The 72,089-nt window shown below is 35.0% G+C and overlaps 4 protein-coding genes across 8 annotated transcripts in view; all 4 read left to right on the forward strand.

Moving 5' to 3' along the window:
• PTP1 (protein tyrosine phosphatase 1) overlaps positions 1-13,478 on the forward strand; it is a 13,774-nt gene extending 296 nt beyond the window's left edge. Inside the window, exons 1-9 of one of the 3 annotated variants that reach the window (XM_086443108.1) lie at positions 1-9; positions 3,405-3,501; positions 3,648-3,730; positions 4,573-4,713; positions 5,100-5,234; positions 11,541-11,689; positions 11,788-11,929; positions 13,075-13,194; positions 13,306-13,478. The exon at positions 1-9 is cut by the window's left edge and continues 296 nt beyond it. In XM_086443108.1, the coding sequence (XP_086299234.1) occupies positions 1-9; positions 3,405-3,501; positions 3,648-3,730; positions 4,573-4,713; positions 5,100-5,234; positions 11,541-11,689; positions 11,788-11,929; positions 13,075-13,146 (828 nt within the window). In that variant the 3' untranslated portion in view covers positions 13,147-13,194; positions 13,306-13,478. Of the gene's footprint in view, positions 10-3,404; positions 3,502-3,647; positions 3,731-4,572; positions 4,714-5,099; positions 5,235-11,540; positions 11,690-11,787; positions 11,930-13,074 lie in introns of all 3 variants that reach the window. The other 2 variants (XM_086443106.1, XR_015178647.1) reach the window with 2 other exon arrangements.
• Positions 13,479-25,262: 11,784 nt separating this feature from the next.
• LOC147401733 (protein PSK SIMULATOR 1-like) lies at positions 25,263-51,524 on the forward strand. Of its 3 annotated transcripts, none has more exons than XM_086443109.1 (13): positions 25,263-25,475; positions 25,844-26,444; positions 40,635-40,963; positions 41,083-41,175; positions 41,270-41,360; positions 44,046-44,139; positions 46,904-47,001; positions 47,085-47,154; positions 48,752-48,855; positions 49,691-49,807; positions 50,286-50,362; positions 50,490-50,534; positions 50,640-51,524. In XM_086443109.1, exons 2-13 carry the CDS (start codon positions 26,139-26,141, stop codon positions 51,157-51,159), a joined length of 1,944 nt encoding a protein of 647 aa, XP_086299235.1. In that variant the 5' UTR covers positions 25,263-25,475; positions 25,844-26,138; the 3' UTR covers positions 51,160-51,524. The 3 variants fall into 3 exon arrangements, with proteins under 3 accessions (XP_086299235.1, XP_086299236.1, XP_086299237.1); XM_086443110.1 differs by having other exon boundaries at positions 25,853-26,444; XM_086443111.1 differs by having other exon boundaries at positions 25,266-25,475; positions 40,638-40,963.
• A 15,127-nt stretch (positions 51,525-66,651) lies between these two features.
• LOC147401734 (forkhead-associated (FHA) domain-containing protein) lies at positions 66,652-70,364 on the forward strand. Its single transcript, XM_086443112.1, has 6 exons — positions 66,652-67,042; positions 67,143-67,372; positions 67,458-68,543; positions 68,651-68,795; positions 69,531-69,886; positions 69,973-70,364. The coding sequence occupies exons 1-6, from the start codon at positions 66,721-66,723 to the stop codon at positions 70,219-70,221; spliced, it is 2,388 nt and encodes a 795-aa protein (XP_086299238.1). The 5' UTR covers positions 66,652-66,720; the 3' UTR covers positions 70,222-70,364.
• Positions 70,365-71,580: 1,216 nt separating this feature from the next.
• The window catches only part of LOC147401735 (WEB family protein), a 1,164-nt gene continuing 655 nt past the window's right edge, over positions 71,581-72,089 (forward strand). Inside the window, exon 1 of the mRNA XM_086441583.1 lies at positions 71,581-72,089. This exon is cut by the window's right edge and continues 655 nt beyond it. Coding sequence (XP_086297709.1) covers positions 71,613-72,089 — 477 coding nt within the window. The 5' untranslated portion in view covers positions 71,581-71,612.

Genomic DNA, 72,089 nt, shown 5'->3' on the forward strand with positions numbered 1-72,089 from the left:
CAATTACAAGTATCTCTTTCTCTCGATTTATTTACAATTTATCATGGTTGTTTTATTTCCTGCTTGTTCAAACGTTTTATTGATCTTGGGATTGTTTGATTTCTTACTGTTTTGGAGTGAATTGAGAGTTCTGTTATTGTATTTGGATCAAGTGTGTGATCTTTCCTTGTAGTACAATGGGTGGATGTTGTAAGGTACGAAATTTGGAGATTATTGTTGGGAGAAAAAACACTACACAAACTCCCTCTTTGTGTGAATCTGTAGGAAACTATAAAATAGAGCAAGATATATGTGGAACATATATATATATATATCCAAACACCACGAGCACAAGACACACGATTTTTCTATGTGGAAAAAACCTTCCTGGTGTGAGAAGGAAAAAAAACTACAGGACCATAGCCCACTCAAACAATTCCACTATCAACAATAACGGGAATGCATGAGTCTTCTCTAATCTCAATTAGAGGCATACAATCGGAAGCTATCTTCAAGAAATACAATTCCTTGGCACAAATCAACTTCTACAAGAATTAAATAAAAATCTCACCAAAAACAAAGGTTACTGTCCACGGGCTAAAAAACCGATACAGAATGCTCAAAATCCAATCTCCACCGTTCACAATGAAGATTCACGTGTCATGAACATCCCTGAAGTGAGTAATGAAGCTATAGAATTGAAAGATGCTTAATTTAGGGTCTTGAAGTGATTTTTGCCATTTTTTGTATTTGTATTTGTATTGAGGTTGGGCAAATCAAACCAAGTTTCAATTCAACAAATGGTAGGTTGCTTGGTTTCACTATTGGCTTGGGTCTCCTTCAACTCTTCCAAGTGAAAGACCATCCTAATCCACTATAATATTTATAATATATAGCTTGGTTATAAATGAGACCTTTGAGCTTAACCAATTAACTTTGGTGATGTAATTTTCATCTGCATATTTCAACAAGCCTTAGACCTAGCCCAACCATGTTCAAGGGCAAATTGTTGATTGCCTACCCTAGTTTTAGGTGAAGACAATGCTATGCTTACTTTGAATTTGAACTAGAGTGGTTAAGGAAATTTAAGCTCAACCAATGGTCTAAAAACGAGTCCTAAGTTGAAGACACCTATTTATGGTGGTTATATGACATGAATGTGAGAGGGATAACAACTTAAGGTTAGAAAATTTGGACACATCAGGATATATTTTTGAGCTAATTTGAATGAAGGATTCATGGTTGTATGTTCTCACAATTTGGATTCAGGAAGAAGAGGATCAATAAGCTTGTTTCATGGTTGTAACAATGATGAGAAGTCTCGTTAATGTGTTGCCCCACTATTAACGGGGTTTCATTGTGGATTCCTAGTATTTGCACCATCTTACCATAAAAGTATCCATGTTTCACAAGCTCCACCATTATGAAGGGAGTAATGTAATTAATACCCAGATTCAAGTCATTCCTCAATATCCTGAGCCCAACCCGAGTGAGTTAAATCGGGTTGCTCAGGTTGATGGGAGTAAAAAATTAAAATGTGTGGGAGACCCTAAAAGTTCTGAGTAATATGTTGAAATAATCTTGAAAACTTCTTTAATTTCCCTATCTTCTTCATCAACTATTTCTTTATTATCTCCAATCCCATCCTTTTTCATCTTCTATCTTCCATTGTTGTCATTAGATTGGCTCATTATCTCAATTCAAAGGCCGTTTACATACTCAAATCCTTTGAACTCGACTTGAAGTGCCAACTTTCCATAGAGAAAATTATGGTACGCATACAGGAAACGTCGGGTTGGGATACATTCTTGGACCTTCACTTGAGCTTAACTTGAAACATGGTTGGTTCAAATGTTTAGGGCCAAGGCCAACTCAGGCGCTAGAAATGCCAATCGTGGTTCGACCCAAGGTTGGGTGGAGCCTATCATCGAGTTGGACCCACTCAATTTGCTCCCCTACAAGCCAATTTTATTTAGATGAGAGTGATGCATTGTAAATAGAGAATAAGAAACATGAAAGGGATAACAATTTGGTTTATTCATTTTATGGGTGTAGCATTTGGAAGAGGATTGCATGGATGGCGGAGCTGAGGGGATCTCTTAGAATTTGGGTTGGTAAGGGAACTCAATGATTAGGTGTTGGACACTGTATCTAGCCTTATTGCTTGCTTAATGATGCAAATATTTCCTCTTTTGTAGAGGGTAAGAGAGTTTGGGTTTGGGGGATGAGTGGTTTATTTTCAATCTACTCTCTATCGAATTGCATCTTTCAACTTCTCAAGCCTTTTCTGCAAGGCTGCATGATTTTTGCTGTTCCAAAACTTCCACTAAGGTGCTTTTTTTCCTTGCTGTGAAAGTGTTACTAGAGGCTTTGTGTGTTGTTCCAAAATTTGCACTAAGGCGCCTTTTTTATTTCCTTGTGCAAGTGTAACCGGAGGGTTGGATAAGAAATTATTTTAGGGAAAAAAATAATAGTGAATTTTTGTGATATGCACGAAGTTATGGAGGAATCGGTTAATCATTTTATTCATCACACAAGGATGTGTAAGGCATGATTTCCTGACTTTTTTGACATTTGATGGATGCTTTGAGTGTATTTGCTTCCAATACTTGTGATTTGTTGATTTATTCCACTTTTAATGTGTTGTGGTTTATGGAAGAAAACTACTTGTTTTTTGAGGAATTAGGAGGAGGATTCAATCAATTGTTTGAGATTAAAGTTTTCCTATTCAGCTGGTCTTTGGTTTTCAAAGATTTTAAGGATTTATTTTTCTTCTTCTTTTTGGAAGATTGCATGCTCAACGGGTGTGTGATACTTTGGTTGGGTACTTCTGACTTACAGCCTTTGAGGGACTCTTTGACCATATGCGTGGCAGATTTTTGCCAGGATGAGTCCCCTCTTTAATGCACATACCTTTACTTATGAAAAATACAGTTATGTGTTATATCTATGTGGATATTCATTATTAACTCTTCAGCTTGTGAGATACTCAAGTTAGAGTTCTACCATCTTACGTTGTCATGTGATCAAATAGATTACTCCCACAACCAATTCTTAGGATAACATTAAATAATTCCCATTAAAGTCTGTAAAACTTCTATGGTTTGTGTATCTTCTCCTCCGTATTTCTTTAGATGTATTCTCTATAAAACAAGCATACTTGACGTACCTTTCTGTAAAGAGTTGTGCTGGAGTGACCTTAAGATTGTACCTCATATTGCATATCCTGAAGTGAAAGTGTGTAGGAACCATAGATGTTTTTTGAGTCGTATCTCGATGAAAGCATCTATGCTTCTACACGCTTTCATGACAGGATGTGCAATATGAGGTACAATCCTGAGGTCACTTCAGCATCATTCTTCTGTGAAAGTTCTTGTAGATCCATAAATATATGTTTACTGAATCTTTGTGCTTCTTGCTTCCAGGCCAATAGGATAAAAAAGCTTGATATGACGAAAAGCTGCAGAGTAGCTCTTGAGCGTGCCAATTCACAGAAAAACCGCTATACAGATGTCTTACCATGTAGCTACAACAACCAACTTAGCTTCTTTTACTTTAAAATTGAAGTTGCTTCACCATTCACCTAAAATGACTTGTTAACACTACCTTTAATAATCAGAAGAAGAAATAACTAATGAGTCGGTTATTGATTTTTCTTTAAATTTTAGTTGATGAAACCAGGGTCGTTCTCAAGTCATCCAAGAATCGTGAATCACCAGGGAATGGTTATATCAATGCAAGCTTTATCAAGGTATACACTTATTCACTTCAGAATTATGAGCATGATATTAAATACACATATGATTTGCCAGGGTACAACATGATTTTGGTAGAGTCCCCCTAGCCTTACTAAGTTAGTTAGGATTTCACCCTTACTGAGGGTCCTTGGGCTCACCTCTTGGCATCCAAAAACATGATCCGATGCTTCAGAGTTGTAGAGGACAAGATTCTAGGAAAATTGGAAAAAAAATAAAAATTCAAAAAAAGTTATTTTTCACCATTGAATTTCATTTATAAGTTTGGGAGTTATGTGAAGGTTCGGTAGCTGTCCATTTTCAAAGCCTTGGATCTATTTCAAAAGAAACTGTTTTTTATTTTTATTTATTTATTATTTTGGATCTCAGTTTTTCAATGTAACTTAGAAGGCTGTGGTGTTGGATTTCTGACGTGGTAATCCATGTGAGCAAAACAACCCTTAGTAAGCCTCAAAATCTTACTATATTTGTAAGGAAAGGGTTTCGCATTTTGATTATGTAGATTAGTTTGTTCAACTTGTTGTATTATATTGCATGATATTTATTAATGCAACTCATGATAAGTATTATTTTGGTCACCAACACATTACTATAAAGATATCTAATACCATTTTAGAACATTAACACGTTGAGGTCTTGAATTCGAGACTCCCCAATGTCTGGTGCCATGATTTGGGACCTCAATTATGTTTTTTGCCTTTCTGGAGAAAAACAAGAATGTTAACTGATAGCCTTAAACTACTATGAGCTATTATTACCTCTGCTATATGTGAACCAGTGTTGTGTATCTGAATTACATTTCCCTTCTTAACCCTTAAGAGATGACTCTTAAATGTAGATTGGTTCCCCTGAAAGCGTTTCACAGTTTATAGCCACACAAGGCCCAGTACCAGACACCTTTGAGGACTTCTGGGAGATGGTGATCCAGTATCACTGCCCTGTGATCGTGATGCTTACTCAGCTGGTTGACAATTACAAGGTACATTATTGTTTTAAATTCAAGGTGATTTTCTTATTTTAATACTAAGAGAGTTTCTATTGCCACGCCAACTTTTACTAATGGCACCCTAAGATGTATGCTAATTCTTTGGTGATTTACATATGAATTTGGGCGCCATTAGCAAAAGTTCGTGTGGCAAAGGAATTTCTCTAATAATAATTATAAATCTTTTACATCATCATCAAAGTCTTATGTACTGATTTGGAAAGGAATTATCCTGGAACCTTGCTCTCAGAAGAATCCAATAGTCCAGACCAAGGTTCCAAGATAATTCCTTTCCAAATCCATTTACAAAGCTCTGGACTGTTTAATCCTTTTCACTGAGATTTGGATAACTCTTCACTTATGTTGAAACAATTGTGCAGATGGTAAAATGTGGAGATTATTTTCAAGCAGATGATGGTCCTAGAGAATTTGGTAAAATATGTATTGTCACTAAATGGACAAGAACAACTGATACCGCATTAGTCGTGCGCTACTTGGAGGTGAACTACAAACAGGTATATCTATACTGATTTCTTATGCTCTTTTTTCTCGATGAAGTAGGAATACAAAAGATGGTTTATAAGGCTTGGATCTTTAGCTCAGTTGGTTGATGTATTGCAACGCAACTGAGGTGGTGGGTTCAAGTCCTGCTTACCTAGCAAAAAATAAATAAAAAAATGATGGGTTTAGGGCCTTCTAGACTTGCATGTCTGCACTGTTGGGGTGACCTGGATATCCTCAACAAGTAATGGAGACATTTTTGTCGTTCCTGAAGGTCCCAAAAGTTAAGGACAATATTCTGATTACAACTGCAAAAGAGAAGCAAATTACTGACTCTGAGAGAAAAGTAAATAATTTGGTTGTCATAAAGTTCTCAACTTTACAACGTATGGATGTAATGTCATCTCACTCTTAAGACTGATTCTTAAGCCCCAAAAATTAGAGTATGGCCTATTTCAGATATCATTGTCACATTCATGAAAAGAGAGGGTGTGATGTAGTTAGTTCTATTTCAACTTTTGGAAGTTTTATTTTATCTAATTTCTAATTTTTTTTATGTTCTATTCTTTTTTAAATTCATTTTTATTCTTTCGGTAATAATTAAAAGTCCTTTTAGGTGTTGTCCAAATTGAGTTTTAATAGGATTAGAACGTTAGTAATATGTTATAAATTGATTAAGAAGTTCCTTTTTTTATTTTAGAAGGTTTCTAAATTGTTATGAAGGAGTTATCTATATAAGGAGTTCCCATAAACAAATTTAGCAGTTTTTTTTGTTTTGAAGATTGATTATTGAAAGAAAAAGAAGTGACTTTTCTCCCGTTTTTTTAGATATTGGTTCTTAATTTTAGTGTTTGCGATTGATTTCCATCAATCTCAAACCTAGATTGAAGTTTCTAGTTTGTTTTGCTCGACATAAAGATTCTTGGTTACTCTTAATTCTTGAGATTTCACCCTAGAACCTGATTTTTAACATAAACTATAGGTTTGTGTGTTCTACCCTACATTAGGGTGCTTGGTTTCTCCATCTAACTATGGATTTCTTGTGAATTTTTAGTTTCATAGATATATGGATGTGGTGTTGTTCAAATATGCCAAGTTTGGATGGTTAGAACTCTAGGTGAACCCTAAACCAAACTTAGCTAGCCACCATGAATTCATGTACTCTAGTCTTCCATAAGTGCTCTAAATGAACATAATAAATCCAATGATGTTGGTATCATCGTTTTTTTTAGATAAGTGATATATATATATATATATATATATATATAGTGCGTTAAACGATGTTGATATTCTATCTAGTCCGAAATGTTGATCTTCACTTACATGCAATTAAATTCCGTAAAAAATTGATTCTGAGGCATTAAGAATATTTTTGTTTTACTGTTTTTATTTTGCTTTAATTTAAGTTTTTCAGAGTATTTTTCGTTGTACCCTTCATTAAGTGTTCTCTTTCATTATGATTAATGAGAATGCTCTAGAAAAGTTGTATGTTGTACGACAACCATGAGTTAAGGGTTAGATATTGATGGGGACATCAGATCATCACCTTCTAAATATTATCATATGGTTCAATTCGAATAATCTAATAGATGATTCATAGATTGAGATTTGAATATATTGGGGGAACAGTGATGAGTTCTTGGTTGATCTTAATCTTGAAATTGCAACTAAGTCCCTTTCTCTCAATTACAATTATTACAAAATAAATTCTTTCACATGTAATTACATTTATTCTTAAAAATACCCCAAAATACAAGAAAAATTACATAATTACCCTATTTTATTTTACAAATAATCCCCAAAACAATTAAGAAAAATGTAAAACTACCCCAATTACATATCAAATATGCATGTGCTAATTTTACCCTATGACAGTGGGTTGCATTTGGATTGAGGATAACTTGTAGGTTGAATTAGAATGACCAACATGTGACCATAGTGTTAGAATACTTGAGATTTATTTGATTTTCTAATTTGGACATTATTTTGGACATTTTTTATTTATGTTTTTGGGCTTATTTTCATGTTTTATTGGTCCTTGGTCTTGGTATAGATGTTTGGAGTAGTTTAGTAACTTAACTATGTCTTTTCATTAAGTTTATAAAGGTTGACATTTTAGGATATAGAAAGTTACAAAAATGAGAATTTTTGTAATTTATTTTTCACTTAAGGGTAGCTTAAGGTCTTTTTCTATTTAGGGTTTTGTTTTACTATTTAAACACATCTTTATGTTGTTTTATAGATTTTTTTTTTTAATACAATTTATAGAATTTCTAGTTTTCCTATCTTGAATGTTGGGGTATTCATCTTGGTGAGACAGATCATCAATATTTTCCATTTTCTTCTTGTTTTGCCAGTATAGTCTAATTTTCTTCATTTTTTTCATGATTTTTTATTTCTAAACCCTAGGTCAGCTCTTACCAACATGTGTTAGAGATCCTACACATAATAGAACCTACCAAATCCTCTCCCAAAACTAGCATGTTCTTGTCCAACTCAAACCAATCACAAAACCCAAAGCGAATTGAACTAAATCAATCCAAAAATCATCCATATTTGTTGTCCAATAATTTACAGCAAGCTTCGGCCATCCTAAAACATTATTTTTATTAATCTAACCTTATTCCAACCTTAGGTCTAACCTTAGGAATCCTAATTTTCTATATCTTCTTAGATATTGTTAGATTAATTCCCTAGGCTAGTTTGAAGTTCTACCTTCCATAAGATCCCTCAATTTAATATTTTAGATTTAGATCAATGGGACTAAAAACATTTCTAGAATTATTTGTTAGCTATTTATTAGACTTTTCTTATTTTCTGTGGTGGAATCCTGTAGTTTATAATATTCATTGTCATTGGTAATTTTTTTCGTAATCTTAGAACTATCATTTTAGTTAATTCCATAGTCCGGCATCAGATACCCTGCCTACGAGCCAAATGAACCCTATGAATATATTCAAACTGCCTCAATTTCAAACAGATCAGCAACCCATATTATTTTAGTTACCAATATCACTAATATCCATGTAGATCAATCATGTGTATCACCGATATCCATGAATATCAGTCATTACACCAAGACAACCTTGAAATTTCAATAAAAATGCTACGATTTAGGGAGGAACATAGAAAGCTAAACATTTGATAATTCATCATCATGGAGTCTTATCCCAAAGACTTGGGCTGGCCAAACGACTCATTTTCCTCCATTCAATTTATCTTCCCTTATTGAAAGTGAGTTCATATCTGTTTTCAGTATCTCAGATCCGTCCATGTTATTTTGGGCCTTTTTCACTCTTTTAGAATCTTCAACTTGTATATTCCTTACAACTTAGGGTTGTAATCGACCTTCGCAGAATGTTCCAAGACCATCTCAATCGGTTTTTTTCTTAGTTTACCGTCTATTAGAGCTACTCATACATTTTTATTTATTTTTGATGAATTTACCCATACATTTTCTTGAATGTGTTCATTTCTAATTTTCTTTCTTAGTCTTTCCACTCATCGATCTCAACATCCTGATCTCTATTATAGTTATTTTATTAGCATGATGTTTCTTTACCGCCTAACATTCAACTCCATAAAGCATAGTTGGTCCGTTTTGTCATCTTGTGGAATTTTCTTTTTAATTTGATTGGTATATGTGTTGGTCACAAGGCACTTTAGAAGTGCATTTTCACGTTAGACATAACTCTGATTCTATGGGCAAAATCTTTCGAGATCCCTCCATTCTTATGTACGATGGGTCAACTATAACAAAAATGGCCATTTCAGGGTATTTCTATACCATCAATTTTTACTAAACGTTTCTATTCATCGATATTAGTATTATATTTGCACTCCACATACTTGATCATTGTTCTACTTATTTTAAATCCCTTGGAGTCCAACATTTTTCTCTATCGTTCTAGTTTTGCATTGACTATGTCCCTAGTCTCATCAACTATTATTACATCATCTGTAAATAATATACACCAAGGTACGTGCTCTTGAATGTTCGTGGTTGCTTCATCTATAACTTGAGCAAATTAAGTACGAGTTGAAAGTCAATCCGGGATGTAACCCATTGTAACTGGAACTCTTTGTTTCCTCTGCATCTGCTCTCCTTAGTTATGTCAATATATCCATTTGTAACTTATTCTTTCTTAGTAACCACCAAATTAACTCTTAGATAATTTGTCATATGCTTTTTCTAGGTCAATAAGAACCATATGGAGATTCTCCCTCTTTTCTCTATACTTTTGTCACTTCTCTAAGTTGTAAGATTACCTCAATAATTGATCTACTTGGCAAACCAAACTGTTTATCTGATGCATTTGTTTTTGTCTTTAACTTGTTTTCGATAACTCTTTCCCCTAGTTTCATAGTGTGGACCCTAAATTTAATACCTTGGGATTGGTAAAAACTTGTATATCTCTTTTTTTTTCTTATAGGGAGGTATTGCTAAATGTTTTTCTCCATTCATCTGGTATCTTTTTAGTTTTTGAGATATTACTAGCTTAATTAGCTAGGACAATCCAAAACTTTCCATGCATTCCCATACCTTTATCAAAATACCTTTCGGTCCTAATAGGAAGTTCTTATGGAATGACAATGATGGTAATCATAAATTTCACTTGGTTGACTTTGGAGATTTGGATCAAGCATAATTAGCTTGTGAAGAAGGGTCATTAAGGCCAAGTACAGTGAGAGCGTCCTAGGGTGGGAAAGTGGGGAGGTGAGTCTGTTTTTTGGGTTTAACGCTTGGAATTGTGTTTATAAATTTCAAAGTGAGGATAGGAAATCAAGTGTGTTTTGGGGGAGGATCCTTGGTCCAGTTAGAGCCCCATTTAGTTGTAGTTCTCAAGTTTGTTTATGATGTCCTCAAAGAAAGGCTTGCTAGTGTATGGAATTATGGTTCATGAAGGAGGAGGGGCGTGGGGGGGGAGCTATCCTGAGACTTCGGATTTAGGAGAGGTTTCAATGATTGGAAGGTCTAGGAAGTCGGTAATCTCATCTCCCTTGTCCTCAATTATCTATCCATGGAGAATCGAAGGGTGTGGACTTGCATTTGATACGGTGAGTTTTAGGTTAGTTCTATCATGTGCTGGATTCGATTTTTGATCTTCAGCATTTGTGAATGGTGTCCGAAAATTTCATCCAAAGTAGCTCCAACCCCCCACCCCACCTTTTTTTTTTTTTGAATTGCAGGTTTGGATAAACTCTTAACGCAGATCACATTAGAGCTAGGAAAATTGTATGCGGATTTTTATTTCTTATGCAAATTAAATGGTGAGTTTGTCAATCACCTCTTAATTCATTGTGATTTCACTCTTGAGGTATGGGTCCATTTTTTGCCCTTGTTTTGTACCTTACGGTATTTTCTTACCATGGTGCTTCCTTCATTCAAAAGTTGGCAATCCAAGGTCTTTGTTGACAGAGAAAGGATTCTATAGAAACTTGTTCCTCTTGCAGTTTGCTGGGGTATCTAGAAGGAGAGGAAAAATAGGATTTCTCAAAGGGAATGAACACTCCCTTCAGGAGTTCATTTTTTTTTTTTTTCTATTATGGGCTTACTGTTCTTTCAGTGTAAACTTTTTCAGAGTTCAGCTGTAATTTTTTGATGGTTTATTGTTTTAGATGGGACTCAGCTTGCAAGGCGTTTAGTTAATTTTGTCTTTTTCTGTATTGGAGGTCTCCTTGACCTCCCTTCAATAAATATCTTTATTTATTATAGAAATCATATAGAAACCATGCTAGAAGAGGTGGCCATATTTTATTGATAGTTCCATTGTCCAGGAGTTGAATCTTTGCATCTTTTTAGCTACTTAAAGAATCAGAGAATATCACACTTTCCTTTTCCTTTTTGTGGATAAAACATTGTAACCTCGATTTTCTGTTTACATGGTAGGTTTTCCAAGCTTTTTGTTATACCTTTTTTGTAGAGATGGTCTTTTGATATGGTTGTTCTAAATCACTTTTCCCAGCTACTGATTTTGTAACTTCCGGCTCAATGATATCAATTCCTATGGTCATGCATAAGTATTGGGTTCTGAAATTCCTGAAAATGGGACTCCGACAATTTTGCAGTTTTTTGGATTTAAGGGAGAACACCGAGGTTCACTTTATTTTACAGTATTTGTTGTTCTTTTTTAACAAGTATTTAATTAGACCCACTCAGTTTGGTTCTTGTTCATTACGAGGGAGTTTATGTTTGAATGTTATTTGTCACTTGTACTTTATTTGGTTATTTTGGATAGTTTTAGTTTACACCAATAATTCTTGACCCTTGATATAATGGATTGGTATTTTCTGCTTTACTTTTGTTTATGTTCATTCAGTCTGAGGAACCACCCCACTATGTTCTCCATATACAATACCCTGAATGGCCTGATCATGGAGTGCCGAGGGACACACTCCCCATTCGTGAAATTTTGAAAAGAATTTATCATATACAACCCAATCTGGGCCCGATAGTCGTGCACTGCAGGTTTAGCTCATAATTGTTGCTTTGTTATATCCAAGCTAGATCCATAATATATCACATATCCATTCCTCTCTTAAATTCTTTTTGAATCTTTCGCTCAGTGCAGGCATTGGAAGAACAGGTGCCTTTTGTACAATTGTTAATACTATTCAAAGAATCCTTGATGGAGATATATCTGCTTTAGATCTCGTTAATACGGTCTCCATTTTCAGATCTCAGCGCATAGGGATGGTGCAAACAATGGTATCTTCTCTGTTTCTTTGAAGCTTTATATCTTTCTCCCCGTTTTTTTTCTTAGATGAATCATAAATTGGTACATTTTGAATCACTTTGTGCTACGATTGGTTTGGTTTACAATCATCCTAAACCTTGTGGTTTCTTTAGCATTTCTTTCTATCATGCATCACTGTAGTGAGAACTTGAAACCTACTTCTGTTGGCAGCTGACACTGTTCGATATTAATGAAGATTATAGAATAATACTAAACTGACTCAAAAAATGATACTCAAATACACTCAACTGACATGGAATGTGCACAGAACCGTAGATTCTTTCCCTCTGTTTCTTTTTTTTTAAGTCAGTGTAGCATGGTTCAAGATTATATTTCCCAGATATGCCACTCATGGTTTAAAATTTTGTCTCGTTTCATAATGTGAGAGAGGTACCTGGTTGATGTCGCCACCAGATGCATGCTGACATCGGAGCTCCCTCTTCTTCTTCTTTGTTTTCTGGTTTTTCTGGGTTTTTTATCTGAAATATTGAAAGCTTGGTCTGGGTTCTAATCGAACAACCTGCCCTTGACCTTGGTCTTCTCTGGAAAACCATGCTATTTGAATAACATCCTCATGTGTTTTAAAATATATTTGAGATACCCCAGTGTTTCAAACTGATGAACCCTTTGACCAGTCTCATTTGAAATATTTTATACAAAAAAAATTATTTTGATGTATCGAATGTTTAGGGATTGTTTGAGCCGTTTCAGATTTTGAAAAACCTGAAATGAGATTTTAAACCATGATGCCAGCAAACCTCACCTGCTAACACGTATTGACTTTACATAAAACCTGTCTCATTAATTCTATTTTTTAATAACTTCTCAGAACAGAAAGGCGTTTGATTTGAATCATAATTAGGAATATTGTAATAGATGACACAATCGTGGTTGTTAAAGGATACAACGAGGATGTAAAGTGACTTTCTTCTAGGATTCTGTGTTTAAATGGGATCATTGTTTCTTCTGTCAGCTAATTTGTGCCGTGATATTGTTTGGTTGCCTCGATCTCTTTTCACTTTCTAATGAAATAGTTGCACTGGGGAAAAAAAAGAAAAAAAGAAAGTTAGCCAGTACTTGTGAGTACTAAATTTCTGCTTCTTGTGTTGTTTTTCAGGAACAATTTTTATTTTGCTATGAAGCCATAGTCGATGAATTGGAAGACCTCACCTCAGATGCCAATCACTAGCGTTAAGAACTTGACATGGTATTTGTATTAATCTTTAATACTCTGCGGGTAAAGCTCTTTGTTTAACCACATTCAATTCTTTGGAGAGGAACAAATCAGTGTCCTGTCCAAGGTTCTATAGGATGATGTGCTGATGTATTCTTTTTGGTTTTTTTGCAGCGCCACTTCTTAGCCATTGATACTTAGAATGATTGAAGCAGAAAGTAGATTTGTAAAAATAAGTTGAGCAGCTAACTTGTTCTCTTCAAAGTTGTAGAAACCTGCATAGCTCCCTCCCATTATGTTTTCTTGAAAACCAACTGAAGAATCAATTTGGCTTATTCCTTTTTGAAGCTTTATGCCTATCCAATGTTGACAATCATCTAGGCTGATAAAAGTTTAGGAATGGGCTGATTTTTTGTGAGGATGATCTCTACCCTAAGGAGGCCATTCTTAGAAAAAATCAGCCCATTTTGAAATGGGGTGAGAAGTTTTAAAATGGGCTGGACTGATTTTTTTTTTTTTTTCGTGACCGTAGAGATCGTCCTCACAAAAACTAGCCCATTCGGAAACTTCTGGCCCACATATTGAAAAATGTTTTGCTCTCTTTTAAGGCCTTCGAACGCCGCACTATCTATGTCCCAACATCAGCATCACTTGTCGATTTGGCTTAGTATTTACTATTGAAGCTTTAGATGATGATAGCAGGGCTGTCAATGGACTGGTTCGGATTGGTACCGATCTGACTAGGAATTTATTAGACTTGGACCTGATCCAAATCTGATTGTATATGTTCTTTTCAAGTCCATCTGTACCTGGTTGGATCTGTATTATTCTAGATCAGATCCGATTTGAAAAAAGAAAAAGAAAAAAAATTGAATCTCCCAATTCGATTTATAAATGAGTCATGCTGGAGTAACAATGAAATTGGCATCATTTGGGACTTTGGTGAGCACAGAATCATAGATGTTTTTCACTCGTATCTCGATGAAAAACATCTATGGTTCTATAGACACATCCATGCCTGTGTCAGCAATGTCCTAATAGATGTCAATATAAATGTTACTTCAGCATTTTCCTTTCTTTATAAAATTACGTAAGTATGACAAATAGCATTATATATATATATATATATATATATATATATATATATATATATATATGTCGATTACATTCCAGGATTGGGTAACCTATCAGATTGAAACTTGAAAGGTTGTGGCAGAGGCAGATAGATGGCTGGCCAAAGAAAATGAAACGGTCAAAGTCAACAGTTAATTTTGCCCAAAGTCTAAGAAAGAGGTTAGAGATCGTAGGCTTTTTGGTCCACTTGACCAACCGACTAAGGCAACGGTGGGACTCGAATGCCATTAGCCAGACTGCTTCTTGCGCTTTTGACACGTAAAATGAAACACGGTTTCCCCTCTTGTCTCAACTCCTACTCGATATCGAGATGACTCGTTCAAGTCATCTCATTTTTTAAAATTATTTTTTATATATTTAGTGGGTTGGGATCCCTTGACTCATGAACAATGAATCATGAGAAAATATACATCCCAACCGTTCAAATACAAAATCTAACGACCAAGATTTATATGTATATATATAACACATATCTTGGAGATTCTTATCTCAAAGATAAATCTCAACTTTGAATTTTGCATTTAAATGATTGGGATCATGTGTTTTTTCCATGATTTATTCTTCATGAGTCACTGGATCTTGACTCATAATCACTTGAGTTTGCCCGCTATGACACGAACATCCTCTTTAGGATTAAGTGGGGTAAAGAGAAAATATAATAAAATTAAAGATATATGATTGAAAAATGTGAAAAGAGGAAATACAATAATTGGAAAGGTATTATTGAAAAATAAAATAAGCAAAAAGACAATATGTAAACTTGAAAAGTGGTATGTTTGGAAAATGATGAAAGAGGAAAGATAATTAAGTTGAGGATATTCTTAGAAAGGGAGGAAGGGAAAATGAATAAAGATAATAAGTTTTCCTTAAAATATTCTTTTTATGGAGTATAAAAATTGATACAAAATAATGAGATCCATCGTTGTGTTTTATTATATAAACTAGAATTCGCATAGGCGTGGGCAACCTCTTTGGGATTAAGGGGTGAAAGTGAAAAAAATAATAGAGTTTGACAGGTATTATAAAGAAAGATCGGGAAGATTGGAAAGACAATATAATGAGGTAAAGGGATTAAGAAAGAAAGACAACAAAATGGGCTAAAAAGGGTAAAAGTGAAAAGATAGTGAAGTTAGAGGGATATTATTGAAAAATGGGTAAAAGAAAAAAGATAGTAAATTTGAGGGATATTATTGAAAAAAAGGGGAGGGAAGGGGGGAGGGGGGAGGGGGAGATAATTAAGTTCAAGGGATAAAAAGGAAAGACAATAATTATATCTAACTTTTTTTATTATTAGTTGGATTAGTAGAGGGCTTAATTGGTTTGACACATTTCTAAACAACTTTGAAGTCAATGGTTCAAGTCTAGCTTACTCATAAAAATAAGATGGATCAGTAGATGGTCCTAATATTTAAATAATTATTTTATCGAATAAAACAGTTGACTCATCTAGGTTTCATAAATTTGATTGATATTTTCAAAATATCATATTGACCATTTTGCTTGATGGCCTCTAATTCTGGGCTCGCCCAATTCATCTCGATCTTAGAGAGAAATCAAAAAAAAAAAAAAAAATTTATAACAAAAAATACTTTCTACATACATATTGAAATTACAAAAATTACCATAATGATGAGGAATATTTTATAATAATATTGATGAGGGATTTTTTTTTTTTTTTTTTAAATTGTATATGTAAGTTGATGTATCTTTCATGAGATGTATTTTTGTGAATTCATATTTATAGCAAATACGGTGGTGTCTCCCAAGAGGCAATCCAAATATTAATGAAAAAGTAGGATCGTGAAATAAACACAAAAAATTACATGTCATGTTACAATGAGGATTCCTCCAAAATTTTGAAGTGGCCAGGTGGCTTCAGATCAAGAATCCATAATCTCTATTTCAAGTCTCTTATGATTTATTCAAGATTGAAGGAGTTGTTATTTGATAAAATGCATCAATTGATTACTAAATGTACTTAAGCAACAGCATAGCTATATCTTTTGTCAAAGACACGTGTCTATAAGTTTTCTTAGTATATCCGAATTGATACCATTTTGACTTTTTTTATTGTTCAAATTAGGGGTTATGACTAAAAACTTTGTAAAAATGATTAAAGAGTTGAATAAAAATGAGAAGTTAGTGATTCTATCTAGAAAGAAAATTTTAAAGAAGCGGAATGCTAAAGATGAATTCTTTGGAGGCTCGAAGATAAGAGAGATTGATTAGTCGAAAGTAAAAAATAAATATAAGCAAGTTGAAAGAAGGGGATAACAACAAAAATTTATTTTATATGAAAAATACCTCTCACAATGATGTATGTCCAATATCAAGGATTGAGATTGATAGGAGAATCTTAGACGGAAGTCAATATATCGAGGAAGGGATGTGAAATTATACCTCAAATTACATTTTGAGGATGAGATAATTCATTTTGAAATAAATAACTCAAATTAAACAAGGTGGCTCAAGAACATGAAATAAATAATCGATCTCTAGAATATTCTTGAGCTTTCTTGACTATAGATGCAAAATCAAGTTTTACCTTGATCGACCCTGTCCTACTGATCTGAAGTAGCACCTCGGTCCCTCTTGTAAGTATCGTTGTGGTACCTATCAATAATTCTCCAACACCCAAGTTAGAGTTGCAGAGATAATCTTATTAAATAAAAATAGTTTTAGCCTTTGTTCTCTTGATCAAAAAGATCTTCTTGTTTATGTTGATTCTTCTATTTATAGGTTTTTCATTCAAATCAGGATTTTTTCCTTAATCAGGATTTGATTACAGTGAATCTCCTAATTGTTAGGATCCTAAACAAAATTGGGATCTCTAAGATTAAGTCTAAGATTTCTTTCGGACTTGATATGTATAATCCAGAATCAAGTAGATACACGAATTAGGCTTGCCCTGCCAAGCAGATCAAATCTCTTTTTATGTTGTCCTATCTTATCAATCAGACTAGACATTACTAACTTTGTCTGTTCGGCTAGTAGGTAGGATTGGCTCACTCCAGGTACCACTTACTCTACTAGGACACGTGTACGGTTTACATAATGTATCGGTATTACCCTCTACATTGACCATTCTAGATATCTCTAATCTCTTTATAATTTGATGAACCACAACGAGACCATGACATAAGAATTTTAATAGGATTGATTGAAGAATCAAGAAAGTATCCATTTGACTCAAATGTTTAAGAAGAGGCTTTGAGGATGTTGAGGACACATTGATGGGATTTGCAAACAGGAAACTGTCATCCACATTTAAATGAATTATGAATCATCCTCACTAACAAATAATGCAATTGAGATGTCTTTGTCAAACTTTTAAGGAAACTTAATCAACTCACCGAGTTAACTCTCTTGAGTCATTTGGGTTCAATGGGAGTATGGGACAATCTTAAGGATTTGATGCATGTCCTTTTAAGCAAGAATTTTACTTGGACAAGTAACTATACTTTGACAGAAATGGATAAAATAAAATAACAATTAAAGTACTTTTAAAACATTGAAAAATGACAAAGATGGGAAGAAAATCGATGAGATGGTGGCCCACCAAAGCACTTCATGTAGCTGATTGGTCCCCCTTGCTTTATGCCATTTGAATTCAATGACATTCGCATTTATGTATTAGCAAATTGATGACATGAGTCCTTCCTATTGATTTTCTCTTATAGATTAATATGAAATAACCTAAATACCCTCATCTTCAACATTTAGTAAGAGACCCTTGACTTATCTTCTCAAAACCAGTCATCTTCAACTTATCAGAAATTTTTTTAACCTCATTTAAAATCTTTAAATTTTATTTATTCTTTCTTCAACCTAAAGAGATGTGACCTTAATTTTCTGCACCACTAGCACCTATGTATTTTGATAGGGGCGAAATCATTATTTTCTTGGAGCAGATCACTCAATTTTGGAGAGAAAATTCAAATGCTTTTGGTTAGATGTTGAAGAAAATGTCATTTAAGTCTTTTCTCATTAGTTTATAAAAAGACCTAGGTCAAGTGGGCGATGTCGTTAGTTTAAAAACATAGTGTATCACAAATATTCACCAAAATGCTGACATTCTCTCATTGACTTCGGTCTTTTCAAATAGACATATGCAAACTGAACTCATTACCCTCGTCTTCAACTTGAAACAAAAAATCCTTTGAATTCTCTTTCCAATATCAGTCATATTTGATCTTTTAGGTAAATTTTTTAATCCTAATTTTCAATCTTAAGTATAATCTCCTTCAACTTTTAAATATTCTAAAGAACAACATAGGCTTTTTGAAATAGAAGACGATAATATTTATGATAGAAAATTTCAAGGTCTTATAGGAGGAATTAAGGCAATGTTCCAAAGGATGGATTGAAGATGAAATTTACTAGATTAATATTAATTTTCTATATAGATTGAAGTTGATTGATTTTATGAAGAAAAAAAGGTTTTTTAGTTATAAGTTGAAAATGAGGGTGTTATAATCATTTTTATTAGTCTAAAAAGAATAAACAGTCAAAGAGGGAATGTCATCAGGTTGAAAACTCAGGATATCTCAAAGGGAAATGTTCAACACCCTACACTTTACCCTACGTTTTACTAAATGTGTTTTGTCCTACATGGGCTAGAAGTTTTGGAATGGGCTGATTTTTGGTGAGGATGATCTCTACGATTAGAAGATCCTTCTCACCAAAAATCAGCTCATTCTGAAATTTTTAGCCCCATATTTACAAGTTGAAAAATCGTGGACCGTCCATTTTTTGTAAATCATTTTTTATGCAGCTCATTCTGAAATTTTTAGCCCCATATTTACAAGTTGAAAAATCATGGACCGTCCATTTTTTGTAAATCATTTTTTATGCAGCTCATTCCAAAACTTCTAACCCATGTAGGACAAAACACATTTGATAAAGCGTAGGGTGGCGAACCGACCCTATCTCAAATATCCACCAATTTAACCAAAGGGCGTTTGAATCACCCAAAAACATGTGTGTGTAATACATTCAGTAAATGTAGAGGGGTGTCTAATCACTCAAAGGTGCATGTAAACAATATTTAAAAACACAGGGTGCATCTCAAATTGTCACCTAAATATATGTTATTAAAAAAAAAAATCAACTAAAAAGTTGGCCCTTTCCTAATTCCACCTAGGAGTGTCAATGGGTACCCATTTAATCGGAAATGAAAACCTCAATTCCGGATCCTTATTTTCAATTCTCGATTAGAACATTGTCTAATAGGGATTGAATCGAATAAGAACTAGAACCAATAGGTTCTACCAAATGTGTACCCGTAGGTAACCAGAACCAATTTGGTTTACCTTTTTTTTCATATTATAGATGGTTAAAGGTTTTTGTAACTTCTAAAATTAATAAATATTACTTAAATTTTTTCACGATTTCATATAAATTGTGTATACTAATTTAAAATGTTCTTCTTTCCCATAAGTTTATTAATGTTAAAAAAAAAGATGGATTTTAGTTTATGAAAAAAAGTTGGCTTATATATTTAGTTAGATCAATTTGTAATTATGCCATTCATGCTTTTATTATGATGCTATGTGTTCTTGAAAGGAATTCTTTTCTATAATAATTTGTAAGTGATATTGCATATAAAAAATAGAATATTACCAATAGTCAAGATTTATTTTTTATTTTTTATTATAATTTTATCTATTTATTAAGAACCGAAACAGATGGGTACCTACGATTTTTTATGGTTCCGATTCCACTAATTTTAAAATCGAAATTGAAATATGATTGTTCTGATTCTAAAATCCTTAAAAATTGGACCAGATCCAACCCCACCTTTAACTTCACCACTGTATTTTGGTATATTTGTTGAGTTTTATATCATTTGGTATCAAAGTCATCATCGTATCTCAAGTTCAAATCTTGAAAGGAACAACTTAGTGAAATAACTACTTGGGACCCTAAATGTCACAACCTTACCGGTGCATCATTGGCTAGATGTGGAAAGGGTTCCGGAGATCAAGGTGTAAAAGTGGAGTTGTCACGCTGCGAGGTGGAATGAAAGGGACAAGTGTAATTAGTCTTACATCGGACAAGAAAGCGGTCATAATCTGGGCTATAAAGATAAATCAGACCTTATATAGTATAACGCGTTTTAAAGCCGTGCGAGCTTCGGCCCAAAATGATTAATATTGTACTATTGTGGGGTTGGGATATTACAGTAATACTTTGAAAACAACTATAAATATATATAATGATAATAATAATAATAATAATAATAATAATAACCTTTGATTGTAAGGGTGTTCGATTAAATATAATAAACTGTATATAATTAATTTTTTCCACCATTCTCTTGATTAGAGGTAAGAGGGTAATTTTATTCTAGGCTAATCTAGGTACTTTGAAAATATTACCTTGAAAGATATTTATCCTTTAAATTTATTTTTGACAAACCCTTGTAGCCCTAAGATCAAAACTTAGTCATAAAGTAATAATCTCTTTACACTAAGGACATAATTATCATTTATATTTGAATAATTTACATATTCAAATACCCAATTGTCAAAATTTCATTTTGGTCGAAACACAAAATATGCTTAGAATATAATTTTGCACAACATATCAAATTTCATAAATTTTAGGAGATAGAAAACTTTTGGATAATTTTGCCCTTCTAAGATTTTACGATATCCAAGTATTTTTAGTGCGTCAGATGCACCTTCTTACATATTTCAAAGAGATAAGGTAAAAAGGGTTAGGGTTTTGAAAACTATCAAATAGTGGGTAGCCATGTGGCAACCCATATTGACTAAATCATAGAAATATAAGAGATACGTTGGAAAAGAAAAGCAAACCTAAACAAATTATGGTGATCCCAAAAATCTTGACTGTAGGACTGAGACACTACATTAATATTGTTAAAGTTATGCGCTACTACCGGGGGATTAACAAAACAAAATTTTGAAGATTTTAAAGAACCACCCCCCCCCCCCCGCCCAATTCATGCTTGCCTCACTTCACTTTAAAGAAATTAGAGAAATAACATTATTACTAGAAAAATACCATCGGAGAAGCTCTTGAAACTTCTATCTGCTAAAGTTTTACATCTAATCAAGGTGTAAAACATACTTCATTTCAGATTAAAATACAAGGTAGGTGCACACGTATAATTTTTTCTTGATCTTTCCGTTATAGTAATGTTATCTTGTTTTACTAAGTTTCTTATGCATCTTTTTTTTTTATGTAAGGAAAATTATGTGTTTCTTTTTATATATTATTTATGAGAGAAAAATCAGTAATGATAAATAATTCATAATAATAAGGTTTGGAAAATAATATTATTGCATTAGCTTAACAGATTGGTAAAAAGTCCTGATTGAATAAAAAAGAGTTAGAGTGCCTTAGGGTGAAAGGCCCAATTGTCCCATGAAAAGTCTAGTGTTATGTGGGTATATGACCTAGTGCATATATGTCTCGTGTTATGTGGGTGAGACATTTACATGAATTATCATTACATGACATATTTTATTTATTTATTTAATTTTATTATTAGTTGGATAATGAAAGATTTACAATATTCTTCATTTATTCAATATGATTATTGTCTCAATTAAATCATGAATGAGTATGGTAGTACCTATTGAGATTTTTCTCATGTTGTTTATTCAAATTTTTTTAGATGCTCATCACGAGAAGGTGCCTTAGTGAGATTTTTAGAAAAACTCATTTTTTCATTATTCTTATTTCAGTTTTGTTTTATGTCCAAATAAATTGTGGAAACATTGATAAATACATGGTGGTTTATTTATTTAATTTTTATTTTATTTTATTTGTAAATTCTATGTGATGAGTAATCCAATAAGAAGGTTAGGTTAATTTTATTAATTTCTTTAAATAATGGAATGAGATTATGTTTTATTGCTATTTATTTCTTTTGAGTAAGAAGTAGATTAGATATAAATTAAATTTTATTCAACAAACTATTAAATTTAAAATATTCCACCATTGTGTTTTGATAGAGGTCGGAAATGTCTTTTTAAAATGGAAAAAAAATCAAAATCGGATGAATATTAAATTTAATATGTTTTTTTTTAAATACACCATTGGAATATGAATTTTTATTGTCTTTACAATTGGATTCTATTTCGGCTCATTTTTCTTTTAGAAATATTCTTTTTTTGGAAATGGTCAAGACAAAAAAAATTTAGGTTTGTGTATTAGTTTTCCAAACCCACCGACTATTTGCACAAATATTGAGCTTGTAGTCCGCAACGACCATTTCTTTAAAATGGGTTTATTCTGTCTACAATGGGACAACACATACTTGCTAACTTTTTCTAAAATTTTCATCTATAACTTGTAATTATTGTATTTAAAAAAAATATATATTGAGTTAAGAATCTAACGATTTAAAGAAAGCACTATATCGAAATGTCTTAATAATAAAATAAAATCATACATATTTTTATATATCTTAAATAATTTAAAAATTTTTAACTTTCAATATTCAGATCTTTTTAAATGCAAAATCTAATGATTAAGATTTATCCTCGAGATAAATATCTCTAAGATTTGTGTTTTTAAGATACTCATAAATCTCAACTATTGGATTTTGAGTATAAAGGATTGTGAGTATGTGAGTATGTGTTTTTTTCATTAGTCATTCTTTTTTTCATTAGTCAACGAATCCCAACCCAATAGGAAATCAGTATTATTTATATTGATATGTTAAATATTGAAAACTGTCTCATTTGAAGTTTTTGTCTTAAGCCACAACTTGTATGGAGTCAACCTTGGACTTCGATCGATTGTAAATCATGATGTTACATTACATCCCAAAGGAATATGAGCTTAACTTTTTTTAGTAATAACACCTTGGTATTTTTTATGTATTGGTTGGTATCATATTACTTCAATCTCAAGGCCTCGAGAACAGTATTGGATTTTAGAGAAATGGAAAAAAGATCAACGATTGGAAAGAATGAATTTAAACTGAGATTGAATAAATTAAAAATTATTTACCATGTTTAAGAGCTTGAAAATGATAAATTTTGAGAGAAAATCAAGGATTTGTGACTAGAAGTTGAATATGAGGTCATTTAGGTCATTTTCATTTGATTATAATAAAAGATCCTAAAAAACACAAGCTATCTCAAATATTCACCAAGAATGGCATGTGTTAATCACCTTTGTTTATGTTTAAATTGTTTTTGGTGGCTAAACCCCTAAACAGTATACATTATCACTCCTCTATGATCAAAGCTGTCTAATTTTGACTCTTTTGTACTCATCAAGATAAACTGAAAAAGTCCACTTGGACTTGGTCCTTTTGTCATAAAAACAAATTAACTATAACGTTTTCAATAGGAGAAGAGAAATATATACTATAGGTCAGTTCTACCATATAAAATATACTACCATTCTATCAATAAATCTTGACCACTTGTCCATCTCTTGTGATGGGCTGTTAAGATTGGTTGAGATGATCCATCCATATAATATCTAAATCTTTGTTTCTTATTCTCTTCCTTGTCGGCCTTGAGCCCAGATAAAGGAGGGTTACATCAAATTGACAAGTGATATACAAAATTTATTCGCTTCTGAATTCAAATCTTACATTTAGTTCAAGCGCGTTGCAATAGAATTTGAATCTGATTACAATAGAGAAATGTCACATTGAAATGATGTTCAATTATGGTGAAATGAAGTCAATGATTCTTACATCAAATTGGATGAATGCGGATTAAGAATGACAACTTACCAAATCATACACTAAAATTGAAAAAAATATCAAAATAGCATATTGTTCATTAAAATTTTGAAATCGATAATTTATCATTTTTAGAATTAAAATAAAATAAGAAAAAAAAATTATGTCTCATAAAAACAAAAGCTCCTTTTAATACTAAAATCTAGATTAAGAAGGGAAGTATTTATAATTTTTTTAAAAAAATTTAATGAAGATATTTTAATTTCAAAAATGATAATTTTCAATTTTTGAAAACAAATAGTATACCATTTTTGAAAATTTTCAATTTGACAAGCTTTTGATAATTTTAGTAAGAAATATAAGAAGATATTTAGATATAATTGAGTAGAAGACCAAAGTTTCTTTTCCTGACCCAATATTGTTAAGGGCCCACACACGGTTTAAGGGATTTGATTTCGTACTCATCACACTGCCCAATTTGCTCATAAACTCACTAATCAAGACCACCCACTCAGCTTAAGCCCACGTTATTATGGAGGTAGAGACAAATGATTTGGATCAATATTTGGTGGGCCTAGTGTTGCTTTGTATCTAATTCTGTACGACATCAATGCACACTATAATTTCTTTTTTATTCTATTACGTGTTGCCCTCTAGATGCAGACCGCCGGCGCGACTGCGTAAGGTACCGTGTGAATCTGTATGTCTGTTTATTTTATTTAAATATTATATTATTTATAATTATATTATTTATTAATTATTATTTAAAGACAAGGAAAGTGTGCGGAGATTGAAGAAAAGGTTCAATGGGCACCCGATTACACCAACAGATCCGGACTTTATTTGTCCGTTTGGATCTAGGGGAACCAATAATTAATTTTTTATGCTAAGTTTTGCATAATTTCTAATGAAAATTGAGTAATTTGGTCTGAATCTAATAAATTCAAGTAATGGAGCGGGTAACGGTTAGGTTTCGATCCATGAAATAATTTGATTTGTCTAAAAAAAAAAATGGTCAATTTCTATGGATGGGTATGAAAAATATCTTAGACTTGATTAATAAAGTGGAAAAGAAAATCATAAGAAGTTGACTTTTCTAAACATGAATTTAATTATATTTACAGTCCAAAAATCAATTCGGGTTGGACTTAGGGTTAGATTTGGACTTGGCCAACTTTGGAGTGATAGTGATTGGTCAAAGATGCTACCCGTTTCTTTAGATTTGGGTTAAACTCGACCCATATCCGACATGCTGACATCTCAGTTTAAGTAACTATGGTTAGGTGTGGTTAGAGAGAGAGAGAGAGAGAAGAGTCAAGTCAGTGGTAGGGGGTTTGACCAGCTCTTCAATCTTTCATTCGGTGCTTTGTGGGTTTATTTTGGTGGATGTGTTCCACTGAGCCAAAACTCTCTCTCTCTCTCTCTCTGTGAATCTGTTCTTCTTGGAACCAAACCCGGACAGAGACTAGAATCAATCGTTTCTATTATATCTCATTGATCCAAAACTCTCTCTATCTCTACATCTGTCTTATTGGTAAAGATTCTCTCTTTCCCTTCTGCTTTTTTTTTTTTCCCTATCTATCTACCTGTGTATCAATCTATGTATCTGAATGCTATTGTTTATGATTTAATTTTTGGTAATTGATCTCAAGTTTTGATTTTTTTAATGGGTTGTTGGTTTCTGAAAGATTTGAAGTTTTGATTTTTTTCTGTCTGTGATGTTGGTTATGTTTGTTCTTTCTTGAGATTATAAATTTGGGTTTTCCTTGTAGTACATCTCTTGTGTTCTGAAATTTGTGATTATGTCGATTTTGATTTTGGAAGAAAAATTAGATTCTTGTTCATACAATCATATTCATATGTTCTCTTGATTCCGAAACCTTACATTGTTTAATTTTTTAGGGTTTACAGTTTGGTGTTGATGGACTGGATTTTCAATAGTGATCAAAATCAAAATTGTGGCACTTTTTTGGTGGAGAAACGGATCGAATTACGGTAATTGGCCGGGTATTATTGACACTCAGATTTTGTATTGTACCGTACTTGCTCCGTCTTGTGCTTGACTTATTGAGGAAGTACTAATTTCACTATTCTACAATCGATTGCCTGAGCTCGTGGATTTTCATCAAGGTGTCCTTTAATGTTTAGATATTCATATTAATTCTTTCCTGAGCTACTATTTGTTGTAAAAAACACAATGGGAGGGCTTTGTTCAAAGAGATCCACTATTGATAATACTCCTAGTGGAGGTGTATGGAAATCCAACGGTCATGCTGAAAATGTGTCACATGGGTTGCCATTGACGACAAATAATATTATGATTCCACCGAAAACGGACGAAAGAATGGAGAAGCAATCACTAGAATCTTTCTCGTTTCCTGAGACGAAGACAAATGCATATGATAGCAATCAGATCGATATTGATGATGGGATTCCACGCTTATCTAGGGCCTTATCACAAAAATCTAGGTCAACAAAGTCTAAGCCTGCTGCTGTGGCAAAGGTAGAGTGCAAGCAAAACAAGTACTTTTATGGTGAACATACCTTTTTAAAATTTTGGATTATTCTTCTAATTTATATGGAATTAACTTCTGAAATGCATTAATTATTTTACATTTACGTATAATTATCATGCTTGTTGCTCAATTTTGCTTGCACAAAATGTGAAAATGCTAAATTCATCTATTTGTATGCTTTGAAAACTTCATGCGTTATGATTCCAAAACAGCATGTTAGTTAGGCACCCCTAAACTTTGTGAGTTGAATGTACTTACTGTCCCAAAGAAAAAAAGTGCTAATATTACTTTCAAACTTTTGTCGATATGAAGAGTTTCGTTAATCTACAATGTTTCATAAATAAAGATGATTTTTTATTTTTTGCTAGGCAAGTGAGATTAGTGGCCAATAATTAGTAGGTGAAGGCGGTTTTGAACCCAGGTCGTGGTATCAACACTCACAGTCCTTAACCAACTTAACAACTAATAAAACTTAAAACTAAAGCATGACGTTAACATAGCTAACTTTCATAGTTTACATGCTTTTTTCTCACCTCATATTTTTATCATTCTATGTATGTACCTCTAGAATAAATTTCTATTTCTGCCCCAATAAAAACAAGGCTTGCTTTCCTAGTTGTTAACTAAATTTTTTTGCCAATAACTTTTTTTTAAAGTCTCAAACTCGTGCTCCAAGCGGCCAACTTTCCATAGTTTTATGCTGTAAAGGTAATTATATAATTGAATGGGACCTACCATTTTGAATTACTTATAAACCTTATGTTGTGTGGTTGAGATTTACTGAATCTTATTAGCTTCAACATGTTGGGCTACACCCAAAAATCGGAATTTTAGGCCATTGCCTTCTATTTTCAATTTTTTCTTTGTTAGAGTTGTTTACAATCCTTTCTTTATCATCCTAGATCCATTATTTTGGAATTCAATGATTGAAATGTTCAAGAACAAAGTGTTGGTATTGAAGAATTTATTAGGGTTGAATGATCACTGTCAGTAAGTTAGCTCTCTCCCATTGGATCACCTATCTTTTTGTGATTGACAAACTTTGTTTAGAAGGTGGTGCAGCTAAAATAAGTTATTTGATGAAATGTTCAAGGAGGGTTGAATATTGGGAGAATTAGGTAGATGAATTTGGATTACCAAAGGTAGAAACTTTTCTGTCAAATCTTTCTCATCAGCTCTATCCAACTCTCCCTAGGATCTCGGACTTGCCTTTTTCTCTCCTCGTTCATTTGGGGTACCAAGGTCCTCTCAAAACTTTCATTCTTTATCTGGTTAACCTCCCTTGACAGATCACCCACTATCAACAATCTCATAAAAGGAGGGTTCTTTATGCCAAAGTTTTGCTTTCTATGTTGTGGCCCACATCTTATTGCATTGCCCTGCTACCTTATCCCTTTTGCTCACATTTCTCAACCCTTTTTGACTTTTCGTGGGTGCTAACAAATTTGGTATTATCTCTGTTTCAAAGAACCTTTCTTTATTCTTTGGGAGAAAGGAAATCTTGTGGAGGTTATTACCATTTGTAGTGTGATGGGAGTTTTGGTTGGAGAGTAGTAGGAAATCCTTTTCTCATGATATTAGATTGTCGGTTCTTGGGTTGTTATTTTTTTTTATCGATAAAGATAAGTTCATTGAAAGGTGAAAAAACAAATGGGGGTCAAGTGGACCCGCCAAGACCCCCTTGAATTCCTCGTAAAGTTTGTTCCAAGAGAACATGAACTCCAAATCGAAAGAACTAGTCCTTCTAACGTTAAAACTTTCCCTTAAAAAATGCACCGGTTGCGTTCTTTCTAGATACCCCAACAAATTGCAAAAGGAGCTAAAAACCAAAGAATTCGCTTAGAAGGCGAGAAGGAACCTCCCCATGACAACCAAGCTTCCAAGACCGACTTAACAGAGCGAGGAAAGCAACCCACTATACCGAATAAAGATGAGAAATGTGCTAAAACATAATGAGCCACCCGACAATGGATGAAGAGATGATCTACTGTTTCCACTTGCGAATAACACATACAACACCGATTGGGGGAAATAAAACCTCTTTTGATTAACTGATCCAGCGTTGCGAGTCTTCCTAATGCCGCCAACCAGAGGAAAAAAGAAATCTTGAGGGGCGTGTTACCACCCCATACGAAGGAATGAGGGAAAGTTGTATCACTAATTGGGGTAATACCATCATACAGAGATCTATCCGTGAAGCTCCCATCCATAGTACCTTCCCACACCTCTTATCTTCCACTGAATTTTGCACATAGCTACTTTCCACCACAGTAATTAGCCTTACTAACCTGTCCACCTCCCAATCATTGAAATTTCTTCTAAATCCAAAGTCCTAGTTTCTCTTGCCATTAGCAAAATTCTTGAATACCGAGATGACTTGGTTCTTTTTCAAAGACAAATAAAAAAGATCCGGAAAAATATCCCTAAGGGGACTACTCCTACACCACCAATCCTCTCAAAATCTCACCTTAGTCCCACTCCCGACTATGTTTTTCACTTTTTTCTTGAAAAATTGTAGCCTTTTGAGAATACCGTTTCACACACCACACCCCATCGCTCTTTTAGCTGGACCGCTATCCCACTCATTCCCCCTCCCCTCATATTTATCGACTATTACTTTCCTCTAAAGGCTTTCCCCCTCCTCTCCAAATCTCCAAAGCCATTGCCCCAACAAAGCCAAATTCATCGAACCAAAATTACATATGCCCAAACCACCATTTTTCTTGGGCAAACATAACTTACTTCAACTTACCCAATGATGTTTCCTCAAGTTGTTTTTACCATGCCACAAAAATTCTAGACAAATTCTGTCTAATTGCAATTCCATACTTCTTGGCAATTAGAACAGCGAAAAAATGTAAATTGAGATGCTAGCTAAGGCACTTTTAATGAGAGTGATCCTCCCTCATTTGGATAAGAGCTTAGCTTTCCAAGCACTTAATTTCTTCCTCATCCTTTCAATCACTGGATCCCAGATATCTTTGCTAGTGTAACCTATTCCCAACAGTAGTCCCAAGTACGTGGATGGAAGGACCCCCATCTGGAACCCAATTGATGTCGTCGCTACCTCCACCCCTTCCTCTACTCCAACTGCAAATAGCTTACTCTTGCGTAGATTCACCGGAATACCAGAAATTGCCTTCAAACACCCAAGAATGCTGCTTAAGAAACTCAACTGTCTTGGCGAATGATCCAGAAAGATTAGGGTATCATCCGCAAACTGAATCTATGAGATCATGTGACCACCCATAGTAGTAGTGAAACCTGTAAGCTTCCCTACAAGCACCACCTTAGACAACATCCTTCCCAACGCCTCCATGACTATCACAAACAAAAAATGTGACAACGGATCTCTTTGGTGGAGCCCCATTGAGCTTATAAAAAATCCGGTTGAAGATCCACTAATCAATATCGACAAAGTGGACGTGGAGATGCACTTCGTAACCCACCGAACCCACCTTTCTCCGAAACCCATCCTCCGAAACCCACCGAACCCACGTGATCATAGGCTTTCTTTAAATCAACTTTACAAACTAACCCCGGCATTTTCACTTTTCTGCGCGAGTCAATGCATTCATTAGCTATAAGAACCCCGTTCAGAATTTGTCTCTTTGTTACAAAAGCTCCTTGAATCGATCCAATGATGTTACTTAGCACCGTCTTGAATCTAGCGGCTAGGACCTTAGAAATGATTTTATAAACTAAGCTCACCAGACTGATTGGTTGATGATCTGTTATGTCTTCCGTGCCCTGACACTTTGGGGATCAAAGCCAGGAAGGTACAATTGGAACCCGGGTTTAAGAAACCTTCCTTGTGAAAGTCCTTGATAATCACCATCAAATCATCTCGCACAGTCCCCCAACAAGCTTTGAAGAAACCAGTGGAGAAACCATCCGAACCCGGGGCCTTATTGTTGGCAAAACCTCTCACCGCTCCCCACACTTCATCTGCCTTGATCGGTCTTTCAAGCCACCTCTGTTGATCTAGGGAGATGCTATCAAAGTGTAATTGATCTAGCATAGGTCTTATCACGTGCTCCTCCGTATACAAGTTGTTATAGAAATGCACCACCCCCTCACACACCTCCTCACCCACCATCCATGCATCATTGATTTTGAGCTTCGAAATGAAATTGGCCCGATTGTTCAAATTTGTCATACAGTGAAAAAAAGCTGTGTTTCTGTCTCCCTCCTTGAGCCAACGAATTCTTGATTGTTCCTTCCAACAGATTTCCTCCAATGCTGCTACTTTTTGGAACTCAACTTTAAGGTCCACTCGACGAATCCTCTCCTCAGCGCCCAAACACCCTCGACGAATCCTGTCCCTCTTTTTGTTGAGTTTAAAAGTGTATTTTTTTTAAGATTTTGTTTATAGATGGGAGTTTGTGTGCTCAAGGTAGTCTTTGTTATTTTTCTCTTCTTTTAGGTCGGTCATCTCAACTGCCTTGAACATTCTAATGTTCTTCTGTAATAAATTTATAGTTAGCCAAAAAAATGGATAACCATGGTAAATGGCATTAGAGATTCACTTGCAAACCAAATATCCTAGGGTTGTATCTAATTCAAACAAAGTGTGGTTATGGATACCACGGGTGGGATTTGAAAGTTAAAATAGAAAAACCTCACCTTTAATTTGTTGAAATAGAGTAGTGGAATTTTCTTTGATGAGCATAATAATTAAGAAAAGAAAGCAAGGATTCCATAATAAAATCTTTGTAGGTCAGGATGACTTGCATATAAATACCTACAAAGAAAAGAAAAGAAAAGAAAATAAAAAAATACAACTATGTCGTTTCAACCACAATTCAAGACTAATCTAAAGATGAAATCCACATAAAATAACCCTACGAACTCTCCTAGATTAAAAACCATTTAAAAAGAACCCTTTTACAAAAAGAATTATCTTGTGTAGATCTTCTTTATCTGCCAATACCGTTTTATGCTTCCTTGCTGTCCAAATCCCCAAGTGATCATATAGGGAGAGGTTCTCCATAATATCCAGCCTGCCCGCTGCCAGATATTGCTGATGTGGTCAACTATTGCTCAAGAAGCTATCATGATTGCTCCTTAGAAGGATAATATGAAGTAGTTCCTAACGAATCTGTCAATCATATCCCACTTAATGAGGATCCCACCTGATGACCAGTAGTCATAAGATGCAAACACTTAACTTGTTTATTTTCCCTGTTTTTTTTTGATAGATAAATTAAATTTTATTTAAAGAAAAGCGAAAAGGAGTCTAAGATAGCCTACGAAACACTAGATCGATCAGAAGGAGGAATACACACTACTAGAACCTACACATCAGTTCCCATCTAAACCTTTGCACTTATTCTAAAGAGATTACACCAGAAGTATAGAAGTCCCAACATAGAAATAGTCACTTCTTGGAGTGTATGCTCCTTCCACTTAAAGGCTTTGTTGTTCATCTACTTTCATATGCCCCAATATAATACAAACGCCAATAGTTATAATCAACTAGAAGCCTCAAAACGAAGCCCTAGAATGGATTCGATATTCGTTTCCTAATCAACAAATTTTGTTAACTAAAATTAGTGGTAAAAAAATCTTCAATAAATTTGATTTTAAGTCAAGATTCAGACATATTAAGATGGCAGAGAAAGATGATACAACCTAAAAGCCACTAAGAATGGAATGTCATGCAATTCAGCCTCAAGTATGAGTCATCAGGGTTAAAGACCATGATACCATTTCTCCATGCAAAAAGGCTTGAACATGCCAACTCTGAAACAATTTTCCTCAAATTCCCCAACCATCTTACTGTTTACCCTTCTTGTTGCAGTTTCTTCTGGAGGAATAAATTCCCCCTTGCATTCGATTCCATCCTTTCCACTGCCAATGTTCAGAATGCCCTCCCCAAGCCTTGGACATTCCAAGAAAGCAATCTCACGGCAAACTAAGTGCGTAACCCCTACTCCCTTCCCCTCCTCTCTCATCCTAGACCCTCTTTTGCATGCTCAGTTCCCAACAGGGCCCCTCCCGGGAGATATCCCTCCATTCCAACAACTTTATAACTTCCTTTGATTGTGTGCCCACCTCCCACATTCTTGTTTCTGATCCTATAATTACTACTTCTCCTTCATCCGTACCTCTGAATTTTCTGAAAAAAATTCTAATATGTGCCTTTCATGCAAAGGAAACCCCATTCCTCTGCTAATCTTTAGCATCTGTTCCGTTTTGTTTTCTGCTTTGATTGCAATCTATGATACTAGGTTATGTATCCGACTATTTAGTGTCAAGTTCGTTCAATGGTGGTTCCTTTACTGAATGATTGTCTTTCTGCTCTTGGCTGTACTTACGACCCTTCTGCCCATAGACTTTATGTCAGGCCTTGAAAGCTTCTTCACCCTACGGCTGTCAATGGATGGTCAAAATACGAATTCGTATCCGAAAATCAGATATTATTCAAAAATTTTGGATACTTTTTTACAGTCCGAATAAACTTCGAATACAGATTTGGATAGTGATGTATCCAATCTGATAATATAATATCCGATTCGAATTGAAATTAATTAAATAAAATATAATATATCTTATTATAATATTACCTTTGTTTTATTTCTCACTCAACTCACTCTGATATCAGTCAACCTAGCTCTCAGTCTCCTTCTTCAATCTTCCTTTTTCCGACGATCTTGTCTCCATCGTTGGCGATTACAGGTAAGACAAGCAGCCTCTCTCTCTATCTCTCTCTCTCTCAATGAGAAAACCCTTTAAGATCCCATCTTCTTCAACCTTCAAACCATTGAAAATCAAGGGTTTCTACAAGCTTGATTGCAACCCTCATAACACTCTCCATCTCTATATAAAGACCCCTTTCTTGAAAACCCCTTTAAGATCCCATCTTCTTCAACCTTCAAACCATAGTAAATCAAGGGTTTCTACAAGTTTGATAGCAACCCTCATAGCACCCTCTATCACTATATGAAAACCACTTTAAGATCCCATCTTCTTCAACCTTCAAACCACAGTAAATCAAGGGTTCTACAAGCTTGATAGCAACCCTCATAACACTCTTATCTCTATATGAAAACCTTTAAGATCCCATCTTCTTCAATCTTCAAACCACAGTAAATCAAGGGGTTCTACAAGCTTGATAGCATCCCTCATAACAGTAGTGGGAGGAGGGTTTGGTTCTGGTTTAGGCTCTTCATGAATTGGCATCAACGCATATATAAGTAATTTTGGTGGTGGTGGGTTTGATCCCCCACTGTTTTGTTTTTTCTTCTTCTTGAAGGAGAAAAGGTGGATTTAATTAGCATTGAGATTCGAATCAGATAGTATCATATATCCGATAAGAAACTCGAATACGAATTTGAATAGGGAAAATAGCTATCCGATCGGATTCAGATATCAATAAATATTTTCGGATTTGAATTTGGATAGAGGCATATCCGATTCGGTAGCTATCCGTTGACAGCCCTACTTCACCCTCCTCCACATTACCCTCGAATTGGAGGACTCCTGGAGTTAGGTAATCCAACTGCGCTGTCCTCATTAAAAGATTCAAACTGTTGATAATCATTCTTTAGAAATGATCCATCATCAACTATCCTCTACCTAGAATGATTGGCAATGTCTACTTCAGCATCAGGCGTTTCGTGTCCATCCTCCTAAACTGGATTGCCATTTAGAATGTCCTAAATCAGTTTCGGCTAATGTGCTTGCTCAACAATTATGTTCATCAAGATTGTGTTTCTAGAAAACCATCAAGTGGAGGCACCGTGGGTCAAGGGAATAGTAAACAAGTTTAGATTTGGCAATTATTAGGTGTGTGTGGGGTGGGAAGCAGTTTGGTTTAATTTCTTATTAGTAGCATAGCGGCAGTTCCAATAGGTGCAACTGGCTTAGTTGTTAAAGTCTATGGGTGGTGATACCATAGAGGTTCAACTCCCGCCCGCACCAAGTTACTGATCTCATTAAAAAACAGGCTTCAATGCTAATCCGTTTTTTTTTTTGATAAGTATAATCTATTGATAAAGTGGAAAAGAGTACAAGGAGGCTGAGGAGGCCTCACAAAGAGCAACAAAACAAAAAAGAAAAGAAAAAGATAAAACTTCAAGAGTTACATAAAGAGTTCCATCTAAAAACAAAGTCATCAAAAGAAGTTCCCCCAAAGTCGATGTTCTGTTTAGACCAAAGATACAAATACCCCAAAATCTCCAAAAAACTGTCGTGTGGACTTCTCATCTTATTGTTGAACACCCTGTTATTTCTCTCATTCCACACCCCCCAAGCAATAGCCGAGGGAAGTATAGTCCAAAGGAATCTTTTTCTGGATGAGAAAGCATTGTTGGCCCACTCTACTAATAACGAGGAAAACTTACAAGGAAAGACCCAATGAATCCGGAACAGATCAAGGAAATTTGACCAGATATTGTGAGAAAAGGAACAATGAATTAAAAGATGATCTACAGATTCTCCATCCCTCAAACAAAGTGGACAACAATTTGGAATGATCCACCCCCGAACAATCAAATTATCCAACGTAAGAATCCTCCCGAGGGAGGCCAACCAAACAAAAAAAGATATTTTAGAAGGAACTGACTTAGACCAAATGATGGATCCCAAGACGGATCTCTCGGCAAGGGGGGTAAGACACTTGTAAAAGGAACTAACAGAGAATCTCGAATCCTTAGCCCTCGACCATTCCCACCTGTCCTGTTCACTTTCGTTGAGATGAGTTGAATGCAGGAAATCTAGGAAAGATGCCAATTCTGTTAGCTCCCAATCATTAAAGTTTCTCCTGAACCCCAAATCCCAAGAAGAACTAGAATCGTTGTGAATCAAACACTGTTGTATTAACTGGTTCTTTTTCAGAGAACAGGCATACAATGACGGAAATTGAACTGCTAGAGGCGAAGTACCGCACCAACTATCCTCCCAAAATCTCACCTTGTCCCCCTTCCCCGCTTTAAATCTAATCCATTTTTCGAACTCCTCACCAACATTGAGAATCCCCTTCCACACACTACACCCGTAGGAACCTTTAGCCTCACCACTAAACCAACCTAACCTCCTATCTCCGTACTTTGCCATAATGACTCTCCTCCACAGACTCTCCCTCTCCTCACCAAACCTCCAAAGCCATTTTCCTAGAAGCGCTCTATTAGCCAATCTAAGACCTCTAATCCCTAATCCCCCATTCTTCTTGGGTAAGCAAATAACCTTCCATCTAACCAGGTGATATCTCCTCTTCCCATTCTTGTCATTCCACAAAAAGTTTCTCATAAGTCTTTCCAATCTATTTTCGACTGATCTTGGAAGCGTGAACAAGGAGAGAAAGTAAACCGGAATACTCGTCAAGGTACTTTTAATCAAAGTTACTTTCCCTCCTTTAGACAGATATTTGGCCTTCCACGTGCTTAATCTTTTTTCCAATCTCTCGATCACCCCATCCCAAATTTTGATACTATTGTAGGGTGCTCCTAACGGTAATCCCAAATAAGACGTGGGTAAAAAATCGTGCCCACAACCCAAGGTCGTGGCCATCAAATGAATATCATTGACCTCCCCAACCCCAAAAAGCTTACTCTTCTGCAAATTAATATGTAACCCAGAAATAGCCTCAAAACAACTCAATAAAACTCGTAACACCCTCACCTGATCTCTCGAATGATCGAGGAAAACTAGTGTATCGTCTGCAAATTGAAGGTGAGAAATCCATGGACCATTATTTACCCTAAATCCTGATAGCTTTCCTAGATCAACTGCTCTCCTAAACAGCCTACCTAAAGCTTCTGCTACAATAAGGAACAAGAACGGAGAAAGCGGGTCCCCTTGCCTCAATCCTCTCGACCCCCTAAAAAATCCAGCTGGACTCCCATTGACAAGAATCGAAAAAGACACCGTTGTAACACATTTCATGATCCAACTGATCCACTTAACTCCAAAGCCCATTCTCCCCATCATATATTCTAGAAAGTCCCAACTTACATGATCATAAGCCTTTTGAAGGTCTATTTTCCCAATCATCCCTTTATTTTTATCCTTAATCCTTGAGTCGAGACATTCATTGGCCATCAAAACTCCATCGAGAATTTGTCTACCTTTAATGAAGGCCCCTTGTTCATCTTTGATAAGCTTAGGTAAGACTACTTTCAAGCGCGATGCTAGTACTTTGGAAATAATTTTGTACACTGAGCTTACTAGGCTAATGGGTCTAAATTCACCTAACTTATCCGCCCCGACTCTCTTGGGTATCAAGGCCACAAATGTGTTGTTAAGGCTATAATCGAGGCAATTCTTCTCCTGCAACTCTTTAACCACTTTCATGAAGTCACTCATAACGATATCCCAACAGTGTTTGAAGAATTTCATAGTAAATCCATCAGGTCCCGGAGCCTTGTCCCCACTCATCGAAAAGAGAACCGATCTAACCTCCTCTCCCCAATTTGTCTTTCCAACCACTCCCTATCTTCCACATTTAACGAGGTGAATACTAGGTTGTCCGGTCGAGGTCTTAAAGGTTCCTTTTCCTTATACACATCTTTGTAGTAGCCCACCACTCCTTCCCTAATCTCATCTTCTCCTACTACCATGGTATCATTAATGGAGAGCTTTTCAAGCTGATTACTTCTTCTATGGAAGTTGGCAACTTTGTGAAAGAATTTTGTGTTGTTATCCCCTTCTTTTAACCATTTGATCCTTGATTTTTGTCTCCAACTAATCTCTTCCATAAGCGCCGTTCTTTGAAATTCCAATTTCAACTCCATTCTTTTTCCTCTTTCTTCCGCATTCAAGGTCCCTTCTTCCTCTTTTTTGTCCAAAGTCTCGATTTGCATCATGATCTCCTTAATTTTCACATCCACTCTTCCCAGGACCTCTTTATTCCACACCTTCAACTTATCTTTCAAGAACCTAAGCTTATTCTTAAACACACAACCTGGATGTCCTACAGAAGAGCACTCGCTCCACCAGGTCCTGACCAAGTCTACGAAGTTAGGTTGAAGAAGCCACATGTTTTCAAATCTGAATGGAAGGGGGTGTTTTCTAGGATAACCTGCTTCCAAAAAGATAGGGGTGTGATCGGAAACTGGGCTGGCACTAGCCGAATGAATAATATTATGATACTTTTCCTCCCACTCATTATCGACCAAAAACCTATCTATCCTAGACATCCTTAAATTGCCTTGATTATTGGACCACGTGAAACGTCTGCCCAAGAGAGGAAAATCCATCAAGCAGTGTCTACCAATAAACTCGTTAAAATTTCTCATGCCCTTCGAAATATTCGACCCCCTATTCTTCTCATGGGTGAACCTGGTAACATTGAAATCCCCACCCAACACCCAAGGCTTATCCCAGTAACCTGCTATATTTTCAATCTCTTCCCAAAATTGGGCTCTTTCTCTATTGATGGTCGGTCCATAGATCCCAGAGAACACCCATTGAAAATCTTCATCCTTATTCTTACATAAGATAGAAATAGAGAACGCCCCTACCAAGTTGTCTGCCACTTGGATCCAATCTTTGTTCCACATCAACAAAATCCCACCGGCAGAACCTATAGCAGGAAGGGCAATCCAATCTATGTTATTCCCCCAAATTTCTTTAATGATCTTCTCATCACACTTGGCTAATTTAGATTCTTGAAGCGCAACTATAAGAGGATTTCTACTTCTAATAAACGCTTTCACCGCTGCCCTTTTTCTCTTATCCCCCAACCCTCTCACATTCCAAGACAAAATTCTTAGCGACATTGAGAACAAACAAGACCCAAAAAGATCGAAGGCAAGCTACCTCTTTTCCATCCTAACCAAGTCCTTTTCCACTCGTGGTCCGAGTAAGCTCCTCGTCATCTCCAAGGGAGCGACCACCACCAGCTCGTTATTCATACCATCCCTATAACTTCGAATTTCCTGAAGACTTACAGATTCCACTTGTTCCTTCTTCTCTTCTATTCCAATCCCTTTATTGATACGATTAAGTTCCTCCTCCAAAAAAATTCTCTCTCTCGAATCCCCAACAGCAACTCTCAAAATCAAGGAGAACTCATTGTCTCCTTCTTCTGGAACTAAGCCGAAATCCTCTGCCAAGTTAAGAGCATTACTAACTAACCATTCCACAGTTTCTAATTCTGTCCTAGCTATCCCTTCCTCTCGTGTTTCTGTATGCGACTCACTCATGTCTCTGACAACCCAATTTCCATCATTATACACCTCTGTTCGATTATCAAGTACCACCTCCCCTGGTTTCTGGGTAGGACGTAATGATACAAGGGCTAACTGACTGGCATCTTCCCTGTTCTCCCTACTTCCTTCCCCCTCTTCAACAAGCTTGAAGGAGTGGAGGGAATCGGAGGAGGCCGTAGGAAAACGATACCTGTACCAAGAAGAAACACTGCAAGGAACACACAACGAGACATCCAAAGGGGAAAGCAAGGAAACTAAAGCAGAACCAAAAAGAACTCTAAATTGGGAATACTCACCAGCAAGAAAGGAGAGTACCTGAGGAAGATAGGGTGGGCCCAAGATGTTTCTTACCGAACAAGTTCCCAAGTTAATAATCTCTCTGTAACTGCTGCTTGGAGAGTTGGGAACTAAAGCTCTACCAGGGTGTCGCCAAACATCTATTCGAAATCTGTCCCAAATTCTAGTTAATGGGATGAGATGGTGCTTGCATTGTTTGTTTCTGTCTTTAAACTTTCTAATAGCTTTTGGGTTCTTCTCAGCCTGTTCTTCATCCCTTAGAGAGTCTCCTGTAGGGGCCACTCGTGGTTCACAAGGCATCCTTTGATTGGAAGTGTTACTGCCCAGGTCTACCCATACTTCACTAAGAGTTGGATCGAAGCAACTCTCCGTCTGCTCCTCCAAATCCAGGTCCTTTTCGCAGGAAAGTATCTGATCGACACATCTATCCTCCTTCCCATCCAGTCCAAATTCCTTACCTACTTCGGTCATGGTATTTTCTATCTCAATACCCATCCGAACCTCCATAACGCAGCTGGTGTCGCGGCTGGTATTCCCCGATTCTGTTGTGTTCTTGATTAAAGAAGACGTTCGAGCACTTTCTGTTACCAGCCTCCCTAGAGAACTTCCTGTAAGAGTAGAAGTCCAATTGAAAGCTCTACGGGCCTGCTTCAACTTCAATCCAGCCCTTTTTTTATTTGGGCCATATCGGGCCTTAGCACCCCTATCCTTAGAAGTTGACAACTTACCTGTGTCTGATTCTAATAAATCCAGGATTACTCTCAATGGGCCTTCATTGTCCAGCCCCACTTCATTCACATAATGGGCCTCTGTCTCCCCAGCTATAACGGGCCCAACAGCACCACTAACAGCCCCTGGATCTCTACTCCCCAACCCAGCCATCTTGGGCCTGTTAGGCTCCACCATACCATTACTACGCAGCCATCTAGTATAGGTCAGATTAGTAGCTATCTTGGTTAATAGCTTCACTGTACGATTGTGTTTCAAAACCCAACTACGTGATTTCTGGCTTTTAATGCCTCTGACATATTTTCCTGAGCAAATACGAGTTTTGAATTTACGAAAACTCTTTGGCTTGGTCCGCACGCAACCTCTCTTCGGTTTCGATATTTCCCGAGCCAACTTGATATCACCAGGTAGTGTCTTCTCCACTTGATCTTCCTTTTCCACTGTCTGAAAACACTCTTCATCCACTTGAATACCTCTATCTGCTGAAGTACTAAGCACGGTTTCTTCTCCTTTTCTCGTCTCCTCTATAGCAACCTCCCTTTCTATCTCTTCTCCTGCCACCTCGACCCCTATCATAAATCGAAACCCATCCACCCATATATACAAACCACGAGGCATTTTCCATGGAGAGCAGCCTACCCTTAGCCTAGCTGTATTTAATCTCGCACGACGAAGTGTATTCGGATCCACCTTTAAAAGTCCGCCCAACTGAGCTCCAATCCTTTTGAAAATGAAATTGTTCCAAAGGTGAAAAGGTAACCCACTGATGCACACCCAGGTTCCACCTTCCTTCCATACTGGATTTAAGGAGTCGAGGTGATCCGTTTTGATGCTTTGAGTTTTTGTGCATTATTAGCATGCCATTGGCCTGGATTTGTTAGCATATTTTGATTTGCTTCTGTTCAATATACCCTATTTTGGTTTTTTTGCAGTATGAAACACTGAAACTTTGTGTTTTCTCGTTTTTCAATTGTCTAACTTTTTTCTGTTCTTTAGCAGGTTTCAGAAGTGAGCTCTCGATTGGGCAGAGCTGGTACTGTTGGGCTTGGGAAAGCTGTGGAGGTTTTGGATACTCTAGGAAGTAGCATGACAAGTTTAAATATTGGTAGTGGATTTGCCTCGGGGGGGACAATAAAAGGCAATAAAATATCAATTTTGGCTTTTGAGGTTGCCAACACAGTAGTCAAGGGTGCTAATCTTATGCAATCTCTTTCAAAGGAAAACATTAGACATTTGAAAGAAGTTGTGCTTCCTTCAGAAGGCGTACAACATTTGGTATCAAAAGATACCGATGAACTCTTGAGGATAGCTGCCGCTGACAAGAGGTGGGTTGTGTTAACAGCTGAATTTTTGGTTACTAAGCTTGCTTTGAATGTTTATGGATGCAATATGTACTAATCATTCTGAAAGTTACCTTTTTTGCTTGTTGTGTCAATTTTTTCAGGGAAGAGTTGAAAATTTTTTCAGGAGAAGTAGTCCGTTTTGGAAATCGTTGTAAAGATCCTCAGTGGCACAATTTGGATCGTTATTTTGAGAAGTAATCCAAATGGCATCTTAGCTACTTTGGCTTTTATTGTACACAGCATTTCTGAGGTCTTTCTCATGCTCTTTTTTTGGGATCTTTTTTCCAGGCTGGGTTCAGAACTTATTCCTCAAAAGCAACTGAAAGAAGAAGCAGAAACTTTGATGCAGCAATTGATGATTATGGTTCAGTATACAGCCGTGAGTATTTATTCATTATTAAAATGAAACCTGGGTGTTTTTATTTTGGGATATGCTATTAGCACCCCAACTTTCGCTTATTGTACCCCAATTCTTTAAATTATTTATCACACCCCTATTATAGATTAAAACACATTCTTCAAACATTACAGGGGTTTGGCTCAAATTATAATCTCAACATTGCAAAACATTATAACACTTGTTCAAACAATTTCAGTAGCTGTTTACAATTATGATTAGGCTCATATAAAATCCTACAAAATCCAAACAATAGAAATCTGGCAAAAAAAAAGAGTGAGCTTCTATTGGCACCCCCAACAGTTTTTTTATTTTATTTTATAAGTGCAAATTTTATTAGAAGAGTAGAAGAAGTCCTCAAGGAAAAACAAGAGAAATAAAGCAAAGCACAACAAAATGAAAGCAAACAAGAGCAACTACTTCTTAATTACATTCTCCCATCTAAACACGAAGTCTTCAAAGAACAAGTCTCTAAAATCAAAGTACTGCTTGCCCCAATGAAAAAGCCACCCAAGAATACTAACAATGATCTCTGGAAAAGTACTGTCTTTCCCATCGAATGCGCACATGTTCCTCTCTCTTTCCACAAACCCCAACAGATAGCAAAGGGAAGTAAATTCCAAATGATCCTAGCCCTGTCATAAAAGGAAGGATGCCTCCAACCAAGCAAAAAGGAAGCAACAGAAGAAGGATGGCACCACGAGACATTAAGCAAGGAGAGAAAATAAGACTGGATGAGACAATGATCCACTGACTCCCCATCCTTTTTACACATATGACAATAATTAACCAACACGAAATCTTTGCACTTAAGAAGATCAATTGTCGGAAGGTTATTCAATACTGCCAACCATATGAAAAAAGACACCTTTGAGGGAACCTTAGATCTCCAAATGATTGAAGAAGGAAAACAAACCTCTTGATAACCTTCAAGCGACTCATAAAACAACTTGACAGAGATATGACCATCACTGCTACCTTTCCAAATCTGACTATCCTCCCTGTCCAGTGAAGAATCTGTGGAAGCTAACATCTCCATGATAGAAATCGCATCCTCGATTTCCCAATCATTCGATCTCCTTCTAAGACCAAGATCCCAAGACTCCCCTCTCATTATGAACCCGAAAAGTAGAGACATGCATTCTTTTTCTCGTTGATAAATTATATAGACCTGGGAATAACATCTGTAAAGGAGTCTCGCTACACCAACTATCCTCCCAAAAACAGATGCGATTACCTATATCCATTTTATACCTAATGTGCTCGCCCAACACCCCTCCCAATTTAGCAATGCCTTTCCACACCCCACACCATACTAGACCAACCTTAAGGATTCTCTCCAAACTTAGCCGCAACTGTTACTTATTCTCAACCATTCACTTATTTTCTTTATTTTTAATTGGGTATAATAACTAAAAGTTGGGGTGCCAAAAGCTGCTCTCTTTATTTTTGAAGCATGCATGTCAATGGGTGTTTGATTTAGCTGTTATAGCTATGTGACAAGGAACACTTCGGTATCCAAGTATTTTTTTTGTGGACAGCACGTCATATTCATGTGGACACTTGAAGATTCCTTCATTTAAATACGAGTGCATGATTTTTTACATTTTTGTAATATTTCCCTACAGTTGTGCTTGTAATGCTTCTTGGGATGTCAATAATGGACTATAAAATCCATTCAGAAAGTCTATGGTTGGATATGACAACTTGCTACCAATTATCAATTAAAATGGATTACAATTTCTAAGCTAGACTTACCAAACTTCCCAGGTATATGGTAAAGATACCTGTCTGGTTCTTATCTATAAACTTACAAGCTACATGGAAAACTATAGGTTTTCAATTGCTAACCAACTTCCTTAGGAATCTCTTAATGGGACCCAAATTTGTTTATAGCTTGTCATCTCACATAGAACATCCCAAAAGGCTGGTCTTACATTCTTCTCAACGTCTTTTGTTTAAGGATTGTTAATTGTGCTTGTAATAAACAATCCCCCCCCCCCCCCCCCCCGGCCCGCGGTATTTAACATATTGCTATCAATTATCAACCTCACATTCTTTGGAGAACACCTCTTGAAGGTCAAGGTAGTTGGTTGTGAAATAAGTGATCCCCAACTTTATTGTATTGTCTTTGTTGATCTGCTTATCAAGATTAGGACCCTTCTCAATGTGGTTACTCTCCAATTGCACTTTTCTGGAGACATAAATTCAACCTAAAAGCTTTTAGGTTTTAGTTTGGACGTTCTTGGCCAAGTAGTAGAGTTGTGAGTGCCCACATATACAATATCTAGGATCATGTAATGTCCTTGTCAACATTGTCTCCATTTGCAATTATGACTAATCTCTTCTTTTTTTCTTTTTTAATTCATTTCTTACTCTTATTATCACCGTTAAGCGATTACACCCTCAATTATTTGTTGCTAGCTCTTCTCAATATCTAATTATCCTTGAAAAAAGGGTTACTAAAAACTGGCCATGTTTTCCAAAACTCACCGAAGATTTGGCTCATTATTTTCAATAATGAACTTTTTCTAATGTTCATTACTTCTTTGTGTCAAATGTTTTGATGGTATTTTTTTGATGTATTATCTTGCACAAGCTTACTGTTGCATGGAATTTATTAAGAATTTACGCAAATGAAAGAATTAATGCTTCTTTTCTTTACAGGAATTATACCATGAGTTGCATGCCTTGGACAGATTTGAACAAGACTATCGGCGTAAACTTCAGGAAGAGGACAATTCAAATGCTGCTCAGAGAGGTGTGTTGCGCTTGTGTTCTCCCTTTATTTTGAACTGCTGTCCTGGTCTACTTTGTTGAACATGTAGCTATTACTTTTGCTTGACAAGCAAAAAATATAAAAATAACAAAGGATATAGAGTAAACTAAGTTAGGAGCCAGTGTTGTTAAATGTGCTTGCCCATGCCGAGGGAACCGGTTGTTATTAGAGAGTATGAATAGGGTTCGTTATTAGAACAACCTTCGTTCTACTCCCTTATCCTTGCAAAAAATGGAAAAAAAAGAGAAGAAAAATAAAAACATACCACCACCTTCTGTTAGAACAGTCTGTAAAGCTTCTTAAAAGACTATTCATCCTATTGATAGTGTACTTACAAGCTGACCAAGCAAGTAACAGTATCAGAAACAAGAGCGCAAATGGTATTGGGGAACATTGAAGGAAAGAAACTAATTAGTCTCCTATTGGAAGCCAGAGAACCTTCAAATATTTTTATTATTTTAATGGTGCTCATTATTAACAGATTGTGAAAAATTGCAGTTCAAATAATCTTCAGATGGAATCGTGTAATTTGTCGGCGACTTAGCTACTACTTTTCATTTTTGTTTGGTCATGGGATGTGGTGATGGTGATGAACCTAATAGTGGAGATCATTCAGACAATTAAGAGTATGCTTGTTGGTTGCAAGAGAGATATTTTGACTTCTCATTAGGGGACCACTATTGCCATCTACATGGATATAGATATTTTAGTGGGCTTGTTTGATTTTTGTTCGCTCTGTAATTTGGGTAGTTGGGGTTGTGGTCTCATTTTTTTTTTTTTTTTGATGATCTGCCGTGGGTGATTAGTTAATTTTATACTTTTTTTTTGATAGGTAGTTAATTTTATACTTTTTTGCTTATAATTAGTATTTCAAAATTTTAAATAACCTATCATCTTTGAAGATCTCCTACAACTAATAAAATAGTAAAATAACAGGTAATATTGCATTTTCTTTTCCTTCAAAATTGTATGTTGCTTTAGTCACCAAGCAATAGCCTAGTTGCCTAGGAAAATGCCAAGGCAATTGGTAATGTCTAATGCTAGGGTTTCCCTGGACATTTTGACAACACTAAGGGAAGTTTCTAAAAATTCATTGACCTGTGAATACACCAGTCCAAGGGATAGAACAGATATGACCTTAATCATGAAAAACATTAATGGGAGAACCAAAAAGCATCACAGGGAGGATGAGAAAAATTCAGTGTTATCAGTCTTGAAAAACGAAAAAGGAAAAAAGATACAACTGAAGCTAGAACTTCTCAAACTTAATAGTAATTTGGTAATATGTCTTTTAGTTTTGAGGTATGAATTCGTAAGTTGAACAATTGGGATTTCTCTACCCAGACAATGATGAGACATACCAAGAACCTCCCTCCCTGGTGTCTCGTTTTAGTCTCCCCAAGATGGCGATGTTTTGGTTGAAACATTTAAGATGAAACACAATTTGAAACCATGAGATGAATGCAATGGGCACCTAGAGATATCACACTTTCTTTTTTCAGTAAATGGTTGGCCAATGCATGCTTGTTGCAAGCACACCCAGCTATTCCTTAAAATATATGGGTGATTATCACCCTTTTGGTGGAAAGAACTTCTTGGAAGTTAAATTTAAGGTGGGGACAAAAAATATTTGAAATTTTAAATTAAGGTGTAAGTTGTGAAGTTTGTTGTGTTATATACTATCAAATATGGTGGATATTGAAGAATCAAGGGATATGAAGACTACAACTATTTTGCAAGTTAAAAACCTAAATTAAAGAATGGTATCGTTTGTCATCATTTATGACCAGTCCTATATTCTTAGCTAGGAAAATGAAATACAATTTATAGTTGAGAATAGTACTTAGCTATTTATGGTATTCTTTATTTATTTTTTTAATTATGAAAATAATATATTATACATGAGGATCGTAGTGGTCCTTAGCAAGGTTGAAAATTCTGTTCCATTAAATGTTTCGATCAACAAAATTACCAAGACGAAACCAAAACATGCAGAAACATCTGTAATGTTTCAAAACATTGCAAAACCTTCATTTTTTTTTATTCAAGAAGTTATTTTTACACATTAACAAATCATGGCCTGGGCTGGGCGTGGCCAACACTATGGGTCACAGCCTGGGTGCACTACTTGGGCATGGGCGATAGTGTCGGACCTGGCCTGGCTATATGAAGTCGCTACTTGGCCTGGCACAGCCTGGCCTGGTCTCAGCTTGTTTATGGGTGCAACAGTGTCTGACTTGGACTCACTGCTTGGTATGGTGTAGCCTGAGTGCCTGCACACAACTTGGTTGTACCTTTTGTTTTTTTTTCCTTTTTGAAAAACAAACAGTGATGGAATGGACTCTCGTTCTTCCAATATATGTATTGCCAGATCAAATGGTACATACAACTAATCAAAACATTGTTAAATAAACATGCTTACTGGAATAACTTTGTTGTTTCATCCCAGTATATCAAAATATCAAGCTGTTTTGGTTGATATATACGGAACAGAATGGTGTCTTGAACAGTGGTCCTCAAATCCTCACAATTGGATTCTGAATCCTTGATATGCAGCTCATGTGAAATTTTGAGTTGCAATGAGTACAAGTGATAACATACAATATTATGTCTACAAAAAAAAAACAATCTATTCTTTGCTTAGATAAATTATTTGCATTACTTTTGAATTTATTTTTTAATTGTTATCTACAAGTACCAAACTAACAATATTTAATTGGATGTATATCTTAAATTTGACTTTTAGGAGACAGCCTTGCAATATTAAGGACGGAATTGAAAAGCCAAAGGAAACATGTAAGAACGTTGAAGAAAAAGTCACTCTGGTCCAAGATTTTGGAAGAGGTGAGAGTCAGCTCTGCGTTATATATCTTTTCCAGTGAACATGGTGCTTCTGAAAGAGGTATCTAATGTCCTATATACTGCAGGTCATGGAGAAGCTTGTAGACGTTGTACACTTCTTACACTTAGAGATCCATGATGCCTTTGGCAGTGCTGGTATCTATTTAAAGCCTTATATCTATTTGAAGTCTAAATTTATTATTATTTTTTTCTATTTTATGTTTGTCTAAAGGAACATTTTACTGTACTTTTTATTATTATTAAAAACCATATATTTATGCAATGCAATACTTGCATTACTAAAACCTGCTAGCAATGAAATACAATTTGCAAAACCTTTGACTATCTTATTACATACGTAAGCACAAAGAAAGCCCTTGAAATCTTTAAGGATAAAAGTCATGTAGTATATTGTGGAATCTTCAAGATGGCTGAATCTAGCTTCCCACTCCTCTTAAATATGATAATTCCTTTCTTCTGACCCAAAAAAAAAAAATGTTCCCCATATGAAGGTACCTTGTTGGATATTATTTTTCTCTTATCAAATGGTCAACCATAGGAATTTTATCACAGAATGCCACCTGGAATGGAGTTGGGGTGCCATGTGCCCCATATGAAGGTAACTGAAAAGGAAGGAACAAAGCCCTGCAGTAATAATCCCTGAATAGAAAGATTACACTGAAAATTATCTATAGAGTCCCACTTCCGAATCCTCTCACCAGTCTTATTTTCTGACGCACTTGACCAGCCCTGGTTCATTTCTCCAGGTCCCAACATCCTGTATTGGAATGTTTTAAAATGTTTCAATCAATACTTTCTCGATTATTCTCCTGATTGAAACATTTTTTCGATAAGAAATTTTGAACCTTGATCATAGCCTTTCTCCATCTCATCTCAAAAATTTAATCCCATTATAAACAGATTCATTTGCCACAAAAACTCAATCTAAAATCCCGTTTCATTGATAAATACTGTTCGTTCTATAGAAATAGTAGTGGAATGACCAAGAGAATTCTAGAGGCTAAGGTCTTGATGACAATCTTGTTTACAATCCCCACTAAGCTAATAGATTTAAATTCAGTAATCCTTTGCCCCCTTACGTTGTCAAGATGAGGGCAATGAAGGTGTTGTTAGAGTAGTAATCCAAATAATCCCCTCCTTGACCATCATCATCTTATCCCAAAGATTTTGGGTTGAAAATCCTTGACCATCTATGTAAAAGCACTGCCAATAATATCGTAATAAGCTTTAAAGAAAGCTAAAGAGAACCATTTGGCCTCGGAGCCATCTCACCATTCAGTTCTTTAATTGATGGTGAGATCTCTTTTTCAAAGGACTTCCAGCCAACTACTAAAACCCAAAATACAAACCATCTAAGGTCTGTATGACTAGTTGGTTCTCTATAAAGATTTCATAAAAAGTGGTTTGAGTTTGTAACCCGACTTGCCAAATTCTCAAGTCAATTATATCGAGGACTTGGCTAGGTGGTTCAAACAAATTTTAGTACCAATTTAATTCAGAATTTGAAACATATTTACAATATGGCAACCTGACTTAGAGAACAACTTCAACATTTCCTTTTGGGTTCCAATTTCATACCTGATGGTGATATTATGTTTCTCATGCAATAAGTTGTGTTCTTCTGAAAAGTTTAGAGACCTCAATTTTTTAGTGCATGCTTGAAGGGTTTATTTTGCTTGCAATTTTTTATGTTCATTAAAGATGAGAAGTTCACCCCTGATTGAACTTGCAGATGGTGATAGACCCATAAAAGGGTACATGAACAATCATCAAAGATTGGGGCCTGCAGGTCTTTCATTGCACTATGCCAACATTATCAGTCAAATTGATACTCTTGTGAGTTGATCCATTTTATCATCTGATGTTCCCTTAATCTAATACAGCATTTTTTTCCCTCAATTTTAAGATGATTATGAGCTTCTAGAGTAATTATTCTCCTAAAATTTCTATAGAAATTAAATAGAATGTGCAGTTTACTTTACATTGACGTTTTGGCTCGTGAGATGCATTGTGATTTTCATCTTATATTTATTATCGATGAATGATTTTGGGCTTCTGTCCACATTTCATCTGATTTATATTCCACATTCATCAAGTCCAAAGATTCTGTTTGAAATGGTTGCCAGATCACTCTAGAAAAGTAGGACACTGTTGGGTTATTTGAAATTTATTCAGCAGTTTAGGGATGAACAATGCAATTTCCTAGTAAAAGTTTTAAGTCTTAGGGTAATTTGGTTCAATAATTAATTTCATTAATAAAAAATTTGATAGGTAAATCAAATTTATTAAAGACAAAAAAAAAGGATACAAAAGAGATACAAAGGAGTTTTAATCTCATCTCGAGGTAATGTTTCAGTTGAGATAAATCAAGACAGTCTCAATCAAAACAATCAGAGGCATTCCGAGACAATCTGAAACATTAAATGTTTTGGGGGTCAATGTCTTGTTGTGGTCTTGACCAAAACATTCCGAAATGGTACAAAACTTTAAACCTTGGATCCGATATCAAGTTCTGTGTATCCATATATGAGGGATGGATATATTATACCCAGGATTTCCTTCTTCATCTCTTCTATGGCTATTGCCGCTGTTTACTCGCAATATCATGAAAAATAATGGTTTTGTTAAATCATGTTGGATGGCCTTTGCTGAGAAGGAGTTGGATATGCAGGTGTCTCGATCAAGTTCTGTGCCTCAGAATACGAGGGATACATTATACCAAGGACTGCCTCCTAGTATTAAGTCAGCTTTACGCTCCAAGCTACTGTCGTTTCAGGTCAAGGAAGAGGTATTCCTTTATTCAGTGGTTCCATTTACTAGTACTCTTGCCACATCAAATAATCTGTTTAATAAAGAGAGCTTATATTGCCACACCAACTTTGCTTTATTACACAACATGCCAATTAATGAAATTATAAATAATTCACCAAATAAAGATATAGACACACCAAAAGGATTCAAAAAGGAGGAAAGGGGTGGCTGTGACGCAATCCGACAGAAGCCAACCTTCGATCACTCACTCTCATTGCCAGTCTCTTTAGAGCTTCTTTGGAGAACAAGAAATCGAAAGGGATGTGGACCAAATACCATATTTAATTCCATTATTGGGATTTTGGTGTTTTATAAAAATGTTGGTATGGCAATGTGAGCACTTTTAATAAATTCATTTTGTTTACCTCATTATTTTTCTTTAATAGGGTTGAGACTTTTGGAAAGAATCTTTGGGTTTTGTTGTCCTTCATTACGTCCTTATTGTGTACTTGCAGCTCACTGTTCCACAAATAAAAGCTGAAATGGAGAAAACTTTGCGGTGGCTTGTTCCGCTTTCCACAAACACAACCAAGTAAAACAGCTCAACTATGTCATTGCTTCAATCTTTTAGTTTTGATCAGTTCTTTCAAAAAAAATTCTCATTTATTAGATCACTCATCATTTAATGTTGGTTGTGGCTTCATAATTTTTCAAACTAGAGCTCATCATGGCTTTGGTTGGGTTGGAGAGTGGGCTAATACAGGGTGAGTCAGAAACCAATTCCTTTATTATTATTTTTTTATTATAAAGATTATTCAAAATCAGCAAAATATTCCAGAATGCACTAAGCTACGGTTACATGCTTTAAGGTCTGAAGTAAACCGAAAGCCAACTGGGCAGACTGACCTAATTCGTATAGAGACGCTCCACCATGCAGAGAAGGAGAAGACTGAAGTTTATATACTTGAATTAGTGGTGTGGCTTCACCATCTCATTAGTCAATCAAGGTCTGGGGCCAATGGCGGCATCAGGTCTCCCATTAAATCACCCATTCGATCCCCAAACCAGAAGACAGTTCCACCGCCCACGCAGAAGCCCAACACCCCATCACCCGTACTAACCATCGAAGACCAAGAGATGCTGCAGGAAGTCAATAAAAGGAAACTGACCCCAGGAATCAGTAAAAGTCAGGAATTCGACACTGTGAAGACAAGGATGGGCAAGCACAGCAGACTAAGCAAGAGTAATAGCCATTCTCCAACTAGTGGACGCAATAAGGAATTCTTTCCTGTTAGAAGGCTACCTGCTCTACCTGTCATTGATTTTGATATTGACAAGACCAAAGCTTTGGATGTCATTGATAGAGTGGACACAATAAGGAGTTTATAGCATTGTAATCTGTTGATGTGTTCTGAAACAGAAGGGCTCCCAAGTCTGGCCTATGGGGGCTAATCTTTTCCTGCCACATTTGCTCCATCCGGTCCATTGGCGAGATGGTTTTGCAAGAGTTCGACATGTTGTTCGTGGGGAGAAAGATTATGTAAGATAATTAGGATACAATGAGTGATTAAAATGGATACTTTACATTTATAAGCGATGATGGTGATGACGGGTGAATTGTGCTGTACAAAGGGATTTGGTTGTTTCACTGTTTTGAAATCAAAGAGGTTGGATTCCGAATAGGCTCTTTGATATTCTATGTACAGAATGTGCGATCGTTTCCCCTTTTGATAATTAAGTCTGTTTTTTTTTTTTTTTTTTTAATTCTTATATATTTTCATGTTCCTTAATTATTTTGGAGAATGGAAAAACTTGGTTCATGTTCATTTATTTACATTTACATAGTTTCAGATTACAGATTGAGATACTCTAGGGATGGTTTATAGAGTTTCAGGTTGTAGATTAAGAGATAATGACCATGTGTCTCAAAAGAAGTATAGTTTCCGGACTTTCATGATCTATCCATTCCGTGACACTATGACATACCTTGCCAAGGTACAATCTTTCAATCCTTCTCGATTAAAATGTCTAGCATCTTAGGTGATACTGTGACATCAAGGACCGAAGTTCCAATATTTTGTTAATCTGCGGAGGCTTCCAAGTTGCAATATGAGGTCACCTTCGTAAGGCTTGTTACCGTCACTGAGGTAGAATCGAACATGAGATTCATACCTTATGCGGCTCCTCGTTCACTTCAAGTGTGGTGGGATCTTTTCTCCTAAAGAGTCATTTGGTGGATTAATCTGTTTATGTTCAAATTCTTGGTAATCAGCAAGAAGCATCCCGTTAAATCTTTTATGAGGTGATGAAATTTTGAAGTATTCCATAGAATCTTTTAGCTGAGGTGGTGAATTTTTTAACTAGTGATCATCTTTGCCTTGCAGAGGCAAAGATTACCTTTATGAAGGGATTGATACATTCGGATCAACACAAGGGTACTCATTTACATTGCATTTCCAAGAGTTTTAGGATTTTTGTATAATTCTTCTTTCTGCCATACAAGAACTTTAGGTCTTGAGTTGGGAGATCTAGACAAATTTGGGATGTCGAAATAGCATACTTTGAAGCAGTATATTGATCTCCTCTCCAATGCAATCCAATCAAAATTCTGTTAGGATAAATAGCATTAGATGTTTCTTAGGACTGCTTTGATGAACTTTCATAAATTTGGGGGTCCAACTCAAAATCAATTGACAATGAGCGGAGAGGCCCGGGAGAGATACAAGGCAATGTTCCGATGTGGGACTAAACTCAACATGCCACCGCACGTGTGGGCCAACTGGGCCAAAGCACATGAACGAGAGAAAGACCCGCTTGATACCATGGTAAGTTTGGGGATCAAACTCAAAACCAATTGACAATGAGTGAAGAGGCCCAAGAGCTTATGAGGAGAGAGACGAGGCAATGAGTGTCCAATGTGGGACTAAACTCAACATGTAACTCTGGGAGGACCATTATGATTTTGGATCATGGCAATGCTAATAGACAAATAGCTCTACAAACATATCTTATCAACCTAACAGACCACCCACCATTAGTATAATCTGGCATGTATTATCAGTTAAGATTTTCAAACTCTTCTTCTGACTTATTAACTCATCTTTCTGAGAACAACAAAGATATGGACTAAAACAAAATTAAAAGGGACAACTGAACATAATGCTCTAAAATAGTGAGGGGAAGTTCAACAAGGACGTATACTAAGACATTGAGAGTATATATACTAGAGTGATTAACTCAAATGAATAAACATACGATATGTACTTAAACAAAATTAAATGTAGAAATGAGATTCCTTTAGCTGACCACAAATTTTTGGGATTACACTTCATAAAATCGATCAGATGAAGCGATTTCAGATCACATTCATATTTATTGGAAACAAAAAAAATTCTAAAACCTAAATTAACTTCTACAATTCCAACCACTGGGTCCCCCAAACAAGATGGTGTGCCACATCTCGAGCCAGCCTTTCGTCGAATAATAATACTCAGCATTATAGCATTGAGGTCTAATCTGCAATTGTTTCCATTTGATCAACATTAACTTCCACAAACTGTCCCATTCATTTACAACTTGGACATCTCCAGCATAACATGTCTTTTTTTTTTGGGTTCCAAGATATAAACTGACCACTACCCATTGGGATGTCCACCTTCATCTTTAAAGCAATAAACCTTCCCTCCCCATGCTAAAAGTACTTATTATGTTTATTGGACAAGTGTAGTTATTGTAAAAGTATTAAATGTTGAGAACCACACCAAGGGCCCAATCCATTAACTTAATGGTTAGGGTTCAAACCAAATGCATGTTATCGGATCCACATCTAGAGCTTTAGAAATCTATTAAATGTCTATTATCAGTTTTCTTTTCCTTTTTTGATTGTTGCCCTTAATTGAGAATATTAAAAAAAAATACACTTTTCATTGATGAAAAATTAAGAATTAAAGCTCTACTACTAATTGATGCAAATCTAATTATCGATGTGGCATAGAAAAAGTTTGGTTGGAGTTTGTTTCACAATTTTAAATTGTAGCCCTTCTTCTTCTTCTTTATCATCTTTTGTTTGATGACTAGGGCTTTGGACCCGTAGGCCCGACTAGCCCTTACCTCACCTCTTAGAGCACTGTATCTCATCTTGTATCAATACCTCATAAACCACACATACTAAGTAAGGAGGGATAAATCCCTGCGAGGGGGTTTGAACTTAAGAAAATGTATTCCATCTTTGGGCCCATTGATTACGTACTAGAAATCAAATTTTATGAGTAAAAAAAAAATGGCTGTTTTACCAAAACATACTCTGAAAATTGACTTTTTTTTTCTTTCTTAAAGACTAAACTATTCCTTTTAACCAAAATATTTTAATTTCAAAATTGTAATTTACCATTTTCAGAATTAAAATAGTCTACAATTTAGGGAATTTTCAATTCTTCTCTTCCTTTTTGGAAATTTCCCCTAAAAACTCATACCCATTGGATTTGAATATATAGTTGCTGGTGTCAATATTTGACATGACCAACACATGAGACAGGTATTAATTATGACTAACACCTGATCAGATTGTCACCTTAGTTTAAGTTAAAAAATTAAAAATTAAATAGTATTGTGTTGACTCACTTGTTGACGAGGTAAGGTAGCTTTAATTGCTCCATATCCTCTTGGGAGAGATTGCAAAGCTTTCTTTTTGAATCCTTCTAATAGGGACTGATCCTTGTGGGCATCCCAAACTTTTGAAACCAATCTTTAATGGATTAGAAGAAGAAAGTGGTGGAGTTTTCATTTTAATTCCCAGGAAATGAACTTGGTTTCATCTGTGCAACAAATCTCCTTGCATATATTATTATCTTTAATTTATAAAAGTAAAACATCAAAATAAATGATAATATAGCTCTCGATTTAATAAGACAACCATGTTCATGTTGTCAATCACAAATAATTGTAATAAGACGTCGATAATGATGAAGAAATGTGTATTAGTGTTTCGAGATATGGTAATAATAAAGAAAGTGTGTAAAAGATATAAAATTTTCCTTAAAAAATACAATTACGCTACTTTGAGGACAGATAAGAAATACGACTCTTAGCTATCCAGATTATTCACTTTTTTGATCCACCAAAATGAATTTCTAGACCAAAATTCATCCCACCTGATGATTCCAACCAAAACCAAATATAAACCAAAAAGGATGCCAAAACCCAAACACAACCCTCCATAATAATTGTGGAGGATATTTCTCGAACAAGCGACATGCGGCAATCTCAAGGAATTTTAGTTGAAGGACTGAATTACATGATGACCTAACCGATCATTCGACCTAATAGTAAGTCAATTTGCTAGGTTTCAAAAGTGTGGAGCTCGGAACAAACCCTGTAAAAATAGGAAATATGTAACTACTTTCACGAAAATCAAGACAAATCTCTAAACGGGAGTAACCACTCAGACAAGAATCATGGAGAAAATCCAGGAAAATCTAAGGACATAAACCCCTATAAATATAAGGGTGCATCACACCAAAAAAGTATGCAATTCCCTCTTTAAAGATACTCTACACTACTTGTGCTAGAAATTCTGATTTGGGTCTCAGAGTGATTTTCTTACAAGCCCTCCCAGGAGCACAAAAAAAATAGAGTACTTTTATTAATGAGGATCACGAGGTAGAGCAAATTTTTTACATCTACAATAATCTTAGTCAAAATTCCCCAAAAAAGTATTCAATAAAACACATATTTTATTGACGTACCTCTTATTTTATAACCTACTAGAAGGTGGCATGTGCAGACAAACATATATCAAAATGGTTTATTTGTAATTTAAAATATTGATTAAAAGATTTTTATAGATTATATAGTAAAAAAGGATAATTTTGTAATTTTGAAAACTAAGCAACGTGACTCTAAAGCCGTGGGTTGCAATTTTCTGAATTCTTAACTAAAATGACCTTGATTATATTAAATTTAAATCTAAAAATAGGAGAATTTATGACTACTCAAACTTTGGTGTCGAACCACTTTCGCTCCACCTTCTCTCATCATTATAGTAAAAATTCTCATTATGTCTAATCTTCAAAACTCCAAATTAACTTTGCAGTGGGAGTCATTTTAAAAAATCATATATAAATTCTTTCCTTTTTTAGTTTTTGTTTTTTTTGAGATATAAACATCATAGAATATGATACAAAATGAGAAGAATGAAAAACTGTGATGGTATAATTCTTCATTAATGGATGATTAAATGCATGTTATTTATAGAAATCCGCAAAATCAAAGATGTCACCTACTTCTGTCTGTAAAAGCCATCAATCCAAGTTATTCTCTTATTAGAGATTTAAATAAAATAATTATAAAAAAAATTTAAAAATTGAAATGATCGAACCAATGACTAAGGCCCTATTTGTTAAATTGAAAAAAATAAGTATTGAAACTTATAAGAGATGAATTTAAGTACTGAAAAAGTTGTTTGTATAGATGTCAAAATAGTGTGGAATTCATTAAAATTAAGCACTAAATTTGCAGAATCATGTTTGTTACATATTACTGAAAATTGGTAAATTGTCTATTTTACCCTTACAATCATATTATACATTGTTTGCATGTTTCAAATGCCCATTTCTTATCAAACACAATAAAATATATTATTTCTTATAAAATTAAAATACATTTCATTTTTAAATTAAAAGAATAAAACTAAAAATTTCAATTTCTAAATAATAATTTGTATTTCTAAAACCCTACAAATTTTAAATTAAAAACAAAAATGTCATACAAGTCACCAAAATTTGAAGTCAATACATCCATCAAAATTTTGAGATCAACATTGTCATATACTCCATTAAATTGAAAAACAACATTGTCATATCCAACAAAATAATATCATTTCATGTATTTACATTACTAAAATGATTTGCAATCTGATATCATAAAGTAATCATAAATGCTTGTTTAGATTATCCAAACAACTCTTCCACGTTGAGATGAGTATCTCCACTATTAGTTACTTTGAGAAGAACATCTTCATCATCGTATTGATGAAAAAACTCATCAGTTATCAAAATTTTACGAAGAAAATTGTGAATTGCCATGCTTGCAATTACTATATTTCTCTGAGTAGGAAAGGATTATGGTGACATCCTTTTTAAAATTGGGAACCACACTTTCAAAACTTCGAAAACCCTCTCAATTATATTTCTTAGTATGGCATGTGCATGGTTGAATATTTCTTTCTTGCATTTAGGATGTACACAATGAAAATCAGTTAATAAATAACTCATATTGCGATATGGTGTCATAAAACCTCGTGTGCACATGTAAGCAGCATCAACCAGATAATATTTATTTACATCAAAATGAATACATTGTTAAATTATATATATTATATTTATTACTAATAAAACTATATGAAATACTAATAATATCAAATGAAGGTATTGCAAATCTGTTTGCAAGATCACAAATAGTCTCTATTAAAACCCTTGAATCATGTGTCATTCCTTCCCATCCAGCTTACACGTATGTAAATATCACATCAAAATTACAAATAACTATTACATTCTGATAGCATTCAGACATTTTCCTTCCCCTATAAGGAATTTGTCTATCCGATGGAATGCAAGCATGGATGAGTGTTTCATCAAGAACACCCTTGTTAATTTAATAAATACATTACTACTAGTAAAAAATATAAACATAAATATAAATTATCATAAGTAGAAAGTTAGGTACCTTAAATATTTGTTTAAAATGTCGATGAGTTTGAATTTCTTTCATTAGTTGATCAAAAGATGGTGATATAATCATTTCTTTGAAAAGTACAACATAGCTAGTAGAATCTTATGAAAATATTTGTGAATTATTTACAATAAATGTTGGAATCGATTTTTTATTAGTCAATACCGACAATTATGACCTACTATCATAAGAAATATTGCAATCATCTCTAATATCTTCACATGTCTACTATCAACAAGTCATCCCCGCTCTTAAAATAAATTATAGAGGTTAACAAATGACACATTATTCATTCTTAACAACTCAAATAGTTTGATGAAGGACCCTTAAAGAGTTCATTCACAAATTGTACATCCATAAGTATTGATACATTGATTGCATCTCGAGTGATAGATTGTTGTCTAATACGTTCCAATATGAATTTCAATATTAATATTATTAGAAGCCTCTGTTGTTATGATGTCATACTTACTGTTACATAAATAAGTTTTATACATATAAAAAGTAATACACTAATCAAACATTTCATAATCAAATATCCAATTAAAATAAGAATGTTCCAACATTCAAATCTAAAAAAACTCATTTAAAATAAGAGTGTTCCAACATTGAAGTTTAAAGAAATTCATTTAAAATAAGTGTTCCAACATGTCATTAACAACGAAACAAATAGAATATTCCATCAAAGATAAAAAAAATTCATAAAATTATCACCAAGATATTACATATGAAAGCCTATGATAAGTGAATAGCATTAAGCCAAGACAACCGTAGTGTTGGATTTGCCAATTCCATCCAAATTGTCCTATACTCATTTTCTTTAGCAAATGCATTAAATACAATTGTAGATGTGTCATCCTTTCTCCACCATTGTCATTTCATTCAAAGATTTCATATAGTCTTATATCAATTATCCATTATTTGTATATTTCACAAGAACATCAATAAGTGTTTAAATATTATTTTAAAGATTATCTTGATCGTTCTTTTTATGATATTTTTTTTACGATGAAGTATCTATATTTTTTGAATGAGTTGATACATTGGGAGCACTCTATCCTAAAGATTCATCATTCAAATTTTGTAATTCAAACTCATTAAAATTTTATGGATCTTCTCCAACTTGAGATGATACATCTGCGAGAAACCCTTCTCTATGTGGACCCCATCCAATATCTCACGTGGCCATCGTACATTCAAATAATGTACATAACTCACATGCAAACATCAATGGCTTCTAACGAATTTTTTTGCTTTTGGGTATTTTTGAGATATTAAAATCATATTAAAAGTGAGTTCATTTATAATATTTTCAAGATTTATAAATATATAGTAAAAGTATAGGTTTAGACATGCCTTCAAGTAATCATCCAATTGTTCGTCAGTCCAATGAATGGTATTTGTTTCTATATTATATCCATGACTCGTGCAAATTGTAAGTCGCATCTAAATTCTATATTGCTTCTTTTGATAATCTCATTGATTTTTTAATTGCATTTTCCTTAAATGTAGTCAATATTTTATTATTCATTTCAACTATAATTCTATTAAATGATTGGGATTTTAGAACCCCCTCCCGATCTTTCTTTACGGTTAACTTCTTCAATACATAAATTGATAAAAAAATTTATAACCCTCTCATCAAACCAACATGCTCGATTGCTTTTACTAGAATCCATATCTGGATACAATAGAAAATAAAAATAAACAACTATAAATATATATCCATATCAATGCCAGTTATGTTTAAACATGGAAAATAGTGCAAACTACCATTCATAAAATAATTGGAAACATATACGCACACCAATAATAATTAGTAATAACTAATAAGCAATTTGTAAGACCAAAGTAAATGAAGGGAATATGAATTTCATTAACGTCTAGAACCTTCACATAAGCATAGTGTAATAAGATTTCACATTAAAACTCCATTACCGGGCGCATTCTAAACTGGATATCCACTTTCTAGAAGATGGAAACAGGGGAAATTAGCTTACTAGTTACATAATATTTATACCATTTTAATGTCTACTAGTTTATCTAAAAACATTCTTTCAATGTTACGTACTTAGGATAAAATAAGGAATTCAAATAGAATGTCCCTCAACTTAGGCAATAAATTATATTGGTCAATGTGCTTGACACTTTGTACCCATGTTGAACACTTAAACACAATCCATGTCTCTGTTACATAGGTTTGGAGCAACTTCTTACATTAATAAATATGGAGGCCTCCCTCATTGAAAAAATAATAAAAACAACAATAACAACTTCCCTACAATCACTTGTTTTTTTGTTGAGTACACCAATAAGTGCTTAGGGCATTAAACAAGGGATGAAGATCCAAAAGTCCGGTATTACGAAAGCAATTGCGATTGTTATATCATTCTTCGTTGTCTTCAAGAAATTAATTATCGAAAGAGATGATCTAAATGTATATTTAATTTCATTTTATCATATTAATTCATATGTGTAGATTTAGAATTGTCGATTTGATCCATGCCACTAACACTGAATGATGTACCCTACGATTGATTATGACGATTTGATGATAGATCCATTTGTAACTAAATGTTATTTAGAACTAGTCAAACAACAAACTAAGCATAATCAGATGAAGTATTCTCTTCATCAAGGAGTTAGTATTAAAGCTATATTTCTCTATGAACCATCTTCCTAAAAAAAATTTCTTATACCTCTCTTATAAAAAAATTCACATTGGTTTCTAGCATCATGATAATTATAGTTGCAACTTTAGCAATGTATTGTTTTTTCTCTATCTGGCAAATATGATCTAAAGGGTGCAATGCGTAAAGTAAATGTGGACAATGATCAATTGCGAATAAAATATTACAATCAACTAATCAAGGTAGCCAAAAACACATGTCATTACTCCTACTACGTCCATAAAAAATAATAACAAAAAGAAAGTGCAGATCACTAACCTGTTGAACCACGACATTATTGTTGAAGATGCCTGGATCAGTTTTTGTCAAACAAAAGCAGACAATTCAGTGGGCCACCAGTGTGTAGGATTCCCGATTTCTTTTCCACAGAAGAATTTCTAAAATTCAAGAATATCAGAGGCATCATGAGAGAACAATATCTTGCATGAACATCAAGAGAGCTTTAACGCTAGAGTTGGAGTATTAAGTAAAAAAATTAGCTCTCTCCTAATTATTTCATTTATTCAAAAAAATAAGTCATGTACATTTTGTGGAAAATCATACATAGAGATAATAAGTCCTAGAATTGAAGATCAGATATAGAGATAACAAGAAGTATAATTGGCTGAGATACACAAAATCATACATAGTAATAGGGCTATTACTATGAAATCTTTCGAGAAGATTAGATTACTAGAATTATCAAAATCAAATTGAATAAAATAAATTCTGCTATTCTTTTGGGGAAAAAAACTTTAAATCTAGACGAAGTCATTCCCACATTCACTTTCATTTTTAATTTGAAGAAGGTTTGATCAACTTTTCAAGTGACTGTTGTTTTGAAAAAAACTTAATAACTTGTTGACTTATCATTAATGCAACTAGAGGAGATGCAGAATCAAGTCGAGACCCTAATGGTTTGATTCTACGAAAAAGCTTGGAACTAGTTCCTTTTTAGTTTTCCTTCGAGGGTACATAAAGGTTCAAGGCTAGGCTTTTGGAAGGACTATGCAAAGGAACACATACAATTCACATGGGTATAAGTTAAAAACAAACAAAATAATAATAATTTCCTACAACATGGGTTCAACAGACTTTGGTGAAGCTAAAGTGTTGAAATCTAAAATGTAGTTTTCAATATTATTTACCTATCTAATATTTCTTGATACATTATTGTCTTTGTACCAACAAAAAGAGAATTTATTAAGAAAGCAAATAACAAAATTAAAGAATCCGATGTACAAACACGACAAAAGGTTTCATAAAGTCTAGATGATCTAATCAAGTTGAAAGTAGAAAAACAAACCTGATGATCTGTTGAGATTTGGCGAGACCTGGCGAAAGAAATATCTGGCGAGAGAGACAACAAATATCTGGTGAGAGAGAGATAAAAAGACGACAGAGATGACATAGATCTAGTGAGAGAGAAACGAGAGAGTTTTTTGGGATGAAATAGAAGACGAGGACATACGCAATAATTAAATTTGTTTTTAAGGGTATATTTGTCCACGAAAAAAATAACCAGTATTGAGCACAAATAGTGATAAACATTCAACGTCTTTTTTGCACTGAAAATTTCATCCAAATTTTCAACACTTTTTGTTAAATTTTTCCGGTAAACAAACGCGATAATTTTAAGAAAGTGTTGAAAATAATTTTTTTTCAATAATAAGTGCAGAAAAATAGTGCAAACAAACACCACCTAAAACTATGAGATATGAAACAAATCACTTCAAAATCAATTGTAGGTGAACTTTATTTTGATATACAAATTATTGTATTCTAAATTTGAATCCCCCTCTACCGACCCCGAGACACACACACACACATAAAGTCAAGTCAATTTTTGCCTTGGCCTTGCCTTACCCAAGGTTAGTGTAATTTTCGCACGGTATGGGGGTCACCCATAGCCAAGCATGTATTTGCACAGTCCATGACACACCCAAAGCCAAATTTACTAGGCAATTACAAACCCATATGGGTTTGAATTTACTTAGTGGAAATGACACTTTAAACCCCATTCTAATTGATTTTTTCCCAAGAAATCCCTCCATTTTACATTCTCATCCTTTTATTAACCCTCTAATAATTCTCCCACATTGGTCTTCAAGTAATTTTTTAATTCTTCTAGCAAAGACTCTTGGTCAAGTGTTAATCCCCACATGAGTTGAATTACCTCATTAACTTCATCTTGTTTAGCTTAAGATGGAGTGATTTACTCTTGTGTCCATTGATCATATCTTTAATTTGAGGGATTCTCCTAGTATTCAATGTAATTAGACTAATTTCAAGAGATTTTGCCTTTTTTATCCAATCTAAAGAATTATCTAAAATTTGTGCATAAAGATTTCTTTATCCCTAAATTATTGGAGACTCTCTCAAATTAAATAACATTAATATCTAAAATCCAAAATTCATATGTATGTCATCTAGGTTAGTTCTCTCATGTTTGACCCAAACCCAAGGTTTTTAGACCCTTTTAACTCCCCTCGAGAATTTTTTAGAACTTGTTGTCTTTTATAATTTTATCATTTGATCATCATAATTGTTAAGACCTATATGAGTGTAAAAGATAATAAATGATTACATGATAGAAGGTATTTAGAGTCATTCTTTGTGGTTTTAGTAAGTATTAAGAATTCTAGGATTATTGATAAACTTATCCCCAAGGGTCTCCGAAAAGCTTATAAATAGGATCTCTATCTAAGACAAAGAAAGAATGAGCTCAAATGATTCCAAAATTATGTCAGACTCTCTCATCAAAAGTCTCTCATCTACCAAAATTCTGCTCAAATCCTTCATCAAACCCTTAAGAAGCTTAAACCAAGAAGAAGAAAAAGAAAAGACAAAGGTAAGGTGAAGCTTTTATTTTCTATTTTTTATGTATTAAAATCCCCCGCTTACTCCCCAACTTCTATCTAATTTTTTTTTTAAACATTCAAGTAGCTTTACTTTACATTCATTTACTTTCATGTAATGTAGATTTATAATTTCCTTAGTTTGAAACTTGGGGGTAGAGAGTAATTCTTCCTTGAGAGATAATCTCTCCCTTTAAGTAATTTTTCTTTGATTGGTTGAATATTTTTTTTTAGGTTTAATTTGTTGATCAATGATTGAAATTTATTTATTGTTTGATTAGTTAACATCTCGACGATTGGTTAACTAAAATTCCAAATTGATTAAGATTTTATTATTGTATTGATTGGTCTGATTCGCATGATTGGTTATGACTGGCTTGATTGATCGAGAAAACTGATGGATTTAAGGGGTTTTTTTTATATTATTTAATTTTGAATTAATATCTCAATATTTTAAAATTTGGATTAAGGTTTTAGGTTTCAACTTTCCGATCGTGACCCAATTTTTATCCTTTTATGCGATCGAGGGTTGTCATTTAACGTGGCGAAATTTTATTATTATTTTTTTGTGATGAAAAAAATATTATTCCATGTTATAAAAATCGTCATTTTATGTGAAAAATTTTAATTTTTCTAAGTGTAGGATTTCTAAATTTTCTCGATATATGTGAATATTGTTAGAAGTTTATTTTTAGTCATGTTTCATAATAATTGAGGTTTCTAAGTAAAAGTTGAATACCAATAGTTACTTTGGTTATTTTTGCAATTCTTTATAAATTCTCTATTTTCATCAATTTTAATCTCATTAGACCCAAAATCACATTATGAGCACAACAATAGTACTTTCGAGACATTTAGGAGGTGTACGACCCACAATGGGTATTTTTGTCATTTTATCAATTTTGACGTGCGGCTTCTTTGTGTCCTAATGTCATTATTTTTAATTCTCAAGGATATATTTTTTTAACTTTGCGATGTCTCTAGGTCATCAAAATGTGTGATGAACTTAAACGTACGTACGTGCTAAATTAAGTATAAAGTGTAGCGATCCTAAATGTGCGTAATTTTTATGTCGAGCGCGACAAGTAGGAGGGATGAAATCACGAGAAAAGAAGTAAAAGGAATCGGAGCAAATTGAGAGAGGGTCTTTCACAAGCTTTCGACTTTTCATATATTCTACAGTCATCATTAAAAATTCACAACAACTGGATAACAAATTGTCAAATTTGACAAATGTAAAAATGAGGTGTCTACAGTGATCAATGATCAACTTTAGTTTGCTAAAATAAATAATATCCAAAGATCTGAATTCTTGAGATTTGTTGTCCCCATCTTGTAAAATAAGAATTGACATGTTGTGATTACTTGCCTATGAGATTATTGAGAAATCGTTGTAACCGATCGTATCTTTATCATGTAAGATAAGAAACGTCTTTGTCAAATTTGTTGTATCGAACCAAATATATTGTTGAAGAACCAAGAGATGATGTATGACATGCCCATGTGGAAGAAGAGAAACAAATGGCTCAACTCAAATAGGTCCCAATTAGGCCAAAACGGTTTAAGCTAGATCGAAACCTATCTAATTGTAATGTGAAAATGAAAATGGCCTCTATGGGCCAAGATGAACTTGATCATGTAAGATTCAGAAGCTCAAAATAGATAGGGAGTTTGATCATTGGAGATTCAGAGGCTCTTTGGGCCAATAGGAGCTTGATCACTATGGATTCAATGGCTCTTGGGCCAATGAAACTTTGGGCTCTATAAGTCCCATACATTTTTTTTAAATCATGAGAGGACTAAATTGACTTTGGTTCAACTGACCATGAGATTTTAAGCTTAACATACCTAATTGACAGAATTTGAACCAAATGAAGGGGCTTGAAAGATAACAATTGGTTTGGGTTTTTATCTAAACTTGGGTTTACAAATCTCTAATGGGTTTAATGAATGGGTTGGTTATGTGATAACCCAATAGGTAGTGTTTAGAACTCAATTCACATTGGGGATATCTTCAACATAACGAGGTAGCAAACATGGGTAGCTTTGAAGATGGCCTTTACCGTGTGGAATCATCATTGGGTCCAGTGAAGCTCCAAATACCATTAACCTCCAATTTAAATTGAAAATGCTCGTATTTCTCCCTTTTCCCTATTATTTTATGACAAGCAAAATTAGTGTTGACAACAACAATATCTATGATATGAGTGTGCTTGAATCCAACAAAGATGTGAGATCATATCAAATGATGAGGGGTGAGCACATATGAGTTCTGCATTTGAGATGATGTTGGAGAAACAGTGATGTTTATGTTGTTAAGATCATGGTAGCATGATGGTGCATATAAATTATTGATAAAAATCCTATTAGAGCAATATTTAAAACAGTTCGTCAGCGGAAGCTGGCAGTAGGGTTGCAACTTGGGCGGACTCAACCCAATTCAACCCGAACCCGATGATATATATTTACATATAAATATTTTTATTGATTTTGTTAAAAAAATATTAATTTTCTCTTCCTAAATATATTTGTAAAACTAAGGGAAACAAATTATAATATAAAAATTAATGGATTTGGAGGTTGTGTGCAAATTTATTTACTAGTGATTTTTATTTTGTATTTATTTTTTAAGATATAAAATAAAACTTATGTGTTAATTGAAAGGAAATTAGACTTGCTCAATGAGCCCAACCCACCCAAAATTATATAACTTGGGTTAACCCGAGCTCAACCTGATTTTAGAATCTCAATCTCAGGTTGAGCTTGGGTTAATGAGTTCTAACTCGATGGTTGGGTTGAGCCGGAGTCGACCCTCCAACCTGCCCAACCCACCTAGGTTGCAACCCTAGGTGGCATATGTAACAAGATCAGTCTTTCAATAAAAGACTTGGTTATGATACCATAAAGAAGAATGACAAAATCATTAAAGATAAGAATGGATCATTCCAAGTCTAGAATGTAATCTATCCTAATAATCATCGTAATCTAAATCAATATTTTAGTTATTCAAATCTAATCCTAAATGATATGATAGGGTGTAGCATAATACATCTTATTACATTGCATCTTTCTAACAATAACTTGAAGAAAAAAAATCTAAAACCTAATTTCCACTCATTCATTCTCTCACAAAATTAGAAAGAGATAAATATGAAGAAGAAGAAAGGAAGAAGAATAAAAATGGGATTTTAGTTTTTTGTTCGATCTGTGATGGTGTGTGCAATAAACCAAAATGAAAGGGCAAAATGATAATTCACTTTTTTTATATAACAAAAGTCTCTTAAGTGGGTGTAATAATTTGTTTCAGTGTGTGCCAATAGATATACTCTTATCAATAAAGAGGGCTTCTATTGCCATACCAATGTTTACTAACAGCACCCCAAACGTGTGTTAATTCTTGGGCAAATATTACCGACGAAATTCCGAGCTCGGACACTTCATTTTAATTCCCAAAAATTTGAATCAGAGTGCTGTTAGCAAAAGTTGGTGTGGCAATAGAATCTCTCTTAATAAAGAGAAAAAACTAGTCGTTACCAAACTAAACGGTCATTTTTTTAATAAATTCAAATTCCAATTAAAAAACTGAACCCATTTTTTAAATTTTCATTTCTTTAAATTCTTCATCATGAACCCCACCAAAAGCAGCACAAAAGAATAAACAGAGAGAGAATCCTAGTCCCCACCAGACCTCACCCATGGCCGACAACAAGAAAGAAAAATCCGATAGAGAAGAGAAGAAAATCCCTGTTTTTACAGTCCTGAAGAAGGGCAATATCATCAAGAACATCTTCCTCCTGGACAACCCATTGCCTCTGATCTCAGAACCCAAATCTATCGAATCTGAAGAAAATTGCAAGAAATCAAACAATCATAAAGATGATCTGGAGGAGATACTGCTCGTGGGGCGACACCCAGATTGTAATCTCATGTTGGAGCACCCGAGCATTAGCCGGTTTCATCTTCGGATCTACTTGCAAACCTCTTCACAGAAGCTCTCTGTGATCGACTTATCTTCGGGTAATTTTCTTTTTTAATGGGTACGGAGGCTTTTCTCTTCTTTTGTTTAATTGTGGTTTCTTTGATCTTGATTCTTGATTCTTTTATTATTCTTGTTTAGCCCATGGAACATGGGTTTCAGATCGAAAGATTGAACCGCAGGTTCAAGTAGAGTTGAGTGAGGGAGAGACGTTGCGGTTAGGTGCCTCGACTAGGATTTATAGGCTCCATTGGATTCCAATGAGTCGTGCATTTGATGTCGAAAACCCATTGATTTCATCGATTCTTGAAAACCCATTACCCTTTGAATCAAAAGAAGATGAAGATGTTGATGATAACGAAACATTTCAGGTGAGATTTTTGTCCATTCTTCTAATTAAAATGTAGACTTATGGATAGAATCTGTTTGTTGAGATGTTCTTGGTATATTTTACAGAATGAGAATCAAATTCCACTTTTAAGGGAACCGAAAGAGATCCCATCGGCACCTCCCATGCCTGAAAACATGAATGATTCGTTCACCGATAATGATGAAGAAGAGGAACAGGAAACCCTTTTCACAGATCCAATGCTTGAAGAAAAGGAAAATCAAAGCCCATTAAGAAGATTGGATCAGAGGGACATCTTGAGCATCTGGTCTAGACCAATGGAGACTGAATCTGTGAACTCTTCATCGCTCCCTGTCAAGAGGGTTCCGTTGGACAAAGAAAACCAAGAGAACCCACAAGATGGTTTTGCCATAGGTGTACCATCACCATCTGAAAGAGAAAACCAAGACAACACACCAAAAAAATCCAAAAAAAAGTCCGATGCCCCAAGCCTTTGGTCAAGAAGAGGCAAATCGGCTAGTTTGCTTCGGGTTCAAACGGGTCGGAGCAGAGAAAAGAAAATGGAGGTTGGTATTGAAGCCGAAAACCAGAATGAGATCAAAGGTGAAATGGTTTCTAGGATTCTTTTCTGCGGTTCGGATGGAGAAGAAGAAGTTTATACTTTGGATAAGGAGAATTGCACCCCCAAAACTGTGCTTGAACCAAATGAGATCAAAGGTGAAACGGTTTCTAAGATTCTTTTCTGCCGTTTGGAGGGACAAGAAGAAATTTACACTCCAAATAAGGAGAATTGCACCCCTAAAACTGTGCTTGGATCGAAATCAATGAAAAAGGGTAGAGTAGAAGAAATTAAGCCTCCCAATTCGGGATCATTGTATTCAAAGGCTACCGTCAACTCAAGTCCAGATCAGGAAGAAGGAATGGTTATATATTCAGAGAAAGAGAACCTAACACCTATAGTTTTCCAAGATTCAAACTCAAAGAAACCCGCATCTGGAAGAAGTCAATTAAGACTCGAAACAGAGATGATAATGAACAAGAGAAGAGTGGGAAGAGTGCCTTTCCAGACTCTTGTTGCCAACTCTACTGGCAAGAGTAATGGAGATGCTTCAGACCTTAATGCGACTACTACCAAAAGCAGCAATTCTGTCAACTGTAGCCCAACTATTGAGGAGAACAGTGTTCCTTCTTCGGTAAGTCGATTCCGATCATCTTTTTGGGATTTATCATTTAATAAACTATTTTGGGAAGATATCATCATCTTTGCATACTGATCAATTCTCCCCATTCTTTATGGTAGAACCAATCCGTAGACAGAGGGGCTAATGGGGGGAGATGGTGGAATATGGTGGTGGACACAAGTTGTCTACTTAACAAAGAGTCCAGGAAGTCTCTGCAGCTACTTCAAGGCCTCAAGGGGACTCACCTCATTATTCCAAGAATGGGTAATTGGATTGAACAACCCCGCTTCGCTTTTTTCCAAAAGAATTATCATCTTAAACTTGTTCTGGTTGTCCCTTTGTTTTCTTTTTCTTTCTCATATGATTTATTATCTTAAAATCATCCACTTAAACTACTATGAATTCTACTCGTTCTTGTTCTTATAGATATCTTGAATCTAGTTAGTGTTTGATCACTTGGGAGGTACAGAACACTTTACCCAAATTGTGGTCGCAAGGATCTCAAGTCAAAACCTGGGGGCAATTTTGATATTTTTGAGTTTTGGGTTAGATAAATTATAAGTAACTTTAGAGTAGGCTTTCAGGATCCTAGAGGTATAGGGAGAAATCCTGGGCTGTGATTTCTTCTTCACAGTCAGTGAAATGCTCCCATGTCATCCATGAATGTAGACACTGCCAAATCACAAAATCTTGCTAGGTTATGTGTGTGCGCGCGCGCCCGTGTATGTGTTCTCTCTCTCTCTTAATGTTTATGGTTTTTTGAGATTTTATGAGCGCGCGTATATGTGTTCTCTCTCATCTCATCCATGTTTGTAGTCACTGCTGAATCACATAAATCTTGCTAGGTTGTGTGTGTGCATACATGTATGTGTGTGTGTATGTGTGTGTGCGGGTGCGTGTTCGTCTTTTGAGATTTATATGTCTGTTCTCTCTTATGTTTGCTGTCTTTTGGGAATTTTATATGGTGGTTTCACGTTCACATGTCCAATCTTATTTCAGTAATAAGGGAGCTGGACTGTCTCAAAAGGCGTGGTAGTCTGTTTCGAAAGGCGACGGAGATTTCTTCAGTATTGCAATGGATAGAAGAATGCATGGTAAAAACAAAATGGTGGATTCATGTTCAAAGCTCACTTGAAGAGGGAATACTGACTGCCCCAACACCTCCTGCTTCTCCACTCTCACAATTGAGTTCGGTCCCATTTTCTATTTGTGGGAATTTGATGGAGATCGTTTCTCCAACAGCACAAGACCATATCCTCGACTGTGCTCTCCTCTTTAAGAGAATTAAGAACGATGATGGAAAACTCATCCTCCTCACTAACGATGTCTCTCTGAAGATTAAAGCCATGGCAGAAGTAATACTACTATGCTTAAACTCTCTATTTTTTGGTTATTTTCCTGAATTCTTGTAAATATTGTATTTTACTTTTGTTTGTTTCAGGGGTTGTTATGTGAGACTGCAGAAGAGTTCCGTGAGAGTCTTGTGAACCCTTTATCGGAGAGGTTTTTGTGGCGAGAGAGCACTCCAAGAGGATCTACTTGGTCATGTTTGGATGAAGCAGGTTTGAGGGAAAACTATAAACACGTCCCTGTGAAGAAGACAGCGAAGGCAGCTGAAGGTGTGAAGGGATTGAAGCTCATACTGCTCCATAGACAATGTTACCTTAGATCAATGACATCTAAAAATTGAACTTTTTTCTTGTCTAGTTCTTCGGTGACAACTTGTAGTTTGTTTCAATTTCAGTTTTTTCTGTGGCAATCATGTAGTTGCTATTTCTTTTGCTCATATGAACCTTAGAACATTGACATATAAAAAGAGTTTTTTCTTGTCCAGCTGTTCAGTCTCAAGTTACTGTTTGAAGTTCGGTTTGCTTTTTGGCAATAGTGAAGTTGCTATTTCTTTTGCTTATGAACCTGGGAATGAATATGTTTTTTGTTGATAAAATGGTAAGGGTAGATGAATCTGAGATTGGTCCAAAACACTACGAAGATGGCATTTTGTTAATTAGGAGACAAAATTGTTTTTTATTGATAGGAAATGAATGCTACGAAGATGGCATTTTGTTAATTAGGAGACAAAATTGTTTTTTATTGATAGGAAATGAATGCTACGAAGATGGCATTTTGTTAATTAGGAGACAAAAATTGTTTTTTATTGATCGGAAGATATTGGAAATGAACTAATTCTGAGGCTTTTGGTGGTGAAAAAGTATTGCTCCAATTTTGGGTTTATCTGCCAAGGACTAATTTAATGTAGGGCCAAAACCAACAATGATAAAAAGAGGAGGGCTTAAATCTTTCGAACACCAATTTCAGTTGTTTTAAAATAAGTGCTCATGTATAATATTCAGACAGAGACTGATTTGGCACTCTTTACAACCAACCTTTTTTACATTATTTCTCTTTCAAACCATTGCAACCAGAGTTTTTCAGAAGCCATGTGTGGATAATGCATTGGGACAGTAAGTTAACATGCACTTCATTCACACCTCACCATTATCTACACTTAAAATTTTTTGAATCTTGATTCAGAAGACACTATTAGAAAGTTGAGTTTGGTTTTGAAAATCAAATACACTATTAGAACACTCAAAGCAATACCTGTTAGGATTCTATAGAAATGCTATTAGGGATACTCTGATTGCAGGTTTATTGAATTAATAGAAAACATGGCTTTAGACATAAATGAAAACAGGAAGAAAAAAAATACCGAATTTTGCAAGTTTCCATCATCACCATTGCATTCTACTTCTCTTCCATCTGAATATTGTGCTCGCATCAATTTCTCCGTGATGGGTTTTGTGATTAGTACTGAAAACATCCTATTTGAGTTAGTGATCCCTCTCTGGAAACCTTGATTTGGAGGTTTGAAACCCAATCCTATTTAATATTAACCATCTTCAGATTTGGTCTTAGGTGAGTGGTCATACTCAAGCATAGCAAACTTCAAAACACAGCTTTCCACCAGCCTACCTCTCCTTACACTACTCCCTCTTTGAAGTAGAAGCAAAGAAACCAAAACCCAATCATCAAATATTCCCTCTTCTTCCCCCCTCCACAACACTAAGCCTAAAGATTCTCATGGAAACCCAACAACCTCCTCTTCATGAGAAGCCTACAATCCATGAGCACTTCAACGTTGATACTTCTCGGCCCTTTCAATCTGTCAAAGAGGCTGTTGCAGTCTTCGGCGAGCGGTTTCTAGCAACCGAAATCTACTCGCAAAGGCCTTTCACCATTCCCAAACATGAAGCACCACGAAAACCAACATTCTCGCCGTCTTTGTCAAATCCTAAGCAAGATAGTAATGATGAACTTGATGTAACCAATATGTTGAAGAGGCTGGAAGCTGAATTGGAGGAGACGAAACGGGAATTGAATTTACTAAAGGAGAGGGAATCGGACATGGAGATAGCATTGGCTTCGCTAAATGCTGAGCTTCACAAGAACATGTCTAAGATGGCGGAAGCCGAGGCGGCAGCGGCAGCAAAAGCAGTGGCAACAAGTGGTCTAGTTATTGGAGGAAGGCGTCGAGAAGATGGTATTGAAGAAAATTCG

Source organism: Akebia trifoliata, chromosome 5 (assembly GCF_017979445.1).
Source record: "Akebia trifoliata isolate Shusen 1 chromosome 5, ASM1797944v1, whole genome shotgun sequence".
Taxonomy (NCBI): Eukaryota; Viridiplantae; Streptophyta; class Magnoliopsida; order Ranunculales; family Lardizabalaceae; genus Akebia; species Akebia trifoliata.

Coding starts and splice junctions, on each gene's coding strand:
- LOC147401734 (XM_086443112.1), top strand. CDS start 66,721: ATGGCCGACAACAAGAAAGAAAAATCCGATAGAGAAGAGAAGAAAATC. Junction 67,043..67,142: donor TGTGATCGACTTATCTTCGG/GTAATTTTCTTT, acceptor ATTCTTGTTTAG/CCCATGGAACATGGGTTTCA. Junction 68,796..69,530: donor CCTCATTATTCCAAGAATGG/GTAATTGGATTG, acceptor ATCTTATTTCAG/TAATAAGGGAGCTGGACTGT.
- LOC147401733 (XM_086443109.1), top strand. CDS start 26,139: ATGGGAGGGCTTTGTTCAAAGAGATCCACTATTGATAATACTCCTAGT. Junction 47,002..47,084: donor GGTCCAAGATTTTGGAAGAG/GTGAGAGTCAGC, acceptor TATATACTGCAG/GTCATGGAGAAGCTTGTAGA. Junction 50,363..50,489: donor CTTTCCACAAACACAACCAA/GTAAAACAGCTC, acceptor TTTTCAAACTAG/AGCTCATCATGGCTTTGGTT.